We start from the raw sequence: 71,383 nt of genomic DNA on the forward strand, positions 1-71,383 counted from the left end.
CGCACTCAGTACTTAGAAAAATGCAGACCAACACAGAATGGCATGAGTGCGGATGCACCCACCCGCACTGCGGGTCAATCTCATCCGCACTGAGCCTATAAAGTTCTGAAATCTCGAAATTTCGACGCGGTTTCGATTCACACTTAACTTAATTATTTAGGGGAACCTTAATTAAGGTTTAAACTTCTATTTTGTTAACATGATTTATCGATTCCTTCTATTAAATCATTTGAATTTAATTGTAAAAATTTCGTAACGTAACATCTCCATTCCATTATTAAGCACGTTGGGTGTCCGATCCGCCAACGGCTACGATTGAAAAATGAAATTTCGAATTTAATCTCAGCCTTCTAATCAAGTAATATGTCTTCTTTTGATTAAATGCATTTTTTTTATGTGTAGAAGTCTAAATTTAATTAGAAATGTACTCGTCACACAAACGGCCACACATAATGCATACGATATCTGGTTAGAATTAAATTTGAAGCAATTTTGCTATTCGTTTCCTTATTTATTTTCTTCAGATCCCTACAATGAAATTATTCAATCTTTATAAACAATTCTTGCTATATTTTTGACAATAATTATGGATATTATATGATCTTTCTGAATTTGTGGAGAAAATCAAGAATATAATATAAATCGTATAATGTTTTGTGTTAAATTTCTCAATTTTGTATCTGTGCCATCATTGAAAAGATCATCCCACGGCCATTAAGAGAGCCGGGCCATATCTGATCTTTTCGACTTGTGTTGAAAATCAAGAATATAATCTAAATATGTGTCTTAAACTTCCCATATCGTGCCTACTTTCGCTAAATGTAATTGATATACTTAAAAATTGATCTTTTGGACCAGCTTGTATAAATGTACGTAATTGTCACATTCATTTTATGAATAAGAGAGCTTTACTTTTCATATTTTGTTTGTTTATTTTTAAAAATATTGGACAACATCGAAGAGGATAACACTGGCAATGATACTTCAAGAGTTTTTTTCATGTTATATTTGATTTGTTTGCTGTAGATCAAATAATTTTCTCTTAGTATTTTTGGTGTAAATAATAAGGAAAATTGCATTTCTATGGTATCATCAATTGAATAAATAAGATTTTTTTTCCCACCACCATATGTATTGAATAAAGAAATAAAACAATTATTAGTTCATATTCAATTTATTTTTCATTTGTTTTAACAATGAAGAAATAAAATTGTATGCATTGACATACAAGAAAGGTTGTTAAATTATAGGAGTCACTTGTTGCTATTTATTTAGTGTTATTTATTATTTTCTCTTTGTTCAATTTTAATGTTAAATCTTATATTATGTTTCTGTTGCAACGTACGGACACAATACTAGTCATTTAATATATGTATAACATCCTGCAGCTAATTAAGTTTGTCATCACACCATCGATCCTTTTTTTCAATTAATTCACTGTACAATATTATTATACCTCAGTAGTTCTAACTTTTAAATTGATAAAACAAAAGAAACTATATTTTATTTCTAGAATTTTTCTGAAAATTTATTTTATTTTAATCACTATCCGGTATTTCTAAACTCATGCATGTTCTAATAGATACATTGAATGTCAACACTTTTTTATTTTATTTTTACTACATGAGATGACTAGCTAGTGAGTATAGTTGCGTTAATTAGCTAGCTAGGTGTGGTGAAACACAAGAACCGACCTTGTCAGATAACCCATAACATAATACGTGCGTGAATAGTTCTAGATATGGTATGGAAAGCTCTTTCAAACTTTAACTTAATTAATAAAATCACCACCGACGCCGACATAGCCCAGATTCATATAGAATCCATAATTTATTTTGAATTAATCACTAATTTTATATTTCAATTAATTACTAATCTGATTACGTACCCTGACGGAAAAGGTATATGTATATAGCAACGGCTAATGCAACATGAATTTTATGTTTGGTTTTGATTGTGGAGTAAGAGATGGAATAAAATAAGAGTAAGACAGAGTAAGAGGCGAGTTAATATGGAATAAATTATTTTATTTCTCTAGATGGATTAATTTACTCTGTCTGTAGAGCTCACTGTTATAGACATGAGTTTATTTTTCAATATCGATCATACTCTTTCAAGTAATTTAATATATAAACTAAATTATCAAACAAGATATTGTAAAATATGAGGACTAATTAAAATGGAGTAAGTAATTTAATTCTTATTAACTTTACTCTATAATTAAACATGATCATAATGCTTTATGTATATAAACTAAACTATCAACACAGATCGATTGACATGCATTTTACAAATTAAGTGAGTCACATGACCTCAATTTATATACATTTACGTAATTTTTTAAAATGTATATAAACTGAGGTCATGTGACTCACGTAATTTGTAAAATGCCAATCAATCTGTGTTGTAGATTTATATTTTTATTTTCAAAGAGTAAACAATATGTTCAAATTATTTAATATGATATTTATGTGAAAAGTATAGATAGAGATCGAATCTTAATTTTTTTTTAGAACTATTTTACTATTTTTTTAAAAATTGATAGAAATTAGTACTTTCGAATGGTTCATATTTTTTAGATCGAGTGAATTTTTTTACCTGTTTAAAAAACATAGTAATAATATTTTAAATGGATCACAATAAATAATGGATTGTTTGAATTTTGTAAACGAAAATATATATTCATCCCTGCTACGGTCGGTTCCGCACTTTGCAAATTGTCATATTAATTTATATTGTTCAAAACTTCAAATATAGACATGCCTTTTGCAATATATATATAATATAAACATGCTTTAGTATTTAATTTTATTTTAACTAAAAGTGAAAGATATGAATAGGTTATATAGTTATATATGTGGCAGTGTCATAAATATACAAGAATCCAGAAAATGCAAAAGAGAAGTAACATAACTCTCCTGTAACGCAGTGTCTCAGTGCAATAAATTTCTGTACATTTATGTGCTACATAGAATCAATTATACGGGTCAACCAAAGATTGAGAAGAGGTTCTCTGTGCATACAGCTGTGTAACGGGTTATATAGCACTTCAGTTTTTCATATAGCCCATCCAAATAATTAACAAGTTAAAAAATTATCCAATAAAACGATGTTGAAATGTGAGTGCAATATTGTTCATATATTTTTTATATGAATCCCGAAAACTTTTATAACAAATATAAAGTTTGAGTTTCTTAATTTTTCTAAGTATGAAATTAGATGTTTATTGTTCAATGACTAGACTATATACATTGTCATGACCAGTGTTGTAAATAATGGTATGCGGTCGTTGGACGGACATAGTACCGTCAAGCGATTAATCGGGAATAATCATGAATAATTGGTTGTAATTGAAAAAAAATCGCCCATTTAATTGAAAAAAATCATGATGGTTTAGTCACCGCCAATGACTAATCAAATGATTAATCGACCTATTTTAATCTTTTCTTTTAAATGACCGCGTTGACATTAAACCTAATTGAATATGGTCTTTTGAATCCTGACAAATACAAAAGACATGATGGCCCTTGCACTAGCGACTCGCAACACCATAGGTTGCTCCGTGATGCCCACAAATTATCCGGACGCTCCACTCATTAAATTCTCTCTCCATATTCCATAATCATCAGAAGAGAAAGAGCTCCTCCTCGGTGGAACTTGCCAATCTGCATGCGCATGCGTGCAATGCATGCACCAGCATTCATGCGGAATAACGGGAAGCTGAAACTAAGACCAATTCGAGAGAGTGAGAAGCGTAGGAATACGTAGAGTGACGTCGTGGCTATAGGCTCTGTGTACGTAGAGTAGTACGTGCAGGCCTGAAACTGAAACGACCCCGACCCGGGACTAGAGGAGCGGCACGTGGGAGAGCGTGAGGCTGTGCGTTACTGCGTTTAAATGGTTTAGGTAAATTGTGGGAACAGTATTGACTATTGAGCAGTTAATGTCACTGGTTCGGAAATTTTTGGGGGGATCGGTATAAAATGAGTAGAGCTGGAATGGGAATATGGGATGGGATTTGCGTGTGGCAGTGGCATTGTCAGGCTTAACCGGACGAGGACGAGGTAGAGAGAGTAAGACTAATTAAATTAACTACAGTTGACAGAGAGAGCGAGAGAGAGGAGAGAGGCTGGATCACTGATGGCATGATTTGATGCTGGAATTCAGAATAGTACTGCTCATGGGAGCCCTGTTTTGGGGGACTGAATTCTATTCATAAACTTTTCTCCATTAATACAATAATACCACATTTTTTTTTTTTTATTAAAATATCTCAAGAGATTAGATCTCATATTCACATTTCCTAAAACGAATTGTAGTATTTGTCGTTTTCTACAGAGGACAAAAAGTGTTGTCGAGTTTTCCGTTGTAGAGCGAACGGTCCGGATTTGTCCGAAAGCTCGAATTTGCATACGAGCACTCTCCAATCCTCTGAAGTACCTCGAATTTTGAGTTAAAATCCGGATCGTTAGAACTGTTTTGGCACAAATATTAAAGGAGTCCGTACATTCCACCTCAGACCAGATATTCAAAATCTGATCGGACGGTCCGGATCTAAACTGAAAATTTGAGTTACTAAATTCCCAATTGAAGATGGGTCATTCTTTTGTGTCACAACATCCAAAATCGTTCCATATGTAGCCCATATACGTAGCCCAATTGGCAAAATTTGAACGGATTCAATTTTTTTAGAAAGTCAAATTAATCGAAATCCCATCCGAGACAAGCTAAGATTCAAACATAGTGTAAAGTTGGATGATATAAAATCCGAATCGGCCCGATCCAACCCAACCCTGTGACCTGACAATCCTACAAATCTCACTCAACCTGAAGAACCCGCCTGATCCGATCCAATTTGAATCTGACCTGATCTAATTTTTTTGAATAGTTAAACTAGCCCAAACTCGACCCGCACGAAATCTGAACATATCCAGAACTGAACAACTGAAATCCGATCCGATCCAAGACGCGATAAATCTCAGAAATCAAACTGATTATCAATAAACAAATTGGACTGTGTTGCTGCACTTGTGCCATACATAACACATTTGAGTCGTAAGTCCCAACTTCAGAATAATCACAAATTATCCTATTGAGATTGATATCGTTTCCAATTGAACAAATTTTATTGAAAAGTTTTCAATCGATTGGTACTTCAATTCAGATCGACTAATTTGGATCACCTCTGATTATATATTTACCTTAGGGATTACTAATATATTTTTATTAATACAAAGATTATAGATTTGATATAAAATCGGGGATGATGAACAGTCCAAATTTATTTTGAACTCTCTAATAAAATCTCTACAATCGGAGAGAGGCTGCATCCACCTTATCCGCATTATTGGGCCTCTTTGTCGAACTTTAAACTGGGCTTTGCTTGTTAGCCTGTTAGGCAATGGCCCGAATCTTATTAGACTTAGTATGACAAAACGAATTAAATCTTCCTCGGAAAAATAATTTGGAAATATCAAACTCCAAACAGAAAGATTGTTCTATGTGATGCATTCCCCGAGTTCATAATATGACAGTTACAAAATTTATATTTTGACTGCTTCACTGCGTGTTAAATAAATTTATAGAATTTAATTTATTTAGAAATATATAATATTCTTTTCGAAGCAAAGACCGAGAGGCAATCTTAGTTAGCGGAAGCATGTGCCAAAGTCTGAATCTAATCCCTACAAACTCACCATCAGCGGGGCGGATTCAGTATTTTTATCAGGGGGGCAAAAAAAATATTAGATCAGGCATCAAATTTAAACTCATTAGTTAATAAGATACTAGATAAAAAAAATAATGTCCTAATTATAATTTCTAATGCTCTTATTTTTAATCCTAATTACCAATTAAAGTTCAAAAAATATATTTTAATTTTGACACTAAATTTAAATTAAATTACAAATAAAAATTTCAAAAGGAACGAAGTTAGTCCGGACTTATAAAACTCCATAAATTTTTAAAATTCAAGGGGTAATTACCTCCTCCCCAGGCTCAACCTAGGCCTGCCCCTGCTCACCATCTAAACTCTTATCATGAACTTTTCATGCACCTTGAAATACAAAGCGTAACTATTAACAGTTTGTGGCTCGATTTTAATAATTACAGTTGTTTTGATCTTTTTGACTCATTTTCTGAACCTGCTGAAATACACGGTCAACTATTGCTCAATGCACACTTGAGTTTATATAAACACACATAATTGCTACCTTAATGCATACTTGCTTATTCAGTTTTTTTTTGAAAGGTTGATTAAAATCAACTGGAGTTTAGAGGATGAAATCAGTGTTTTGTAAACGGTCCGGTCCGGTTTGGTCAAAACCCTCCATTCACGGGTCTTCTCGGTCCACATGTTTGCACGGTTCTGATTAGATGGTCCAAACTCATGCCAAGGATCATGGTCCAGATCCACACAGGTTAGTCCGATCTGGTCCGGTTGGTCCACGAGTTAGCACAGTTTTGCACATTTTTTTCCATGTGCTTAGTATGGTTTTGACCACAGGTTAGCACGGTTTTGCTCAGGTTAGCACGGTTTTGAACACTGGTTAGCACGGTTTAGGCACGGTCCGGTCCGAGTTTAGTCCGGTTATGATCCGGTCTACGGGTTTAGAATCGCACGGGTTAGTTGAATCTAGTAAAAAAAAACACATCAAAAACCGTGCTAAAACCCTCTTTTATCCTCGGCTTGAACCGATACAGATTTTAACCATGGTCCGGATCGGTTCCACAGTTATTCCGGTCTGATCTTGGACTAGCCGATTGTTTTCAAAACACTAGATGAGATATTGAAATATAACATGTAATAATTCAAATGCGAAACAATAATTAAACATATTTATTAATTAGGCCAGCGAGTTATTTAATTTTGGACGGACAACCAAATATGGATTTCTAAAATTTCACGAACCTTTTCAATTTTTTAACGAATTATGCAAATTTGTGAATTTTACAAACTATTTTAAAATTATTCACTAAATTCGGTTTCTGTCTTAAAGCTATAATTTTAATATATCACATATTACAAATAAATGATTTTTAAATTATATTTATATTATTTTCTAATAAAAAATTCCAGACCTCACCGAACTATCTCTGAATTTCTAATTTATCAATATAATTCAAAATTGAAAACCAGTAACCTTTTGCACGATTTCCTGTTCAAAGTTGCGCACAAATGATCCGAACTTCGCTTTGTCGGCTGACCTCGGTGGTTATTCGTATCACCTGAGGTAACATAAATTTTGAGTTTAGATCTTGACCGTTCGATCTGCGTAAGCACGAATATTAAAGGGTACCATGCATTCCACCTCGGGTCGGCAGTCGGCTGGACCCGGATCCTGATCGGATAGTCCGGATCTAAACTCAATATTCTGTTGCCGCAGAGGATGCGTACTTCCTGGTTGGTTGGTCTCACGGAACGGCGGTTCTCAGAGACGCAAACCTTAAACCCTAGCTGTTAAACCCCGCCCCCGTTCTCCCCCCTTTCCCGCTCTCTCTCTCTCTAGAGAGTAACCAGTTCCTCTTTCAACCATGGCGACCTCCAATGCGGCCATGGTGAAATGCCTGAACACCGGCTCCGGCAGGAAGCGCTTTGTCGTAAGACACCCCCTTCTCTATTTCCAAACTTAATTGCGTCGTTTCCAATCAATCCTCACCTTTGCTTTTGTCTTTATGTTCGTATTTTTTCTATAATTTTGCGCAGTTCAAGAGCTTCTCACAGAGGGTAGAGGATATAAACATTGATGTCTATCGTAACCTCGCGCCAGTCAAATCAGAGCCGTCCACCGGTTCATCTTTCTTCCGGGAAGCCCTCATTCAGTGGCGAGTGAGTTTGAATTTTTATACATTTATCTTTGGTGTTCCTTTACAACAATGTTTAAGCCACACAATTGATGTTGATTAGAGCCCATGGAACCTCAGAAATTGGGTCTTTCAAATTGATTTCTAATGGATTCAGCATTGGATTGATGCATACGGATTCATAGCATCTTTGATATTTGTTTTTTTGGTCAAACTATGGTCTTAATGGGATTTTATCTCGGGAAACAGGAGCTAAATACTGCAGAGGATTTCATTTCATTCTATGAGGAGATGATGCCACTGGTGCAAACTTTGCCACAGATAATACTTCACCGAGAAAATATAATTTCGAAGCTTCTAGTTAGGTTGAACATGAAAGCAAGGCTTTCTATCGAACCAATATTAATGTAAGTGCTTTCTTATTGGTTCCGTCTGCTAATTATGAAAATGTTTTGACATGCGTAGGTTTATCAGCTTATAAGGGTTTAGGCAAATTAGACCAAATTTTACTGTGTTAAACATTATAATTAAATGAACTTTTTTAATTTAGCAAATAAGGCCAATGAATTCTTTTGGTTATTTATAAAGTCAATGACTTGGTTAACCTAAACACATGGCAGTGACAACCAAATATATGATCATTATTTCTAAGCTTCTTGATAGGTTTAACATGAGAGCTATGCTCTATCATGAACCAGTACGAATTCTGTTTGCCAAATATGAAAGTGCTTTGACTTGGGCCATTTTAATAGGTTACTTTTTTAGGCAAACTAGAGCAATGTGTACTGTACTTGTAAATTACAATTAACTTTCTTAAATTAGCAACTTAGACCAATGAATATTTGGGTCTTTTAGAAGTCAATGCCTTAACTTGAGAAATCTCAAAATCTCGTGAAATCTCAGATTGACTCAACCAAATATATGATGACGAGCTCCAAGCAACTTGAGCCAAGTTTTGAATTTGTTTTGCTGGATTTTAGTTCAACCCAAAAATCTGTCAAATTTTCAAGGAATCAACCTAAATTGGCCACTGTAATGTAGTGAGGGACTGAGGGTGCTAGTTACAAATATCTCTTGTTTAATTATTTGCAGACTTCATGTTTTGAGAAATGATTTTGTTGCAAAATTTTGCATAAACAGGTTAATTGCGGCTCTCTCAAGAGACATATTGGAGGAGTTCTTGCCGTAAGTACTATTTGTTGCTCTTATCTCACTCCATATCGAAGCATGTATTGATGGTTTAATGGATTTATAATAATTGAATCTTATGAATACAGTTTTTTGAAGAGGCTTACAGAATCCATTGCTGACCTTCTAGAAGAGGGTGGCGAGCGGGATCCCGAGATCCTTGAACAGGTATGTTGTAACCAGGGGCGGAGCCAGACTTTCGAACTATGGGGGTCAATCATATAGAATTTTCGTGTATAGAATGGGGGTCAATTTTACCGTAACGTGACGTTTTACTCTAAATTACATACAAAATCATATATAAATACAAAAAAAGTTAAAATGAATGGGGGTCAATTGACCCCCATTAGCTCTTCTTACTCCGTCCCTGGTTGTAACCCCTCCTCCACCCGGGTGAATTGTACATGCCTATATAGTATTTTTTTAATGTAATCAATGTATATTTTTGTTAAGAAATTTTTTACATGACATCCATAAAATTACGAAAACTGTTCAATTGCTGGCACCCATAGATACATCCAATAATGCTTATGTGATCATTCTATTGATATCAATACTTGATATTGATCTTGACCTCCATTTAGAAACTTTCTGGCTACGCCCTGGGAGTTTCCTTTCTATGTGGATGCAGATTTCATTTTTTAACTTTTGCATTCTGCTAAGGGTAGCTAATGTCATGATTATTCACTTTCCTGTTTCAGGTGTTTACCTCTTGGTCATATACCATGATGTACCTTCAAAAGTATCTTGTAAAGGACATAATTAATATCCTCAAGTGAGTATGGTTCTCTTTGCTGATCTTTTGTTCACTGTTATTCCATATTGTACTGTCATATTGAGAAATTGTTTTTTCCTTGATGCAAATTCAAGATAGGTTATTGTAGGTTATTTCCGTATTTCGTTCAGTACCAGCCATTATGAAAATAAGCTTCAATTATCCAAATATTATTCCACCATATGCGCTCTAATAGATGGTCATTTTTAGAATTCTACGTTATATAATTTTGTATTCTATCTTTTTTATTGTACTCGAGGTGGAATTTGATAAGATTTGTTTTATAATATTAAACTATGAAGGGTCACTGTCCGGCTGAGATTTTTCCCGAAGGATTACGTGTGTGAGTTTATGGCGGAGGCTATATCTTTTTTGTTAAGGAATGCTCCTGAGAATCAACTGATTACCGGTACTTTTATACTCACTCGCTAAGCTATTTGCTCTCTCATAATTATTAAATATTGTGCATGTTAGTTATAAGATAATATATCAAACGACCCTGCTTTTTGAATATGCAAGAGGCATGCTACTATTTTCCTATTTTCAAAACCAAGCATTTATTTTTTTGGTCAGTTTTGTATTGACACTGGCTGTTTTGGAAATTGGTTTCTATTGTTACTGGTACAGTGTACATAAGAAAATTTGTTTGGTTTACCAGTTTTTATTGGCCTGTGAATTGTTTGATGTCCCCACAAACCTTGAATCATCAAAAGTCAGCTAGGATGAGATTTGAGACTATAATCGCTGATATTAACACTCATAGCTTGATGTTGATTTAATTTTTTATGTCAAAATAGTAAGTACCAGGGTAAATTGATGCTGACTTTCCTATTTGTGTTGTAGGGTTAAAAAAGGTTGTTCGTGAAGTTGCAAAAAGATCGTCTCCAATAAGGAAAGATGGGGCTACCTCTTTATTGTGGCATGCAATGAGAGGCACATCAGGGAAACTTCACTCGAGAGCTAGAAAGGTGTTAAGTTGTTTGCTTGACAAGTCTACTATATGTCTGAGTGAGAAGTATCCAGAGGGTATGTTTTTTTGTTCTCTGGGCATGGGAAGTGAATTTACAGTGTAACAAAATTGGATGTCTAACACACAAGATAAGGAATCAGGGAATTTACTTTACTTTTATCATACTTGATGATCTGAAACACTTGGCTTCGTGGGGTATCCTGTTCTTCTTGTTCTTTGAATCCGGAAATGTGAGACAAAACTCGTGGACTTTTAGAGCAGGAACCATGAGCCAGTCGTTATTTGTGTTGACTAAGTTAGGTGTTAATTTGCTGTGTTTTTATTTTGAAGTGCAATTTTTTCCATTGTATTCAGTGGTGCCGGCAGTTAGCCGGTGCTGGCCGAAATATGCCTTCTCTTGATACTATTCAAGTGCCCATACTATAAGAGGACATAATTTATATAAGTCGCATTGACATTCAATCCATCAATTATAGAAACTTGAATCTTTCTCACGTTAGTGGGGATCTTACAAAGAGAGATGGTAGCATTGGGACTAATTAAGAAGGGGATAGGTGGACATGATACACTTAAATTATATGTTTGATGGTCCATATTTTACTCTGGGAAGATAGATTTTTGGGTTTTTAAAAGACTCCTTTCATAAGGAGCATGAATAATTAACTTTGATGATGTAAATATTTCCATTTGAACAATGTATTTCTTTGGCATATTGTACCATTCTGAATATGATACCACAATATGATTTGACGGGTACTGCTACTGCCATTAAATTCCTCATTTAATTTATAGGTTTTGTTGTTGCAAATCTGTTGCCACCGTAGGGCCCAATAAAGTAACAGTGAAACTTCTTTTGATAATTGAGAAATATTCCTCTACTGATATGACGGTTTAAATATGTTTAATCTATTAACTATTTTTGTGTTATCTTTTATAGGCTCAGAAGGCGTGGTTGAGGTTATTACTGGAGTCTTGAATAGACTCTGTACTGAGGTGGACGAGAAGGAATTGGGCTTGATGTATGCATGCCTGTATGATGCAATCAAAAGCTCCATGGAAAGCGGCTGCCTTGAACATTTGAATCACATATTGGTGTTTCTTTCCTTTACTATTCAAACCACAAAAAGAAGCAAATCTTTTGGTAAAAGAAAATTTCCTCTTTTTTTGTCTGCATCATGATTGTTCTCGAGTATTATTATTTTTTTGAAGGTTAGGGGTGAAATGCCCACTAACAAATTGTATTAATAAAAGAAAAGTTTACAACTTAGAATATTAAGCCACTTTGTGAAATTTTTTAGCTCACTTGAATATGAAGCCACTACGTAACTATAATTGATTACCATTGCCACACCTCATACATGCCATTATGGTTCTAAAATGAGTAGACCTTTATTCAGCAGTATAACAATTTGCTGGAAATATACTACTGAGAAATAAACCATCCATTAGAGAAGGTACTGATTGAGTTCTGGTTGCACTTTGGGAAAGAAAGTAAGGACTGCTTAGGGAAATATTGATTTCGCTTTACTTCTTACTTTTTCTGTTCCTTCTTTGATAGATAAGGAAGGAATCCTCAAGATTGTTCTATTATTAGTCAACAAATATGTCGCTCCTGCTGATGGGATGGAGATGGAGAAACAATTATGTGAAGTTGTTGACAGCCTTTTAACTCTGTTACTTCGCCTTTTGGATGTTCCTGTAATAACTATCGATTTGGCACATATTTCTTCTTTGTATGCCCCTGTATTCAATCTGAGAACACCGAGGTGGATATACTTATACATAAATGCTTCTAATTGTTTGAATAGGTGTTTTTATTATGTTTGTACCTAATATGTTCTTTTTGACTCATTCCCCTGCAGCTTTCTTAATTTTATCGAGGAGTTCATTACAAAGGATCCTCAAATTTTGCATGCTTTCCAAAGCCATATAATGAGGTAAATACCTTCTAGTTATCAAGAGAAATTAGGGACAAACAGTTGATCATTGCAAATTGCATGGCCTATTGTAAGCTCTTTATTGTTAAGCTCTTTATTTGTAAGCCATATAATAGGTTTTCTTTGGGTAAACTCTTTATTGTTAAGCTCCGGCACACGAAATTTTTTAAATGGGGGTCAAGTACCATATCATATATTAACAATCAATCTAAAGCATAAATTGTAACTACAGGGCCTACAATGGAATGATTCTCACATTTTATGGGCTTCAAATATGAATTTTCCTAAAAAAGTACTTGTATACCACCAAAAATACCATATTCACTTTTTATAAACTGAAAAAAAAGTATGGGTGGCATTGATCCCCATTCTATAACTTAATCTGCTCATGAGCTCCGATATATATATGAGATTGACTAATATGCTTTCGGTAGCACTTTGGTCGAAACGCCATAGGGTCAAATTTCAAAATTTTATATTCGAAATGTCGACCTAAGAGCATCTCCAATCCAGCAATTGAAATTAATTGCTAAATTAACAATTATGAAAATTTTAAAAATTAAGCAATCCACTCTTACATTGGTGCAATCAACCAAACAATTGAGAATCAAACAATTGACCAATAAGAATTAAACATTTGGCCAACTCATCTTTAGAAAATGATTTCTTATTAAGCAATTCTTTCTAACAATTGCTAAATAAGCAATAGCCATACAACCCAGCAATCACTGCTGGAGATGCTCTAAGTAGCTCAGTAAATTGGTTATATATTGAACTTGTAGAATATTAATTTTTTTATTTTTGAAATTGTTTTTACTATTTTTTATGATTTATGAAAGATGGCAACATATAACCAATTTACCGAGTTACTTAGGTCGATGTTTCGAATATAAAATTTTGAAATTTGGCCCTATGGCATTTCGGCTGAAGTGCTACCAAAAGCATATTAGTCGACCTATATATGTATATGTGTGATATCAAAATGTTTGTTCCTAAGCCGTGAAACAAATGCTTCGGTTTTTACATTTTCAAAGTCCAAACAGTCGATCCAAACCGTTCAACATCCAATCTATATTAAAATGTGCTTGGAGACCAACTTTTACATTTTTTGGATTTTTTTTACTATTTATTAAGTCATTTTAAAATTGCTGTTTTTAATGATCCATAAATTTTGCACTGTTTATTACAATCAGCGATTTTAAAACTGACTTAATAAATAGTAAATTTTTTTCCAAAAGATGTAAAATTTGGTCTCCAAGCACATTTTAATATAGAGATCACATCTAACGGTTTCGATTGAATGTTTGGACTTTGAAAATCGGAAAACCAATTGGTTGAATCACGGCTCCGGAACAAACGTTTTGATATTAGCCAATCTCTCTATATATATAGAGAGAGAGAGAGAGTTGGACTATGGTGCATTGCAATGTATAGTCCCTCTTGTACATTGGACTATACATTGTTGGTTTTGATTTTCAAACAACTGATCTAAACCGTTTAATTTGATATCCATATTAAAATGTGCTTGGAGACCAAATTTTACATTTTTTGGAAATTGTTTGCTATTTTTTTAGAATTTTTGAAAATCACTGTTTTTCTATGGTCCAGAAATTTCTAAAAACAGTGATTTTCATTAATTCTAAATTTTTTCCAAAGAATGTAAAATTTGGTCTCCAAGCACATTTTAATATGGTGAACATGTTGAGCCCTTTAGATCGACTGTCTGAACTTCGAATCAAACGGTTTATAGTCCAATGTACAAGAGGGGGCTATACATTGCAATGCACCATAGCTCAAGTCTCTCTCTCTCTCTATATATATATAATATAATATAATATATGTATGTATATGTATGATTAGTGTCGAAGCATGCTTGGTAGAATGTGTTGCAACACTTCTCGATTTTAAATCTCAAAGAACTTGAGGGGTATCTATAAAATGAAAAGCATGAGAAAACCTTGAGGAACTTGTATCATGTGCATTGTTATGATTACTATATTAAAATACACATGACTGTTTGTAATTGCTATTCTGCATTACAATAATTAATAACTGTTGCAAAATTTGATTGTAGTGCGGTGGCCAATTTTGTTGAGGATTCACCGGATCAAGTTACCTTTGTTTTACTGAGATATTTTGAGAGGGAGACTCTTTTACTTGGGAAGGTTAAGAATGAAGCTGAAGACGGTGTCAAGAAGCTCTCTGATTTCTTTAATGGGAAGCTTTGTCAATGGATCAAGTTATGTAATAACTTATCTGGTGTTCAAATTAGTGTAGATGAGGCTGCTTTATTATGGGGAGTAATTAAATGTTATCCTCGATTGTGTGATTCACAAGATGGCCTTGTTACTACGAGAAATCTAATCTCTGTCCTCGATCAACTGCTCATAACTGAAGATGGTACATCTTATCACACTCTATATTGTTAATTTCTACATGTATGGTTTTCATTAGTTTTTTGTGGAGTTCTTCTGTAGAGTTTTCTGGAAGGAAGGGAAGGGGATGGGAGAGATGACTAAGGTTCTTTCACCTCTTCCACAGCCTGTTTCGGAGGTGACAAAATGTGCTATAGAGGAGGTGAAATCTTCCGTATCCTCCCTTTGTGAAGGTTATGGAGCATGGCAACAATTATTTATCCCCTTCCACCCTTTCCGCTCAACCCTTCTGGAGCACAGTTGAATAAAGTTGTATCTAAAGGGTCTTTGGAGTCTTTTTACTTGAAGCTGAAATGCATAAACTGGCCATTAATTTCTAGGTGTTATTGCTGGCCTTCCAAGAGCCACTTGGCAGAGTCTCATTGGTGCAGCCCTGGCATCATACCAGTTGTTGGTGCATGCCCACCAAGGAATTGCAGAAGTTGATCTTTACTTGTCTCTGGCTGGGAGACACAAGTCATCTCCTCAAGTTCTATCAGCTGTTGCAGAGCATTTCGACTCTTTGCTTGGGTATGACACAACCCAGTTCCATCTTATATGTGCATAGTTCTTTTCCTTTTCTGCTGATGTAGATTGAAATAAACTGGTTTACATGGTTCCCCCAACATTATAATTATAAGATATATTTATTCTCTTCGTTTGTTGTAGCCACTACTATTCTATAAATGACCAACTTAATTTCTCTTATGTTACTTCTGACTTCTTATTTGTCAGGAAAAAGATGATAACTAGCACTAACTGGAAATGTCTTCTTTAATTATGAAACTATATCCTTTACTTGTTTTTATTCTTTTGCTCTTTGTTCTTTGCAGAGACAATTGTAAAAAAGATGAGATTAATGTTGAGGACAAGGTAGATGTATTTGGCACATTGATTGATAACTTGAGCAATTCGAACAAGACAATTCGGGTTTCAACTTTGAGGATATTGTCACATTTTTTTGCAAGAGACGAGCATTTGTTTGCTAATGATAAGCACCCAAATAAGAGGCTAAAGACCGAAGAATCTGAATTGGCAAAAGAAAGTGCTAAGCACACTAATGTACGTTCAGTTTTCTTGTATCTTTCCTATCCTTCATACATTGTGAACTGGACATATTTTCGATCTGCTATATGAGGGCCCTGATAGTTATAGTAGATTAAGCCATAATTTTCTCCTTTCAATCCGACAATAGTGATATCAATAGTGAATTAATTTATTAATTATAGTGATTGTTCCTCCTTTTAATTAGGTTGTTGAGCTGCTGCTTTTAATTGAATCCACCCCACTCTCGATCTCAACTAGCCGCAAGATCACTGTCCTTATTTCACAGATACAAATGAACCTCTCTGCTGGAAAGATCCATGAAGAGCACTTGCAGCTCGTCTTACATGGGATCCTAGGCGTGCTTCACAATAGATTCAGCCAGGTGTGGGATCCTGCAATGGAGTGCCTCTCTTTTCTGATAAGGAACTACAGAGATGCTGTATGGGATAAGTATGTTGAATACCTTGCGGTTGTGCAAAATAAGGCTTTGTCTCACATGGATCAGTTGGGGAAGCAGGATGATGCTGGTAGTGAATCACTGGGTATGTTTTATCTCTCTCCCAGCAGCTCCCCCTCTCTCTCGCTCGTTCTCTATTATCTTGCATCAATCTCTCTCCTCTCTCTTTCGGTAGTACACACAAAAACTCTCTCCTTCTATCCTAATTAAACTACTCTCTCTCATCTTGCATAAAGATTGGTGTAATTATTTGAATTCTTGGTGTTCTGTCATGTTTACCTGTTCTTTCTTATTTTTCCTTGCGAAGTTTGTTTCTATTCACCACTTGTTCCTGGATGTTTTTTATGTCAACCCAAACTTATAACACAGAATAAGAATTTGCTTAAGTATAGCAAAAAACAGAGAAGCCCAAAATATTGGAAACTTGTATCTGTTTCAATAAAAAAATTTTAGGGAAACACATATTTCCCCCCTTTGTAAGAAGCTTTATATTCTAACTACCCTTTTTTTCTTGCAGATATTGCAAACTTATTCAACCAATTTCTTTATCCAGAAAGTGATCCAACACCATCTACAAATGTCACAGTTTCATTACTACAAACTCTTCAGAAGATTCCAGATATGGCGGAGTCTCGGTCTCGTCAGCTTATTCCTCTGTTCTTCAATTTCCTTGGCTACACTAATGATAACCTTGCAAGGTATCTAATATAAATATATGAAATGTTATTTTTTTGGTCTTGATGGCTGTTCAATTGGTGGAACAGGGCACCTGTTGAACATAATAAAAATATATCACAAGCATGTAGAAATTGGATAACGGCAATTTTAGGAACAGGCTGGTAAATTGGTGTATTTGATCAAAACTTGAGTTAAAGCATAAAATAGATAACTGTCTGAGCTCATTCTGCTGGCCATTGTGATTTCATTTTTGTTAATGGTTTCTCTGTTTTTGTACAGTGTCGAATCGTACATGTCTGACAGGTGCAAGGGGAAAGAGTGGAGAGTCATCCTAAAAGAATGGCTGGATGTAATAAAGTCAATGCACAATGCTCGGTCCTTGTTCAGGAGCAATACTCTTCATGAGATTTTAGTAAAAAGGTACATCTTTCAATTGACCTCTTTGCAACTATAACTCCTCTAGTAAGCAAAAACAAGAAGAGGATGAATAACATGATAGGTGAGTATGCAAAAACTAAGAAAGGTACATTTGATTTTAAAGGATATATTACATAATGTATGTTTGATTCAAATTTTCTTTTTAGACTTCTTGATGACATGGACCCTGAGGTCCAATCAAAAGTTCTGGACTGTTTGCTAAACTGGAAAGAAGAGTTCATGACACCATATGCTCAGAATCTTCGTAATTTAGCAGTCTCCAAAAATTTGCGTGAAGAGCTCACTATATGGTCGGTTTCAAAAGAGTCGAATTCGATTGAAGAGGAGCACAGAAGCCACCTGGTCCCTCTAATAATCCGTCTACTGACCCCAAAAATCAGAAATTTGAAGTCACTCGGGTCACGTAAGGTTGTATTTTTTTACTGTTTCTATAATATATTTTTAATAGAAATTTGCAAGAGGGGGTCTTCTAGCAAGTTTTGAAAAGTCTCTTTTTCGGTGCAATGTTTCAAAAGGTTTCTACTTTTCAGGCAGATGAAGCCTTATAGTTTAATGCAAAATGTAACATCATTTTTTCCCATCCTTTGTCCTTCAGCATGCAGGGGTTAGTCACCGGAAGGCCTTAATCCGTTTCTTCATGCAATTTGAGCCAACTGAGCTTGAGCTATTTTTCTCTCTGTTATTAAAGCCCTTACTTCCTCAACCTCTTTTAATTGAAATTTGCAACTCGGGAAAATCTCTTTGCTCCGTTCTTCCTGAAGTTTCAAGTTCTATAGCCATAGATAATCTATTATTGAAAAGAAGAAATGGTTTTGTACATGTAGTGGAAGAAGTGTTTGTTACCTTTGATATGGCTCGTATGGAGCCTATTCTTGACCTTTTGTTGAAGATTGTTGTGCTAATATTGGAGAGTTGCATGAGAAATATTAACGGGGAGAGAGGGGAAGGCAGAGATGGAGACACCATGGATGTTGATAATCCCTCTGATGATTTGGAGGTATACTTAATTATTTGTTTTGTTACAATTATAATGTTTCTTTTCTGTACCTGGGAATATTGCATTGGGGGGTACGCAACAGTATTGATCATGATTGGTCTACTATTGGCTAGTTTTGTCCACTATCTAGTTTCTAGGTTGCTCTTTTGGCAGGCAATTGTCCATTTTTTTTTTCTTTCCTCTTTATTTGTGTTTTTGTTTTCTTTTTGTTCGTTTATTTTTCTTCTGGCTCTGTTATTTAAGATCCTTTTTTGTATTTTTTGTGCTTCAGTTGCTTGGTTGTCACTTTCAAGCTAATTTCACATGTGGAGTTGACAACAAACTTATATTTTTGAACTGTATGGTATTCATGTACCTATTTTGTGGCAAATGCAACATACATTAATCTTTACTCTTTCTCACATATATCAAACAATTATTTCTTTATAGGGCAATGCATCCATAAAGCAGTACAAGGAATTGAGAACCTTGTGCTTGCGCGTAATTTCTTTGGCACTTAACAAGTTCGAGGACTACAATTTTGGCTCTGACTTTTGGGACATCTTTTTCACATCGGTCAGACCTCTGCTGGACAGGTTTAAACTGGAGGGTTCCAGTAGTGAAAAACCGAGCTCTCTTTTCGCATGCTTTATAGTCATGAGCAAGAGCCCTAAGCTGGTTTCTCTTTTGGCAAGACAGCCTAACCTTGTGCCAACAATCTTTTCTATTTTGTCGGTTAGCACGGCTTCAGATGCTATTGTTTCTGCTGTGCTGGAATTTATCGAGAATTTGTTGAAGTTGGATAGTGATTTGGATTTGGATGAAACAGAGGATAACCTGGTGAAGAAAATTTTATTACCTCATGTTGACATACTTGTTCAGAGCTTGCATGATCTTTGTAAGATACGCAGTGAATTCCAAAGGTAGTTCCTTAAATTTTCACGTTTATTTTTCTTGCCATATGCTTACCATTATGTTATTGTTTCATCCTTTACTCTCCTCTCAATCCTTTAGCAATACCACAAGGATAGGGCAGCATGCAGCACACTTGTGGCCATAAAATCGATCTTTCTAATGTACCTGTTAGCTTAAAATTAATTTATATGTACGCTGGTGTCTTTGTAGAAAATCTGTGGTTCTAACTGGACGAAGGGAAGTGAGGGTGTTTAAAATGCTGGCAAGGTATATCAAAGATTCATCGATAGCTGGGAATTTTTTAGATATTCTGCTTCCCCTTTTCAGAAAGAAGGACATCAGTTCTGGTACAACTTCCTTTCAAGATCTAGATGTTCTTTAAGGGTGGTATTAACCCAATTTGACCAGTCTGGTATATTATAGCTGGGGTCTTTATGATCTCTTCATATTACAGGTTATGTACTATCAAAAATATTTTGCATTATCATGCTTATTCCTGTTTACACTATTGAAAATGTTTTGCATTATCATGCTACCTCTTATTGGATTATAGAACCCATTGTACCTGTTCATTGCACATAATATTGGTCTTTTTTTCTTGTTTCTTTTCCAATTTTTTAAATCTGAGTATTCATCTGCTATTTCTTTTTTTGTTGGAAATTGTCTTTTCACAATATTCCATGTCTGTTTAGGGGTACCATTTAGTAAATTTCAATTTGTGCACTGTTACTTGTTATTCTGCCAGAAGAAACTATGTTGTCAGTATGCAGTAGGCTCTGCCATTATTAATTTTTTTTACTTGCCACTACAGATGAGTGCTTGGAGGGGCTTCAGGTGGTGAGGGAAATGATCCCTATTTTAGGCAGCAAGTTGTATGATAAAGTTTTGTGTGCAGTAAATCCATTGCTTGTTAGTGCTGGTCTTGGACCTAGACTATGCATTTGCGAAATCCTTGATGGCCTTGCACAATGTGATTCTTCATTTACTGTTCTGGTGAGATATTTGGTGAATTATTGCTTTTCTTCTAAGTTTGATTAATGGAATTGTCTTTTATTTAACTTTCTACAATGCATTACCACAACATTCAGTTCAGATGCCCAGTATGGTGCAGAGTCAGTTCAGTGCCCTTAGAGCTGTTAGTGTTAGTTTCTGTTCTTGGCTGAAACTTAATTTCTAAAGAATTGGTGTTGGAACCCTGTTTTGCCAACTTCACGGGACTGCAACTCGTGATTTTTCCTGTAAAGAGCAAATATGTAGAAACTTTGGTGGTGCCCATTTGAAGGTCTTCTTAAATTATGAGTCTATATCTTTTAAGTTTGTTCAATGGTTATTCAAGTAATTTTATTGCTCCAGACAGGGTATGCAGTGAAAACCAATAATAAAATACTCATTTTTTTTCGATTCCAACTTCCTTGGCTTGTTTCAGGCAAGATTATTGCGTGATCTGAATGCTGTTTCTACATCAGAACTAGGTGAGTTTGACTATGATGCACGGATCAAGGCATATGATTCTGTTGGACCCCAGCTGTTTCCCTGCTTGAGAGAGGAGCAAACAATGACAGTGTTGTCCCACTGTGTCTTTGACATGTCCTCAGAAGATCTGATCTTCAGACAGAGTGCATCGAGGGCATTACAGTCGTTCCTCCAATTTGCTGCTCCAGTTTTGAATGGAGATGACAATTCTAGTGGAAGTGATGGCACCCTTGTAGTTTGGAAAAAGGCCTCTGTTATGCAGACAGTAGAGAAAATATATTTGCACCATATGGGAGATGCCATGTGCAAGGATATGTCAATTCAGAAGGTTTTCTCTCTCTCTCTCTCTCACCTGACCATGTCATATTTGTAGATAAATCATGTATACTCTATTTGTGTATGAGATGTTAGTTATCATGTCCTCTAGATGATTTTTGGTATCGCTTGATCATATGCTAAACCAACCAAAATACTTTATATCTCACATTTCAAAAGAATACGCTTGTTATAAACTTTTGTCAATAAAATGCTAACAAACTTCTTTTATGTACTATTGTAGGAATGGTTCACTTTGCTGAGAGAAATGGTGTACAATTTTCAAAATCACCCTTCACTGAGCTCATTCAGGTGTCTCTGTAGCGAGGATCCAGATCATGACTTCTTTGCCAACATAGTTCATCTACAAGTAAATTTTTTTCATTAATTTAACTAATCTACAAGCATCTGTGTTTACTCCTTTCTTATCCTTGTGTTTCTTCTTTCATAGCAATTTCTAATACTTGCTTTGTGGTGTTACAGATTTACAGAAGAGTTAAAGCGCTGTCACTCTTCAGGAAAAAAGTTGGCATGGCCAATTTCTCAGAGGTAAGTCCTGGCCCTAATTCTGAATTCATTTAGACCTTGCTCCCATCCTGAAGCAGTAAAACATGTAGGCCAAGAGGAACCTGGATCTAGTTGGTAGTGATCCTACCTGTTTGTATGGTATCAAACAAACTAGTGTGATGTACACAAGCTTGACATTTGGTTATGTTTGAATGCAGGCTGTGACTATGAAAATATTTGTACCTCTTCTATTCACCATGTTATTCGACAATAAAGAGATAAAAGGTGAACACCTCAAGAATGCCTGTGTTGAAACCCTCGGATCAATCGTGGCCCATGTGCAATGGGAGTCATATCGTGCCATTCTGACACGATGCTTTCGTGAATTGACCACGAAATCTGACAAACAAAAGATACTACTCCGTCTTATCTGTGCGATTTTCGATTCATTTCATTTCTTGGATGATTCTGTAGTGACTCAAAAAATTGCGCAAGAGAATAAGCGTCACTATTTGGAAAAGATTGCGCTTCCTCAAGTGCAGAAGCTTTTCTCTCTAGACTCGGAAAAAGTGAATGTGAATATAAGTCTGGTGGCACTTAAAATACTTAAATTGTTGCCAGTAGAGAAAATGGAGTCACAGCTCTCAAATATTATACACAGAATTTGCACCTTTTTGAAACATAGACTGCAAAGCATCCGAGACGAGGCTAGGTTGGCATTAGGCGCTTGCTTAAAAGAATTGGGCGTTGAGTATTTACTCTTTATGGTTAAAATTATGCGCGCAATTCTGAAACGGGGTTATGAGTTGCACGTGTTGGGCTACACGTTGCACTTCCTTCTATCAAAGAGCGTTATACTGGCAGGTGGAAGCCGTACTGGTCAGATTGATTACTGTCTCGATGAGTTGTTAGAGGTTGTTGAGGCTGAAATATTTGGTGAAGTGTCAGAGGAGAAAGAGGTTGAGAAAATAGCCTCCAAAATGAAAGAAACCAAAAAAAGAATGTCATATGAGACTCTTAGGTTGGTTTCTAACAACATAACATTCAGAACAAAGGCCCCAAAACTTCTCTCCCCTATTTGTTCACGCCTTATGAGGCATCTGACACCAAAAATGAAGCCAAGAATTGAGATGGCCTTGCATAACATTGCTCTAGGTATTGAGTCAAACCCATCGGCTGAGACCACTGAGCTGTTCATTTTTGTTTACGGACTTGTTCATGACACCATAACACAAGAAGAAGCAAAGACGGATTTCGGGACCGATTTGAACTTGAAGTCAATTTTAAATTCCCACATAATATCTGACTTTGGCCTGGGGTTGTTTCACAGCCGCCTGAAAAAGACAAAGCTTAGCAAGCACGATGAGAAATTACTATCCATGCTGGACCCATTTGTTCCTCTTTTGGAACAATGCCTTAGTTCAAAGTACGAGAGTGTCATCTCTTCCGCCTTCAAGTGCCTTACTCAGTTAATTGCACTTCCTCTCCCCTCTAATGAGACCAATGCTGAAAATATAAAAACCTCTCTGTTGGAGATCTGTCGTAGATCCAATAACTCAACCAGCCCTCTAATGCAGTCATGTCTGAGGCTGTTTTCTGTGCTCCTTAATAGCTCAAGAGTTAGGGTTACACTCGCTGACGAGGAGTTGCGCATGGTTGTAAATTTTCCTGTTTTCATAGATTTACAAACAAACCCTTCGCCAGTGGCTCTGTCCTTATTGAAGGCAATTGTCGGGAGGAAATTGGTGGTGCCTGAGATATATGACATGGTGACAAGAGTTGGTGAGTTAATGGTCACATCTCAGGATAAGCCGGTGCGTACTCAGTGCAGCCAGATTTTGCTTCAATTTTTACTTGACTATCGCCTCTCTGAGAAACGGCTTCAGCAGCACTTGGATTTTTTACTCGCTAATCTCAGGTATGTGTTGGAAAAGATTTGGTTTAGATATAAGCATTAAAAACAGACAAGAAACGGTTAACTTTATGTAACAAGATGAACTTAAAACTAAGGGAAACTTGAAGTTCTGGAAGGGAGGCTGACATTAATGTGGATTATAACAATGATTATTTTGTTTGAAATATTCTATTAGTAGTGTCATTCCTTTTTTTCTTATTTATATTTGTTTGTGTGATATCTACTCTGATGCAGTTATGAGCATTCTTCTGGAAGGGAAGCAGTGTTGGAAATGCTGCATGCTATACTGATGAAATTTCCTAAGAGTATAGTTGATAGCCAGGCACAGACATTCTTTATTCATTTAGTGGCAGCCCTATCAAATGATACAGATGCACAAATTCACTCGATGGTTGCCACTATTATTAAAGAACTGATTGAACGAACCAGTGAGAGTGTCTTGAATTCAATCATGGAGTTTTGCATTTCTTGGTACACGGGAGATAACCACAGCCTCTGGAGTGCTGCAGCTCAGGTACTGTTGCAAATAGCACTCAATGCTTGTACTATTTCAATAAAGCTTCTAGTTTTTTTTTATTATTCTTTATTTTATTGTGTTTGTGTGGCTCATTGCAAGTGATGCCTGACACCTTTTGGGTTGTTGACAATAACTCTGAACCAACAAGATCTCACTGATGCCCAAAATATATATATTTTTTTTTTCTGAACTTTTTAACCCAGCCAAATATCTTAAAGCATGTCTCTCTGAACCCAGGGCTTGTAATAAGTTTCTTGGTTAATTTTATTTTAATTAAGGCTTCAGTATATTAGCTGTGTAGATTTTTGGGCAAAACTGTCTATATTGAGCGGAAACTTTTTTTAGTGATCAATTGATTATGGGTTTACCTGTAATTCCTGTGTCAAATACTGACCTCATTGATATGATCTATATTGTATGATATATATGACAATGACATATATATATATATAGTATAGATGCAAATTTAACCGTTTGCTGAACAATTTGAAATTTGCTAGGGTCTGTACTAGTGACCAATATGGCTCGTCATAATGTACTTAGTTGCATGAAGTCAAGGGTATCCATGTTACCTAAGGTCTATAAACTTGTCTTTTACGTTTTCAATACATTTAGCTTGATTTGACAAGTATTGTCAAGATTGTCAAATTAAGGCATTGTAGGCATCCAATTCTTTACATATCTAGTCAGTTGTTACTTGAGAATATGAGAAATGTATGTGCTACTAGTAAATGCCAATAAGCTCTTCACAGGGGATGTTCCCTCGTGAGCATCTATCTGTACCTGATAATTTCTCATGTGCTTTTCTTCCTTTTTTCTGGTTAATGTGAACTTAAAATTGCTTTTTCATGAAACCTCATCAGGTGTTAGGTTTGTTGGCTGAAACTCATAAAAAGGGGTTCATAAAGCACACAGAAAGTGTGCTAAGAGTTGCAAAACGCATTATGGAATCATCACTTGTTAGTGTCAGTGAAGCACAGGCCAATTCAACAAATGAAGCTGGGTCTCTTCTCTGGAAAGAGGCTTATCACTCTCTCGCCATGCTGGAGAAAGCTTTCATCATCATTCCTGAGATTTACTTCAAGCGGGACCTAGAGGTATGCTCTTGTTATAACTGCTGATTTGTACCAGTCAAGCTTAATAGAGAGCATTGGAGTACCAGCTAATACCAGCATGAGTCAGCCTCTGATAACCTCAGTTTGGCATCCCAAACAAGTAAAAACTAGATTAATCAGAATATTAATTAGTCAAGTATGCCTTTATGTAGCTAAAAAGCAGAGCATATATTTATATACATTCCTGTTCTGGACGTGAATGGTTGGTGGTCTTACATAACGAGATTTTAATTTAATTGAAGCCTTTGTTGTGTTTTTGCCAGGATATTTGGATATTGGTGACCAAGCTGTTGTTGCATCCTTATTCTCGTTTACGTGAAATTTCAACGCGTCTAGTGGCTTCATACTTCGCATCAATCCCTGAAGTAAAAAACAAAAATAACAGTACGAAAAGCAAAAAACCGAATAATGAACCCTTCATCCTTGCCAGTCCGAGCTGGCTCTTCTTTATATCTGTCTCATTAATTAACCAGCTTAAAACAGAGCTTGAGAAAGGAGCAGAAACAAACAGGGTGATTTTAGAAAACATTTCATTCTCTGTTTGTGGGCTCCACTCCTTCGCAACAGAGAGAAAGTTGGACCAGTTTTGGTTGGCTCTCAACCCGGCTGAGAAGAGAACCTTTCTTGAGGGGTTTGGATTGCTTGGTTCTCAAAAGGCAAAGAATAATTTCCTTCTTTCTTCCACGACATCATCAGAGGCCGAAATAGATAATCAAAGCAAGAATAGTGAAGAAGACCTTCGGTCGTTATTGATTGTACCTATGATTAAGCGGATGGGTAAAATCGCAATGCAAAAGGAAGATGTTCAGGTTAGTTATTTTAGAAGGAAAATTTGATGGAATCAATATTGCACTTCACTTTTGGCTTTTACCCAAGGGGCAGATCCAGTAAGAGGGACCATTCATTTTCAAAATTTATGTGATTATACATGATTTTCTATATAGTTGAGAGTAAAATACTATGGGTACTGTAAAATTGACCCGCATACTCACATGAAAATTTTGTATGATTTGACCCCCAATGTGTGTTTGACCCCCATAGCTTGAAAGTCTGGCTCCGCCCTGCTTTTACCTGTATTGGTACAGAAGTATGGTCAAGTTGGGGTACATAGGCCATATTATTAAATATCATAATTTGTAGGTACTGAAATTTGAGTTGGTACGAGGGTTAGTCTGTTATCATTCTACATTGTTGTCTATTATACCTTACTAGCAAGGCTAGAATGGTTCAATTGTGGCTTTTACCTGTACTGGTTCAGAAGTTTGGTTAAGCTGTGGTACAAAGGACATATTATCTAATATCATAATTTTTAGGTACTGAAAGGGTATGAGGAATAGTCTGCTATCATTCTATAACATTGTCGTCTATTATACCTTACTAGCAAAGGGTAACACTGATTCAACTTCGCAATGCAGATGGAGATTGTATTCAAAAGCTTTGGAACTATGACAATGAGGCTCGGAAAGGAAGAGTCTCTTGCCTATGCACAACACATTCTATTTCCCTTATATAAAGTTTGCGAAGGATTTGCTGGCAAGGTCATTACTGGTAAGTTTATCTCATTTCGACTTAGTATTTCTCTTCTATTTCTTGGGAATATGAAAAAGACTCCCTATATTTCAGGGATTTACAGAAAAACTTTTATTCCTGAGATAAACTCTGTTAAGAAATTTGGATTGGCCTGGCTGTTGCTATTATGAACAAAACTTCCTTTTGACTATTATGAACAAGAAATTTGGATTGGCAGGGCTGTTTTTATTATGAACAAGATTTCCTTTTGACTTGTGATAGAATTAACACCCCTGCCAAAAACTAGTCTTCCCTAAATGTTTTATTCCAGGAAACTGAATGGTAGAATTTTCTTCATATTAAGTTTCCTGATTTTTTGTTTCTTAGCCAATTGCACTAATGTCTAGAACAGAGGGTGATGATACCCACACTAGATTCTGTTCTTAAATTGAGACAATCTTTGCCAACAATGTAAAGTCATGGACTTACATGCAATTTTATGATATTGCATCTTTGAAAGAAAATGTTTAGGTCTAAATTAGTCTTCCAAAAGTGGTGTCTATGTTATTTAACACTTAATCGGCCAAAGAACATGCCTGAAATATACGAAAGACGAAGAAATGTACCTAATCAATGCTAATTTCTGACCTTTTTATGTTATCAAGATAACATAAAACAAATAGCAGGTGAAGTACGGGATAAAATAAGAGATGTTATGGGAGTAGATAATTTTGTACAAGTGTACAACCAGATCCGAAAGAGCCTCAAGAGAAAGAGGGAGAGCAGGAGGCAGGCAGAGAAGGTGCTAGCGGTTGTAAACCCGACCCGCCATGCCAAGAGGAAGATCCGCATAGCTGCTAAGCACCGTGTGAATAAGAAAAGAAAGATCATGAATATGAAGATGGGATGGTCGGGAAGATAGGTATTTATTTATTATTTGTTGATTTATTTTCCTCTTTTGCTTTTAGTTTGTTCTAGTGGCTGCTGCTGTTTTGTTTTATTACTCTCATTTATGTTAAATTCAATTTTGTTCTGTTAATAGACGGGTATGTTGACCATGAGGGGTTTTGTTGTATCTGTAACTACCTACCGAGCATGAAAAATGTATCATATCTATTTATCATCATCCGTGTGCATCCTGCCACTTTAAAATTATCCCAACAAAAGTTTACGATATAGTCCTTTTCTCTCCACTAAGTCATGAATATCATTATAATGTAAATACATGTGCAAGGAGGAAATAGGGAATTAATTAACAACCTCAAAGAAAGCAGCCATTTGGAGTATAAAAGGTCGAATTGTTACACTAGTTTTGGTCTCTTTTTTTTCTCTCGGGTATGCACATCTAGATACACATTTCATTCACACCCCGATTCTAGATTAAAATTTAAATTCGTGAATCTCCAATGCTGAAAGCTGTCGTTATTAAAAGTTGCTTTTAAAAAACTCGCCACTTGATGTTAGGGAATGAGAGACTGCGTTAATGGGAAACATGAATGGTTGAATGTAGTTCGGCCCCAACGCGATGCATCAATATCAATATATCAGCTGGAGATAGGGGCTTGGGTTTTGAATGCTCTCGATTATTTCCTTGTATCAATTAGTAATTTTGTTCTAAGTTTGTATTGGCGTGAGCTGGTGCATCGGTGCAGATTACGTGTCTTGCATTCATTTTCTCCAAATTTACAATTATGCAGAATCTCATCTTTTGACTAAAATAAAAATAAAAATACTGTAAAAAATATATATTGGGGATTGGTTTTTGGCATAATCATTCATTCATCAAATGATAAGTAAAATTAACACTTATCAGAGACGGCTCTTTTCATCCGTCCCTGTAAGATTTGTATTTTTTTTAATTTTACTGGATTGTGTACACACATTAACAATGAGAAAATAAGAAAACAATCAGAAATATTAAAGAAAATCTTACAAGTCATTTTCTCCCTTACAGAGTGGATAGTGGTAAAATTATATCTATATCCTTTTTAATTTTTCGAATATGGATACAGATTGTATATTTAATTTTAAAAATATAAAAAATAGTAAAGTTCATAATATTTATTTATCTAATTATAATGGTGAATAAAATAATTTTTTCGTAATATATATTGAACTATATAGTATATATCTACTATTCGATACGGATAATTGAAACGTAAAACCATATCTGTATTCAAATCTACACAGATATTTGAATATCCACATTTCATTTTTCAAATAAAGATAGGATATTATCCATGCCGTTTTCACCCCTATAAGCATATATAACTAATATTGACATCCATCATTTAGACTGATATTTCTGTTGCTCAGTTAATCTTGATTTGTCGTCAAAAGGATTTAGAACAATTCACCAAAGCACGAAAGCCGAGCATAGAGAAAGAAAGAAATTGGAGGCTATTATTTTAGGATAATATTTGAGGCTATTATTTTCTTATATTTACAACAACCAAAAGCTCAACCGAGGCACTTTCAGTCAAAATACATAACAATTATTCACCTGTGTTGGATTGTCACTACAAAAAACGCACTATATAGAATGGTTATTTTCAATGTAAAAGGCACGCTGCTGAAAATCATGTAACTTTGATTATGAAACATTTAGTGACCTTAAAACACAAAATAATCGTTTGGAGTGTTGTTTGAATATTAATCAAAGAAAAAGTCTAAAATATAACAGCTAGTCAAATCGGAGTTACTGACAGTTGGATCGGCACGTCAGACTGGTTGTCAGAACAGCTCCTTTTTCTGTGGTAGAACAATGAAAAACAAATGTAACTGCCAAGGATTTTGAATTGTTACTGGATTATCCAGTGATCGATATAGAAAATTAAAATTTGACCGTTTCATATACATTTTTTAATGTTATGTATAGAAATTGATCACTTCACCTTTGCAAAATTATCAATTTTTAGCCTCGAACTCACCTTACCAGTTAGAAAGGTTGGTAATATAGGGTCCAATTTGGGTCCATTTGGACATCGGACTCGGTTTGAGTCTAATGAGTTTCACGTCTGATCTACTTTAAAATTAATATGCACCGCTTTAATAAGTTGTGAGGGTGAGCAGTTTTGAAAATTTTAGTTTGTAAATAAATTATTTTATCAATATATTTGTTGCTGTCATTTTGCCGCCAATTATTAAAAAAATATATTGTTGTGTGCACGTATTTTAAAGCAGGTTGGACGGACGTAAAACTCACCTTTGAAAAATTCTCAAGTTTTAGCCTCGAACTCACCTTACCAGCTAGAAAGGTTAGTAGTATAGGGACCAATTTGGGTCCAATGGACATCGGATTCGGTTTGAATCTAATGAGTTCCACATCTGCCCGATCTACTTTAAAATTAATATGCAATGCTTTAATATTGTTATGCGTACAAATCTTAAAACAGGTTGAACGGACGTAAAACCCATTGAACCCAAATGAAAGGAATAATCAAAAATTTTAAATTGTAACTTGTGCAAATTGGTAAATAGAAAGACACGCCGTTAGTAAAATATAGCAAATAGGAGTTTACTAATAAGTCGGTCACTTGACATTGCTATCAAGGCTCTCGTTCACTGTCTATTAGGTGCAATTAGAGACATCAATCCATGCTTCTATCTTTTCATGGATGATATCTCAAAAAACTGTTTTAAGATTAATTGGATAAAATGGAGAATTAGTTGCATAAGTAGGGGTGTCAATGGCACCCTTTTACCCGTTTACCCGACCTGTATCATATCCGAAAACACGGATAAGGGTAAGATTTTTATTCTGTTAGCTAATCGGGTACGGGTAAGGGTAATGATTTTTTTTCATTATCTTACCCGTTTTAGTATAAGATAATTTAAAAAAAATAAAATTACATATATAAATATATATTTGTGCGAAGATGATACATGATACAATAAAGTTTTTGTATTTTATTAAATTTTCATAATACAAATTAGTTGTATTCATTATTATTTTTTTCTTATTTTAAAAATTATATTATTGAAAACACAAATTGAAATGTTGATGACACTTTTTATCCGTTTACCCGACCCGTACCGTATTCGAAAATACGGGTAAGGGTAAAGATTTTTTTTCGTTATCATAACGGGTACGGGTATGAAAATGTCTCCACCCGACCCGTATCGTACCCATTGACACCCCTATGCATAAGTGAGGGTAATTCAAATCAGTATAATTTGTGAAATAATAGAGCCAGAGTTAATATAAAATGATAGGATATGTCAAACTAATAATAGGAACACTAATATACATATATGTCAACTTTAGCTAATATCTTATTGCAAAATTCGAGAACGTTCCACAAAAATCATAAATATAATTACTAGACACAGCTTTATCAAAAAAATTTCCATACAAATAAAATATATATTTGTTAACATTATTTAAAACCTTATTTCTATATATAACAAGTGATAATTGAGGTCCTTCACATAATACGTGAAGTACTTCAAACAAAATATGAGCAACACTTGCATGCTAGATCATGCATCACTCTTTTCTCTTCTTCTAACCACACGTGTCTAACTTTCTTGGATACTAATCTTGAATGATGACTTGTTCAATGTATCTTGATAACAAAATTTGAAGTGCATATATGCTAGATTTTTTTTTTCTAAAAGAAAATGATATGCTTTAAACCATCAACTTGGATACTAATTTTGAATGAAGACTTGTTCAATGTATCTTTATAACAAAATTGAAGTGCATTTATGCTAGATTGTTTTCTGAAAGAAAATGATTTGCTTCTGAAATCAGAATGAGAACCGAAATCCACATATTACCTATGAAATCAAAATCGGATGACTAGTGAGGAATCGATCGAGTCATATTTGAAACTCGAATTTTATTCTCCCAATTTTGTTGTTATGTACTAGAAAAATAAAACAAATATAAAAAGAACAAGGTTCAGATGCCTCATTTCTTTCATAACTCAGTATGTTTCACATTTTTATTTTCATTTTTGAAGTCTAAATAATCGAACTAATCTACACAACAAGATCTTCAATTCTTCATATTAAAATATGCTGGAAATCAAATTTTATATATATTTTTTGGATTTTTTTTTTACTATTTTATACAAATCACTGTTTTTGAATTGTCCACAATCTTCTAAAAACAATGATTATGTACATATTTAAAAATAGTGATTTTTTTTTTAAAAAGAATATAAATTTTGGTCAGCACATTTAATGTAAAAATCATATTGAGCGGTTCAGATTCATTGTTTGAACTTTAAAAACAAAAATAAAAATGTAAGATACGATTAACCCTACTCATTATTCATTAATAAAAAATAGGTTTGTTCAAAATTATGTTGAGATTTAATAGGTTTGTGAAATATCAAACATGCTTATGATAAGTTTATTATTATTTTTCCTTTGATATAGAAAAATGAAGATTTAGTATTCTAATTTTTATTTAATGTCCATAAAAAAATCTCCTATTTGAAATTCAAACCATTTCGCACAGATATTATCTTTTGCAATGAAATCAAATGCTAGTTCTTCTTATGATAAATTTATGTAAGTCTCTTTTATCAGATTCTTCAAAATCTGACATTTTTTTTGTCAATTAATATATGTGATTTTTTTTTTAAAACTTGTAACTTAATAAAGAGAGAAAATGGAAGCCCAAATTATTACGGATCCAGAACCAAATGTTCGAATAGAAATCCAAATAAACATGTAATCCGAAAACCAAAAAACTGGTGAACCAGTCCAAAACCGATTCTTTGTTTTTGTGTGGAGAAAATATAACATCTTTTATTCTTTTGAGGAGAAAATGTAACATCTTTTGAGGAGATATTCTGTGGACACTGGACAATGATGTGCTTTCTTTTGTATTTCTTTTAAATGATTTAATATTTGACCATGATCAAACAATTACAACAGCATTATTTTTAAAAAATGCTGAAATTTTAATATTGACAGTCAAAGGTTCATTTGATAACTAAAAAATTAAGAATATCAAAGAAAAATGAATCTATTTGATGAAAAAAGCGTTCCTATAATTTTTTATTTTAGTAATTTTAAAAAAAATCTACATATTTTAAGCTTCAAAAAATTGTATTTCTTGTATTTTAAATAATCTATAAATCTATTTTTAATTTTTATAATACATTATTTATATAATGTATATGAAAATTTTCACTATATTAAACATGATTATTTTAATAATAGTACTCTTATCTCATAAATTTATAGAAATATTTAAAAACCTAACGGTTGTACCGGTCGATCCATTAGTTCGAAAACTATTGACGTAAAGTTGTACCAGTTGATCCATTAGTTCGATAACCATTGACGTAAAGCTTTATCAGATAAATGTCTGGTCTGATTATGACAAATCTATGTCAGTTCTTTTAATCAGATTCTTCGAAATCTGATTTTTTTTTTTTTTTTTTTTTTGGTAATTTCTTGAAAAAATAATAATATGAAAGCCCAAAAAAGAAAGTGATTGCGCATAAAAGGAAAAAAATAATTAGTAATAACTGGCATTGCCATTTGCCTCCCATAGCACCTATCGGATCACGTTGGACCCACTTTCTTCGTCGCTTTATAAACAAACCAAGCTTCTCCTCCGTTCCCCCACAGTTTCTCTTCCGATCACCAATTCTATATTCACCTCTCCCTTTCAAGAATCGGTATAAGAGAGGAGAAAAAAAAATTATAATCAAAGCTGAAAGTCTCAATCAGTCACAAATCATATAAAAGGAAGAGTCGACGTCGCGCGAACGGTGAGTCTCTTTCGTTCAAAGGGTTTTTGTTTTTTTTTTTCTTTTATTTTTTTGGTGGCGTAAAACGGGGCCAGGTGGTTCGGTAAAGTCGCCCGATAGTTGGTTGGAGGGATTCTGATAGATTGTTAAAACCATGGCAGCAACAATGTAGTATTTGCTTGCTCTGGTATGGGAGAAGGAGAGGCTGGGCCCTGCTGGCCTCCCCTTCGCTCCGTCTCTGGTAGTCAGGGTTTTTATATAGGTTGCATGCAAATTTTACTAATTTTTTTATTCTTATTGAAGCTTTCTACGAGAGCTATTTTGGGGTTGCTTAAGCAAGAGAGATTTGTGGGAGGGGTTTAGGGTTTTACACAACTAAAATATAATCACATTTCGTGATTTTATGGTTTAGTGTCTGTATTTTTCCTGGTCAGCTGGATACCAATCTGGTGGGATAGCTGAGTTCATCTCTTTATTTATTTATATATAAATAAATAAAATTATTATTTTTCACTATATTTTTAATAAGAATTGTATTTTAAGAAACCATATAATTAAATTTTTGAGATGAAACATCTTTCTGGAGTTATTTTATATAGAAATTATTCAATTTGGATGGCAGTACTATACGTAGCTCGGTGTGTTTATGTTATTATGGTTAGTCACGTTCTAATTTCTTAAAAAAAAAATGTTTTTGTTTATACTATAAGATTCTATAAAATACCAGGGGAAAATATTTTTTATCTTTTATACTTGCGTAGATTCAGCATGCATTTAAACTAATATTTAACGACTCTTATCTGTTATGGAAAGGGATTGTTCCTTGATTGGCCTTGCAAATCGCCGCCATGCTTGAGTGTGGATCCACTAAAGTAACGTAAAGTACTTTAGTATGGATTCACTAAAGTGCCGTAGCTCGGTGTGTTTACGTTATATGGTTAGTCACGTTCTGATTTCTTAAAAAAAAATTGTTTTTGTTTATACTATAAGATTCTATAAAATACCAGGGGAATTTTTTTTTTTTTATCTTTTATACTTACGTAGATTCGCCATGCATTTAAACTAATATTTAATGACTCTTATCCATTATGGAAAAGGATTGTTCCTTGATTGGCCTTGCAAAATCACCGCCATGCTCGAGTGTGGATCCACTAAAGTACTGTAGCTCGGTGTGTTTATGTTATATGGTTAGTCACATTCTGATTTCTTAAAAAAAAGTTTGTTTTTGTTTATACTATAAGATTCTATAAAATACCAGTGGAAAAATATTTTATTTATCTTTTATACCTATGTAGATTCGGCATGCATTTAAATTTTAAACTCATATTTAACGACTCTTATCCGTTATGGCCTTATGGGAAAGGATTGTTCCTTGATTGGCCGTGCAAATCACCACCATGCTTGAGTGTGGATCCACTAAAGTAACATAAAAGTTGAGTTTTGAATCTGAGCCGTCCGATCAAAATTCAAGCCAATCCAGACCAATTTGGAAATTCACGTGGCCAATTTATAACGGACGGTCTGGATTCAAACTCAAATTTTGAGTTACTCTAGGAATCTGGATTCCATGCTTCATGTAATGGAAGTTTCTTTGAATCGATTATTACAACATTTTGATGCAATGAGATGAATATACAAGCCATTCATTGTTGACTCTTTTGCCAATTGCAGTGTAATATCACCTTGTAAGAGCAAAGAAGCAGAAAGCCCAATTTCTTGTCTCTTGTTGTTATCAGTTGATACCAAATCAGGAAATTTTTGTCGATATTTGCAACTCTTTAAGTGGTAGATTTTTGTCTATCGATATTACTTTCCATCAGATCTTGGCTCTCGTGTGCTCTCAATTCTCATCCTAATCCTTCAAATCCCTACTAAAACTAGCTCAGAAGCACTGAAAAAAGATGCCGAGCCAATCGATATCCTTCCGCCTTGCAACTGCAGGCCCCTATTCCTCCACTAATCATTCAAGATTCTCTCCCCCTCTCTCTACCACTCTGTCTGTAAAAAGCTTCCGGAAGCATGCCCTCTCCACTCTCACTGCCACCATGATCAGATGCCATGCATACTCTCATCAACTCGATGCAACAGGTACCTTTGTTTCAAACAATCAATTTTTTTTTTTTTACAATTTGTTTGAGTAGGAACGTGATTATGTATTTCTTTTTGGATTTAAGCTGAGAGTGAGGAGAAAAGCAGGTTTGTGGAGGCATCAAAGAAAGGGAATTTGGTGCCGCTGCAGCAAGCCATATTTTCAGACCATTTGACGCCGGTGATTGCGTACAGGTGTCTCGTTAAAGAGGATGACCGTGAGGCTCCTAGCTTCCTTTTCGAGTCTGTTGAGCAGGGTTCAAAAGGCACCAATATGGTATCCATCTCAAATATAAAAAAAAATGCAAGCTGAAATTTTTATAACCTGTTAAGGAACTATATTGTTTATTGAGGAGGGTTCAAATGCCTCATCGTGTCTCACATTCTTTATCTCCATTTTCAAAGTCCAAACAGTCGATCCGAACTGATCAACATGATCTCCATTTTAAAATATGCTTGGAGACAAATTTTATATTTTTTTGGAAAATTTTTACTATTCTTTTAGATAGGTACAAAATCACAGTTTTTGGATGGCCCAGAAACAATGATTTGTACCTCGGAAACCCCATTTTGCTGCGGCATCTGAGGGCACGAAGTTTGATGGAGGATAGAAGGAAATGCATGAGTGATCGGTTTGCATTCCGCACCCCATCTGTGCGAAAAACATAGTAAAAAAAATCTAAAAAAATCTAAAATTCATCACCAAGTGCATTTTCATATGAAGATCATGTTGAGCGGTTTGGATCGACCGTTTGGACATTGAAAACAGAAATATGGAGCCATTGTACTTGTACGGACCGGTGTGCGCTATGCATAGTACCATAGTCTCACTCTTGTTTATTTTATTATTGTGAAGGGAGATCAGTTTTAACAACAAACAAGCAGCATAGTTGATTGATTCCTTATTTACTGGTGATGTGTATTCAGGGGCGGTACAGTGTGGTGGGAGCCCAGCCAGTGGTGGAGATTGTAGCGAAAGAACACTCGGTGTCAATAGTTGACCATGAGGAGGGGCAGAGGACTGAAGAGCAGGTTGACGATCCCATGGCCATCCCTCGCAGGATCATGGACAGCTGGAAGCCTCAGCTAATAGATGACCTCCCCGATGCCTTCTGTGGTAAAAATATCACTTCCATTTTCTTCTTTCTTATTTATTGTATTACACAAGTAATTAGTGGGCGTGCGTGCATATGGGTAGGAGTGGCGATGGGTGTGTGGTTGTGGGTGCGCGGATGCGTGTGCAAGTGAGGTCGGTGGAACAATTAGTAGTTTCAGAATCGCTTTTTTTTTTTTTCCTTTTTCTTGTTGTTTCCTTTTACAGATACAAACCCTAAACCTTTAGCCCTTAACTGAAAAATCAGATTGGTCAGGCTTTGAAGTTATCCATATGCAGTAACTTTCTTATGAACAAAAGTAGCAGTTATTTATTAGGTTTTGCATTTCTTCCACAGGTGGCTGGGTAGGCTATTTTTCATATGACACAGTGCGTTACGTTGAGAAAAAGAAGCTCCCATTTTCTAGTGCTCCTCTTGATGACAGAGGTCTTCCTGATGTTCATTTGGGTCTTTATACTGATGTTATTGTATTTGACCATGTGGAAAAGGTAGTTGAAGATCCAATCAAGATGAAATATTTTGTAACTACTTCATATTTGAGTTTCCATATAATTTTGCATCTACTATATTCACTTCCTAGCCAAATACTCTTTGACATTAATTGCACTGATAATCAAGGTTGAAGTATTTTAGCACTTGGCCATTACTGAGGAAAGAATGGAGGAACTCAGCCTTTATTCAGTTTATTTTTTTGAGCAAAATCAGGCAGAGGCTGCCAGATAGAGCTTTTATTCAATTATTACTATTATTAAAATTGCTTGTAAATGGTTTCCGTTGGTTTTTTTTACTAGTAATTTTTTATTGGTTTTAGAAAGCATATGCTATCCATTGGGTGCGGCTAGACCAGTATTCTTCTGTTGAAAAGGCCTACCAAGATGGGAAACGCCAGCTCAGCACATTGCTTTCAAGAATACACAATCTCAATGTGTGAGTATTCTTTATCCATAGTTGTTGAATTCCTGAGAAGACAAGTTTGTTTTTATTTTATAAGGAAGGAATTCAACAACTTTTTCCCTAAGCTACGCTCTACAAAATTTTTTTTTTTTTGTTTAGCCCGACACTCTCTGCTGGATCTATTATGCTAAGCACTTCCCAATTTGGCCCCAAACTGAAGAACTCCTCGATGACAAGTGAAGAATACCAAAGTGCTGTTTTAGAGGCAAAGGAGCACATCTTAGCTGGAGATATATTCCAGATAGTGCTCAGTCAACGATTTGAGAGGAGCACTTTTGTGGATCCTTTTGAGGTCTATCGGGCGCTGCGGATTGTCAACCCCAGTCCTTACATGAGTTATTTACAGGTGCCTTAGTATTTACTTATTATTGGTTATGTTTTTGTTAGACATAATCACATATATTAAAAATAACTTGGAGTATGCCTTATTGCTAATATATTTATTTGTTCATTTTGAAACAAATGATCAGGCGCGTGGATGCATTTTGGTTGCGTCTAGCCCCGAAATTTTAACGCGGGTAAAGAAGGTTAGTTTATAAGGTGCATTTATTGTTTAGCACCGATGGTATTAGATACCCTATGACTGGTATCAAATCTGACTTGGCTTTTTCTGTGAATAATATCATTAGACTTGCGCCTTAAAGAGTGTGTTGGTTCGCTTGTTGACATGTAAGTCTCTTGCAGGGCAAGATTGTGAATCGACCCCTTGCCGGTACAATTAGAAGGGGTAAAACGGAAGAGCAGGATCTGTTGCAAGAAAAGAAGCTTTTGAGTGATGAAAAACAATGTGCTGAGCACATAATGCTTGTTGATCTGGGCCGGAATGATGTGGGAAAGGTTTGGGCTCTTTTGAGTTTTTCTTTCTGTACTTGTTGTCTCGTGATAATTTGCAAAATGTTCTTCGCTTTATAATGATGCTGTGAAGTATCAAAGTACTGTTGCTTATTGGATAGTTTAGTAATGAAATCACATAACTAGCAGAATTTGTGCAACTATTCAAGTGAACAGTAGAATGATCTGTGAAGAGTTGGCTTTGCTTGGGCCCATTCTGGGCCCTGATATCTCTTGTTTCATCAAATGCTAGGCCTGGGTCCCCGGACCATATGGAAAAATATGGCTGCACATAGATGGGCTCTATAGATAAAACAGTTACTGTTTATGTGGTGGAATATTTACTTTCTGTTACTAAAAATTACGATGAAGCTGGTAAAATAAATGGCCTTTTTTCATATTGGGGGCAATCGATGAACTATTCTTTTGTTTTGTGCTAGGTTTCAAAGCCTGGATCAGTTAAAGTCGACAAGCTAATGGACGTGGAGAGATACTCCCATGTCATGCATATTAGCTCGACGGTATTCTCAATCTTTTTCTTGCTTTTCATCTTTTGAACATAACATTGCACCACCATGATACATATTTATTCTACATTGGTATCCTACTTTAACAGGTGACTGGGGAGTTGCTGGACAATCTCACTTGCTGGGACGCACTGCGGGCAGCTCTGCCAGTCGGAACAGTCAGTGGGGCTCCCAAGGTAAATGACCTTTCCTTTTTCTTATCTAACAATGGTTGCAAAACCGGCTGGCTAAGGTGATATTACACCAGATTATGGTACAGTTTCAGTTACCAGTGCAATTGATTTATCCTGTACTGGTGCCATTTTTCTGGCAATTGACTTCTCTTTAGGTTCTTTTCTTTTTTTCTTATTTTTACTTGTAGAATGAGACTAGACTACATGCAAGGTATTATTTTTAGAGTTACTGCTAATTGGGTAAATTGAGGCATACTGGCGTACTTGCAGTTATTTTTACAAAAAATCGAGTTATATTTGGACGTTTAGTGTTTAATTGGTAATTTGGGAGACGTATTGTTGGTATCTCCCTATTTTGCCTCTTTAACGTACTGTTATATTGCCAGCCAGGGACTCTGGTATAGTGGCTCACCAGCTATAAACAAATCCTTATTTTGTAACTATTATACACTTTTTTTGGGCCCCAATTGGTGGCAGGTGCGGGCAATGGAGCTCATAGACAAGTTAGAAGTCACTAGGAGGGGCCCATATAGTGGAGGCTTTGGTGGGGTCTCATTTATGGGTGATATGGACATTGCGCTTGCTCTTAGGACCATAGTCTTCCCAACTGGGTCCCAATATACTCCCATGTATTCTTACAGGGACTGCAAGCAGCGTCGTGAGTGGGTGGCCCACTTGCAGGTATCCGTCCTGAGCCCAGTTTTTATTTACCTTGCCTTCTATTTGGAGTGAGGCTACGATACTATGCATAGCACACTTTGGTCCGTACTATGGATCCATATCTTCATTTTCAAAGTATAAATAGTCAATTCGAACCGATCATCATGATCTTCATATGAAAATGTACTTGTAACTTAAATTTTAGAATTTTTTACTATTTTTTTAGATAGGTAGAAAATCACTACTTTTGAATGGTCCTAGAATCTATAGATCAAATGATTTTGCACTTATTTAAATAAAAATAGTAAAAAGTTCTAAAAAATTAAAAATTTGTCATCCAAGCACATTTTTTTATATGGAGATCATGTTGAGCGAAACGGATCGACTGTTTGCACTTTGAATTTAGAGATATGCATCCATAGTATGGACCAAAGTGTGCTATACATATTACCATAGCCTCACTCTTCTTTTTTTCTATTCTTTCCGTGCCTGGTCTTAGTTTAATTTTTGGCACTTCTAAATTGGCAGGCTGGAGCAGGAATAGTTGCAGATAGTGTACCGGCTGATGAGGACCAAGAGTGTGAGAACAAAGCAGCAGCTTTAGTTCGCGCTATTGACCTAGCTGAGTCAGTATTTCTAGAACAGTAGGGCATCTGATTGAGTTGCTAGGTTAGAGTAGAGAGGGTCCAGGTAATTAATTTAGAATTGCTATAGAGCAGGCTTCTGATAAAGTATTTACTTTGACAATCTGTTTAATAGTTCTGTGGATATCGTGTGAAAGAATAATTACCGATTGTTTAATCCATTGACAATTGGTTGAGAATAAAATGCAATTCCAGGTTAGTTTCAATGCGTACGAGTCCGTATCCTCTGCATTGACTCATATCTGGGGTTTGTAATCTTGGCCATCCAACCAAGTCAAACTTGATCAAAACCTGTAATGCACGGGGTTCCTTTTAATATTTGTTCCAAACGATACGAATTCAATGCAGACTAGGGCTGAGCTGAGCGAGTTAGGTATGCTCGTGTTCGGCTCATTAAGTTAATGAGCGACTTAACTCGAGTGGACAACTCAACTCGTGCTTTACTTGTTATTAATTCGATTTGATTCGTAACTCGTTAAGACTTGAGACCAATTGTTGTTTGAATTTTAAGCAATTTTGAATTTTTTAAAGCCGAAAGTCTTAAATAATACATAATAGAAAGCAAATTTAACCAAAAACAAAAACACTAAATTTTTGAATTTAACAACCAAACTGTACACGTCAAAAAACCAAATCTTTGGATGTGGAATGACTTTATGTTACTCGAGTTGGGGTCTGTTTATGCTCGGTTCATTAAGTTAACGAGTGAGTTGATAATGAACAAGTTATTAGTAAGTTTTTAGCAAACGAGTTATAAGTGTCACGAGGTAGGAACTATTTCCTCATCCCTAATGCAGACCGGTCAGTGACAAGCGTACAAGTTGGAACTGAGTCCATATCCTCTGAGGCAACAGAAATATTTCTGTTTAGATTTGGACCGTTCTACTAGAATCCGGACCAAGGTGTTGTTTGAACTCCTTCAATATTTGTGTGGATTTTGATCGGACAGTTCAGATTTAAACAGACATATTACGTTACCTTAGGTAGTATGAATTCAGTTGGAACTTGAACTAAAAAAAGGAGCGTCTTTCTTTTAGCTAAAATGACAAGTTATGTGCTTATCCGTTATACTGTAACTATACGAGATTGGTCCTGATTGAACACCCAATGTTAGAGTTACACCAGCAAAGGCATAGATCGGCACTAGATGAAAACAATTGAGAGAAATCGGCGGAAACACGTTGAACCAGAAAGTGCCGATTATTCCTATTATTTCTCGTTTGCGTTTAGAGTCTTTTACGAACCACAACCTACTCTATTAATTAAAACACACAGTGCACCTAAAAGGATCATCAGGGTAAAGCTCAACTAGAGTACCGCTTACCATCCACAATAAGACGGTCAAACGGAGAGAGTCAATCAATGTGTGGAAACTATAATGACAGGACGTGAATAGACACATAATTAGAGGTGCTATCGGGTCGGGTCGGGTCGGGTCCGGATACTATTATATTTGGACCCGTATCCTAAAAGTGTTCGGGTCCAAATTTCGATCCATACACTTATCTGTTTCAATTCGGGTCGGGTCCGGATCCGGGTATCTATCTACCCATAGATATTTCGGGTCCAGTCTTTCTGTTCCGGGTAGATATATACCCATAACTTGTCTGTAGATTATCGGGTCCGGTTCGGATACAGGGCGGTTCCAGATCCGGAGCGGGTATATGTCACAAAAAAATCAAGAGGATGGAGAGAAAATAACTTTTGAAAAAAAAAATATTGAAGAAGAGATATAATTTTTAAAAAGTAAAATATTAGATATGACGATTTCATTTTCTATGGATCAAAAAATTTATGAATGGAATACTAATAATTTGTAGAAATGACATATCAATGAGAGCAATAAATTTTCATTATTATGCAGATGATATCAAGCCAAATATTGAAGGATGTATCCATAGTAATAAATTTTATTTAAAAAATTAATACGGCTATTATAGAAGGAATAAATTTGGCATCTATCTATGTGTATAAACATAGCGAATATGTCACTGCATTCTATTTTCTCATATTCAAAAAAGTACTTGACTCATCACGGCTTATGCAAAATTTAATATGCAAAGTTGTATTTTTTATATATTAATAGTTATTAATATATGTTTTATCGGGTATTTATACGGGTATCGGGTCGGGTTCGGTTATGGGTCGGATAATTAAATGAAACCCATATCCTACCCATTACAGTATCGGTTCCGGGTAGGATCCGGGTCGGATATTAAATTATTAATTTTGTAACCATACCCATAATTTAACCGGTTATATTTTTTAAACCATACCATATCCAAATTAATCGGATCCGGATCGGTTCCGGGTCGGATCCGGTTCGGTTCTGGATCGGATCCGGGTAATCGGGTAAAAGTAGCACCTCGTGACATAATAAACAGTTTTAATCCACCCCCTCTTATAGTGCAGTACAAACATAATAAGGGGTGTTATTAATAAATAAATGGCGGGTACAGAATTTAAAAATTGCGATTAGTTAAAAAAATCAATAAAGAGAACAATTATATATGATAAATTTGATGGCTACAATCCAAAAATTGGTATCTTTATAGAAAATGATATTTACATGTTGGGTTCTTCAATATTTCCTAGGTGTTGTAGGCTTGTAGCACACATAGTTGAATTGGTGTCAGTCCTAACTCCTGACTCCTATGAAGGGGTACAGTGCCTACTGGCCACTGCCCAGTAGGAATTAAGGGTATGTTTGGTTTGGATGCGCCAGAGCCGTTTAGAATTGGTACCGCTTTCCTCGTGAAGGGGACTTGATTAATTTCTACGTTGAAATTCAAATTGTCTGTTTTAATTTGACTCAAATTTTAAAAGAGCACTGTACATATAATGCGAGACAGATTCGTATTATATTTGGTTTGGCTAAATTTTATTGGAATTTGCTATCAAATGATATTCATATCAGATAATTTGCTCACAAGAAGGATTGGTGAGCACACCTCTAAAAAACTATCAGATTGGCTTTTAAGGATGAATCCAAATCGTTGAAATTCATCTACTTCGTGAGTGACAAAGGCGGATGTAGGTTCAATGAATGGGGGCCAATTGACCCCATTTTTTCAAAAAAAAATTGTATTTTTATATGATTTTTCATATAATTTATAACAAAATGTCACAAATAATCTCTATTCTTAGCATGCAAATTCACATTTGATCTCCATAGTTTGAAAATCGTTCCTGATGAGTGATGTATGTACATGCAAATTTTTTAAAGTTTCAAATTCATTTAACACATAGTCAAACAATCATGAAAAAATATCCAATAACTTATAAGGTAGTATATGAATTGATCATGAAAAAATATCTATCTTATTTATTGAATTAGTATTGGATTTTACCCGATTTCGAATCCCAAATCCGTTAAGAATTCAATAAATAATATTATTTCAATATACTAAACATGAGCTGAGATGGTTCAAAGAAATTTAAAAGTATCACATATGTTTAATGATATTAAATTAGTCATAAATTGGTGTCGCTCGTGTTTTCTATTGATTATATTAATTAACAAACTTCAACTATAATATTCAATATAAAAAAAGATTTAGAAATCTTTTACGATAATAAATTTAAATTTGTATTTGGATCCTTCTATTTTTTGTTGAATATAAATGTATATGTAAAAACCTTATAAAATTTTAAAAAATATATATTTAAATTATACTAAAATCGGGTTCAAATTCAAAAGCCATAAATAGTCGTAGTTGGAGTCTATTGTGTGACCTCATACGGGAAACATTATAAAAAAAAAAAAAATTATAACCCGGCTCACCATCAAGCCCGTCCAATTATAATTAAGTAGAAAATTCGTTATTTTTTTCTTTTGATATTGGAAAGACCGCATGCACAAAAGTTTTAGTTCTGCTGAAAAACTTATTTTGTCAATATTTGACATGATTGAATTCCACTTCAAAAAATATAAAAAATGGTACCTTTTTTTAATATTCATTTTTAAGGATATTATTCCATCATAATTACTGTTAAATGATTATTAAATTCGATACATGAGACCTTGATGTCGACCAAGCAAATCTTTGCATCGCCGTAATCAATTCCCTCGCTCATATTAATCAATATGAGAATTTGCATGGCAAATTAATATAGATCCTTAATTACGGCAGTAAATTTTTGTTTTCATAAATCTTCAGATCAATAGATACAAGACATGAACTCCTCTTTAAAACGGTAGCTAGCTAGGAAGGATATCTTCATCCAAAGATACAAGACATTTAAATATCCTATTAATTAAGCATATAAAGCTCTTCCTCCTCCCTCCTCCCTCCTCAGGTTTACCGATCTCTTCCCAGTACTTCTCCTCGCACCGGCGCACACACCGGCGCTTCTCCTGCTCACTCTGCTGGCTCACCCAACACTCATGCTTGCAGTGTGCTCCAGCTTGTGCTCAGGCTCCTCCTGCATGCATATATCACTCCAGGCTGTGTTCGTCTTTCAACCTCTTTCTTGATCCTGCCATACTCATCGCAACTGTGAACACACCGCTGCTTTTGAGCCTTGTGAAACTGCTGCTGGGACCAGCATTGCTTCTTGCAGAGTTTCACCTCTGGATCCTCTTCTTTGTTTAAGGAAAGGTGTAATGCGATAGTGGAGATGAGGAAAGAAGATGACAAGAGAACAAGAAAAAGATAAAGAGCGCTTGCTCTGCTTACCATGTTTACAATTTCTTTGTAAATTCCAAGTAGAATTAAGATATGGTGCATCTCCGAACTAGCATGCAGCACGACGAGTAATTGATAATGAGTTCGGTTAATATAACATCAGTCTCACATGACATTAATTTTAAAATTGATTGAATAGACTTCTAACAAAAAATTCAAACTGTTCAAACGGATTTACTTTATGAGTGATGCATTTACATGCAAATATTTTATATTTTCGAATTATTTTAGTATCAAATCAATCGGTAAAAAATATTAAAAAAATGAATGTATTAAAATTAACTTAAAAACTCACACATTTGACCACTTGGCTTGATACCAAAAAAATTCAAAAAATTATAAATTTTGTATAAAACACACAACTAATGAAATAGATCAGTTTGAACGGTTTAGATTCACCGTTTGAAGTCAATTCGATAAATTTTGAAGTTAGTGTTATTTAGAGTGATGTTATACTAGCCTTACCCATTGATAACTATGTGTCTGTAATTGAAGAGTGCGGATAATTAACTTCACCAATTTCTATCCACGCACCTTCTAAGTTCTATCTCGGACAAAGTATTTATATTAACTTTTAAAAGTACTTATACCAAATCGACTAATTTTGTATACTTTATATTATAAAATAAAAAGTATCTGAAATTATTATTTACGTTTGATGAGTTTAAACATACTTAATGAAAACATGTTTATAACTTAAATTTCTTCATACTTGAACTTTACTAATAATCCAGGCAAAAAGTTAAAAACACATACATTCACTTTCGAAAGTACATATGAAATATATTTATACTTTTTAAACACTATAAAGAGTTAAAATACAACAATAATATGAAAAAGCGTTTATACTCGCTTTTAAAAGCTTTTGCATTCGATTAAAGACATCCTTTTCTTTTGTACCGAGTTTTCTTTCATACTTCACAAGCCTACCGGCAGCTTACTCGGCATGAAACCTGCCACGTATGAAGTCAAACAGTGAGAACATCACTGGAATTTCAAATTTCAAATTATTCAATAGTGAAGAAATTTCAAGGCTAGCAACTGCAAATTAAAAAAAAAAAAGGAGTTTATGCAGTGCAGTTCTCCCAACATATATAACAGGACGTATTTTACAGTTAAAACTCTGAAATTTGTAGAACTCACCTCACCTATACACAATGCAATTTGTACAAATACTTGAAACAAATACCGACATAACCCAAGATAGAATCAGAGGGTTGCATTTTAATTTGTTAAAAGTTTCATCATGAAGTTGAAACGGGTCCCAGGTATGGCTCGGGGCTCAGGCCATTGCGCATTTTCTGGGACCTGGATGCATCTAAACCCTTGGCTTTTGTAGAGTCTAATTGCTGCAATATTTTCAGAGTCACAATGTAATGCTATGGAGCGGCAACCCCACTTACGAGCAAGCGACTCTGCTCCTGCAACCAGTGTTTTGGCTATCCCCTTTCTCCTGTCCTCTTCCCGCACCGCAACATTTGATATATACGCTATTCCCTTCCTGTAATTCAAATTAAATTCCACTTACTAGATGCAAACTTAAATTAAAGGATAAGACCACCTGCTTTTGAGCATGCGCATGTTCTGAGATGAAATGAATTACTATGACAATAAGGGGCTGAACATTTTTTTATGCTTAAATAACATCATCAAGAAGCACAAAGCAAGTTTAGTACACCAACTAGTAACCTGATTAAAGTAAAATCAAGGCTGGTCTGAATCCAACCAGACCAAAAACTTAATATGATAAATATGATAACTCCCGGTTCGACTAAATAATGATAAATCAAACTGAAGCATAAATCCATAGCGTACACGTATTGACTCATTACCTGTACGTCTGTACTTGACCAGAAGCATAAACCCATTGCACCAAACATAACCTAATCTAAATAATAATAAATCAAACTGCATTAATCAAAATATGAAATTAAGCCCAACCCAAAACAAGTCATTCCTGGATGAACACAGGCAACAATTTTGACCACAGCCATACTTGACTCATTGCCACAACTAATTACAAGATTTTTTATAGTGATTTTCACAAATAAATATGAGTTCATAAAAAAATCATAATTGGTAATTGGGCTGTACATGTGTAATCTACGGAGCTTCCTGTCACAATAATGCACAAGAGATGGGAAAATAGGTGTTACTATATGCATTCTAATATTGATAGCAGGGAATTAAAACAAATACTGAGTTTAACCAAATAACACAAAGTACTCTGCTAGCAATGAATTAAGATATACAATACTGAGAATCTAGCTCTCCTCTAAAATGTAATCAAATGTTCACGAAAAAATCATTAACAAATTAGTGGCAGTTCAGACTAAAACATCACACTTCTTGTTTCACTACTTAAGATACACTTGAATATTAATTCATGCAACTTTACAAAAATCAATTTTCCTTTTGACAATCAAGTTAATCTTAAAATACTTTTTCTTTTGTATAATAAAACATCAGGTTTATATATCACTCCAACTAGTCCATCAGCTTCTATTTTCTCTCCATAACATTCTAAAGTTACACACTACTCTCTAATTTGTATATAGAGCATCAGTATTCTGAACAGCTTTATTTCCCAGAAAGAAATTATTCCAATATTAAAGCATTTCATCTCAACCAGTTGGAAGAACAAAAATTGGAGATCACAACTATTCTTAAAGATAATCTAAGTGGTTGCATACTTGTGAAACAGTCTAGTAATAATTTTGAAGGTAAGATAAAGCAATTAACATAATAAACTGAAAAATTTTAATCTTGAATTTACCTTCTATGTTTGTAAGGTCCCCTGCGAGGAAGAAACTCAGCGAGAGTATCAATCGTCAGAGCCCCAGCCACATAACCTCGATTAAAGCCAAAAACCATATGAAGACTCCCAAGTCTGAGCTCGTGGCATCGGACGGCTACGAGACACGACATCGTGCAACCAGGTGGCGCCGAGAAGCCAGACACCATCGCAATAAACCGATTCAGTCTGAGCAGGAGATCAACAGGGAAGGAATAGTTGGGGTAGAAGGAGCTACAGTGCGTATCGGCCACTTCCCACGCATCCTCGAATCGAGCTTCTCGCACCACGATTTCAGGCGAGAGAGACGGGAAAAGATTCGGGCTAGTTTGACTCGCGCAGCAAGAGATCACTGGTGGATTGAACAAGGTGGGGTCACGATGGCAGAGACCGAGGCTGGGGAGAGTACTGCGAGAAGTGAGAAAGGGTTGGAGGCGGGGAAGGGAGAGGGAAGCAGAGGCCGAGACAGCGAATGGAGCACTACGCATCTCCGATTCCCTCTCTCTCTATTCCTGAAAACTTGGCCGGGGCTGCCAAGCGGCCGATTCTCTCTCTCTCTCTCTCTTTCCCCTCCCTCCGAATTAGAATTTTTTTTTTTTTATGAAAGAATTGGAAATTTTTTATTGGTAGTAATTTATAGAAAAAAAAAAGAGAAACAGAAAGTGTGTATTTGATTCTAAATTGATAGTAAGATCGGTACTACTTGTACTGATTCTAAAACAGGCAAACTTTTAAGGATCCTGATAACAATTCCTGCAGGTCTATCTCCGTAAAAAATCCCGCACAAACTGCCAAAAATATCATGGGGGGGACCGCTCAATAATTAATACTCCGCAGAAACTGTTAGTATTTAACTTGAAGCATCAAAGTATTTATTGTGAATTTGCAAAGTGTTAATCCCTATGTAATGATCTCTATTTAGGAAAGAATAAATCAATCCATTAGTTGTCCCCGCACAAAATTTCTTTTTTTTTTTAATCATCCCCGCACAACTGGGGACCATTAAATAAACAATCCCCTCATAAATACTTGTCATTTATCCCCGCACAAATTTTCCTTTTTTTTTCTAGATTGTCCCCGCACAACTGGGGACCATTAAATAAACTATCCCCTCACCCAATGATAAATACTTCTCAGACATAAGGATAAATACATTATGATACACTGATAAATATTTTATGTTACATGGATAAAAACTTATCAGACATAATTGCAACTTTCAATACAATATCAATGATAAATACTTCTCAGACATATGGATAAATATTTTATGATAGATTGATAAATACTATATGTTACATAGATAAATACTTATCAGACATAATTGCAACATTCAGTAAAATATCAATTATAAATATTTCTCAGACATAATGATAAATACTTTATGTTACATGAATAAATATTTTATGTTATATGGATAAATACTTCTCAGTCATAATTGCAACTTACAGTAAAACATCTCTGACAATGATAAATATTTCCCATATATAATCGTAAATACTTGTCAGAACAATGATAAATACTTTCTTGAACTTTGTTCTTGAACTTGTCAATAAGTAATGTTTAATCAAATCAAAGTATTATCATGTCAGGGACAATGCTAAATACTTCTTAGACATAAGGATAAATACTTGTTAGAACAATGATAAATACTTTCTTGAACATCAATAAACAGATAAATATTTATTAGTGGGAATTGTTATTAAATGATAGTATAATTAATGCGAGGATTGTTATTAGAGGACAGTATAATTAATGTGGGGATTGTTAATTAATGCGGGGATTGTTATTAAAGGGCAATAATTAATGCGGGGATAAATGGAAATTCTTAGAGGAATTAATGCGGGGATAAAAGACAGTTAAGGGAGTTAATTTGGAGAGAGAGAGTGCGGGGTTAAATGGGGGGACAGGGGTGAGGGGATCAATATAATTATTCAACTTTTAAATGGTGCCTATAGCACCGATCCTTTTTTTTTTTAATTATTTTGCGGATTACGAAGATACATCACAGAGGATCCGGAATTGAAGTTCAGACATTGGATCGGTATAGTTAACACCGATCCCAACTTTGGTATTTGGTCCTGTGACTCCCCTCCCTTCCCTGTCTCTCTCTCTACTCTTCATCTTTTATAACTTAGAAACTTAGAAGGGAGAAAAATGGTGAAACCCTAGAAAAAAAAAATTCATGATTTGTTGATTAAATTCAAATCCGTTTGTTGAAATAAATTTAGATTTGAGAGGAGAAATCCACATAATATTAAATCTTGTTTTTCGGCCAAGGTATGAAACTTTTTTTTTAATTTATTTAATTCGAAATTAACTATAGAATTAATTGATATTGTTGATTTTACAAGTAGAAACCTAACTTCAATGAATTTATTATCTCCAGTGACAATGTAGTGTTGATTGAGGCGGTAGTTTCGATTGAAAACCTAGCAGTAACCTTCGTAAACCCTTTTGAAAGCAACTCACGGTTTTGAGGTATTTGTTTTACAATGAGTTAGTGCTATGATATTGCAACAGATAGTTAGTGTAATTTTAGTGTTATGTAGTTATAATGTATTTTTTTGTATTTTAGGTATTGTAAGTTTTTTTCTGAAAGCTATTCCATTAATAACTTTGCTAAAAAAAATATAAAAGGTAGTAGTATAACTAATCAGATTATGAATTAAGATTAATTTAAATATGTTAGATTAATTTATTCTTGTGTACTATTAATTTAGGTATAATGGATGATTATCCACAATTATTGCATGTTCACCCTTCGGACCTTAGAATATCGCTGAAGGTAATATTCCATGTACACCAATTTCATTCTCTATCTCCTCCTGTGTTAATTCTACCCCGACATCTGGGCTTTCATTGTCAGAAGAAGATGTGTCATCTTCAAATCCAACATTCATCAGATCCGTAGGATCTGCACAATAGTTTGTACATTGTGGACTTGATAATATTGGTGTGCTACTACCTCCTGCTATACTATCCGGGTATGGGTTATAGTTGGTTTCCGATGTAATTTGTTTTGAATCAATAACTAATTCAAGTACACTAAATTTAACCATTGGAGTTGCATTTTCAATGACCATTTTCCAAATTTCAGGACATTCTACCGGAAAAAGGGAATAGAAATACGTGTTCCAGGTGGTGCTGTATTCATTCGTGCTTTAATAGTTAACTTATACTCACTCGGAAGCAATCCAAGATGTGCATGAATTTGCCTCTGTAATTCATCAAGACTAGTGTTTCTAGTCACATAAAATGTATACGCAACACCTAAATTATAACCTTCTCCTATTTCTGTACGTATCACTTCACCTCCGTGATAAATGTTGACAAAAACCCTAGTCATTTTTTTGGTACAAAAAAAAAAATTGTTATAATTTCATTTTCAATTTTATAGTACTTAGTATTCATGAAATAAGAAAAAAAAACTTACGATATCTATCAGCTTAACTCACTCAACACAATGTTGCTGCTGATCTGTTCGCAACTCAATTTTGTGAGATGGACACTGAGGAAGAAGAACTTTGATCTGTTTAAAAAAAAAACACACTCGCTGACTAAGGAAGGAGGCCGCTAGAGAAGAGAAAAAGGGACGCTCAGGGTTGGAAACTTTTATTCAATTGTTTTGATCGGTATAAGTCAGACCGATACAAAAGTTTATATCCGGATATTCTGAAGTAACAGAATTCACCTAAGGTAACATAAATTTTGAGTTTATATTCGGATAGTCTGATCTGCTTTGGCACGAATATTATAAAGTTTCGTGCATTCCACGTCGGACCGGATTGGTCTGGATTATAATCGGACAGTCCAAATCTATACTTAAATATTCTGTTACCTCAGATCCTTCTCGGTACCGTAATAAAGTATCTTTTAGAATTATTTGATATGAACCGTTCTTTTTAACTTGGCACGAATCACAAGCCAAAAATACTGTCCCTGATCTAGCCCGAATCTCAAAGTGGATGAGGGCTAATCTCAAACTATAAAGTGATGGGAATCTTTTACAATATTTGACAGGATACTTGTCGGGCTACAACCCCTCTCGGTTCGGTTTCGCTTTGGTTCGGTTCAGAGTAAGAAGAGCTTCTGCGGTTAGGTCATGTTTGGTTGTGGAGTAAAGTTAAACCGGATTAAATTTCTTACTCCAAGCTAAATCAGAGTAAGTTAATCATGTTTGGTGGAGTAAGCTAAACCACCTCTCTAGGTGGTGTAAGTTACTCCGGTTTAGCTCAAATCTTACTCCATCTTAAACCGCCTATGTTACTCGTTTGGCTCCTTAAGCGTGGAGTAATGGGTTTCCACCACCTCTTACTCCACAACCAAACGTGGCCTTAGAGAATAATCTAATAGGCCAACTCAGTGTTATTAAAACCGGACCGGACCGGATGGTTCAACTGGAAAAAACCGGACCCGGTTACCAATCCGGTTTGGTTCACTGAAAGGACCGTTTATGCAATTAAACCAGTAAAATCCGGTTCAATTGACCGGTTTTTATAAAAAAAAACGCTGCTAAACTGTCCGGTTTTGTGCGCTTTGTACTTTTTCTGGTTTCTCTTCTTCGTATGCAGTGTTTTTTTCTTTTTGAAAATGATCTTCTTCCGCCGAAATTTTTAAATATACCATTTTATAAAAAATGTTAAACCAAAACACCAGTTCTGGCTGTTTTTTACAAAAATCGCATGGCCGCTTCTGAGGGAAGCGGCCACCAGGAGCTGGGCCGCTTCTGAGCGAAGCGGCCAATATATTGGGCCGGATTGAGGCCCAGCGGGGTGGCCGCTTTGGGGGGTAGCGGCCAGGGCCGCTTCCTGGGGTAGAGGGCACCCTGAATACATAAAAAAGACAGACAGATTCATTTGACATTTGACGGAGAGAGATTCATTTGACGCACAGAGATCATATGCCACTAGTGCCGCTTCAGCTGTAAGTATTTTATTTTCTTTCTTTTTAAAAAAAAATTTAGTATTTATAATTAATTTAATTAATTTTTAAATTTAGGTTTTCTTATACTCATACCAAATGGCTGTTATGGTATCTATTTACACTGGTGGTGAGATTTTAACAGGCCCTAATGGGGTTTATTACAATATCGGGCCTGTTTCTGTGATACCTGTAATCTCGGGTACTGATTTGTTGGTTCTGAAATCGATTATTTCTCAGAACCTCGGATTGAATCAGGATCGATATGACCTTGATATTCAGGCCAAAATTAGCATGCCCACTGGTTCAGGCCAAACTTGGTTCCAACTTTTTCCTGTTTAGAATGATGGAGTCTGGCAGGTACTGTACAACCAGACAATTAGTTTTTCTGGGGGTGGATACAAGATAATTGAACTCTTTGTGGAGATTAACCGAGTCCAGCGTCCTAACCCCCTTGCAAGGTTAATCCGGGGTGCTATTCGGGCTAATGCCTCAACCTCCTCAAGTCCAGTGTCCCAACCCCCTTTCCAGATTGACATGCCTGAAAGTAGTAATGCCCCAGTTCAGGAGGGCCGACGGTCTACTAGTCGGCCCTCCCGTCGGTCCCGAATCCCTTTGCCGATTGACATGCCTGAGAGTAGTCAAGCCCCAGTTCAGAGGGACCGACCGTCTAATAGTCAGCACTCCCATCGATCCCGAGCCCAGCCTTGTGATCCGGAGGAAATTGAGGAGACGGTGGATCCGGAAATACAAGAGGCAGAGGAAAATTGGGGGGATGTTGATCCTGATTGCATGAGCGATCACAGTGACACAGCAGATACGAGGCCTGTGCTCGGGCAGACAAAAAAATTCAAGGTTGATAAAGGGTTTCGGATAATGGGTCGGGGGGTTGAGCACCCGATTGCAGCTTTCAATGACCTGTCAGGTTTTCAGGAAGCAAATGTGGGGTTATTTGGTAGACATGCAGAGTTTGAAAATGAATTGTCAGAAGGACAAACCTATGATTCAAAGGAGGAAATAAAAGCTGCAATTTACAAGTTTCACATTCTTTGTAATAAAGAGATTAAGAATACGCACAGTGACAAACAACGGATTAGGTTCAAGTGCAAGGACCCCAGATATGGTTGGTACATTAATGCAAGGGTCACTGGTTTTGGTACACAATGGAAAGTATCCAAGTGCCCAACAAAACATGTTTGTCATGCGGATGCCACAAGAATAGATCATGCACAGTTGACCGCTGCTATGGTTGCCGATTGCATCTCGGCGCACATGAGAAATGACGTAGATTTAAGTATCACTTCTGTTAGAATAGCTTGTGCACAAACGTACAACGGTCAGGTACCAGCGTACAATAAATTGTGGCGTGGAAGGGAGTTGGCAATTGCCCGCCAATTTGGTAGTTGGGAGGGGTCATATGCACTTATAGTCCCCTTATTGGAGGAAATTAAGCGAAAAAATCCAGGTACATTGTTTGATGTTACCTCATATCCAACTGGTGAGCCTGGACCTTACAGGTACTTTAATAGGGCGGCTTGGGCATTTGGACCATGCATAGAGGCTTTCCAACACCTGAGACCTGTCATCACTGTTGATGCTTGTTTCTTAGCAGGCCGGTACAAAGGTAAAATGTTGATTGCAACCGGGTACGATGCAGAAAATCAGCTCCTCCCGTTGGCTTTTTCATTGGTAGATACAGAGAATTTTGAAGATTGTGCATGGTTCATGCAATGGTTGAGGCGCAATGTAATTCGCTCCAGGTTTGTGTGTGTCATCACTGATAGGGGTAAGGGCATAAAAAAGGTGTTTCGACAGGATGATCTGGGATGGAATGAGGAAGATGAGGATGAGTGCGTTCACCGTCTTTGTGCTACTCACATAGCAGAAAATATGAAAAAGAATCATTGCAATGAAGAAGCAATCAAGTACTTCAGGATATGTGTGGCGAAGAGAAAGATGAGGAGATATGAGCAAGGAATGCAAGCAATGGGAGATGTATGTGATCGGGCTCTGAATTGGTTGGATGGTGTGGGTAAGTATCTAGATCAAGATGATAACGAATGTCCTAAACCATGGAAGATATTCCAGGCGTTGGATGGGGGTTTCCGTTGGGGAATTATGACGACGAACGGGTCCGAGTCGCTCAATAATGTTTTTAGATCTTCTCGTAGGTTGCCGGTAGCAGCAATAATTGAGGACACGTTTTACAAATGTCAGCAATGGTTTGCTCAAAGGAGGGCAAAAGCGCAATTTGAAGCAAGCCAGGGTCAACAGTTCTCATGCCGTGTGCACGAGGTATGTTATTTTCATTAAATTATTTTATTTTTGTAATTTTTATTAATTTCAAGCAATGTATTTTTCCTAGTTGATTAACAAACGGTGCGGGAGGTCACAATCTATGACGACGCTCGGTGGATTTGGCAACTGGAACGAGTTTGAGATAACATCCACACAAGAGAAAGTTAATGCATACATGAAAGACGCTTCTGGCCGGTTTACCAAAGCGAATTATAAATACACGGTGGTAATCATGGATGAGAACACGGTTACATGCACATGCCAGAAGCCGCAATTAAACAGAATACCGTGTTCTCATGTTCTGGCAGTGTGTCGTCTCCGAGGCATTGACCCTGAAAGGTTTGTACATTACTACTACCACATACAAACACTTATCAACACATGGCTGGGTGAATGGCATGTGTATGACAATCAGTCTGATTGGCCGGAAAGTGAAGGCCCGATCCTTGTTCCAAATGACAAAAATATTACCTTGGGTCGAAGGAGAGTTAATAGGATTCCGATGTGGCTTGATTTACTTCATAATAGAAGGAGAGGACATCAGACTCGCCGGGATACACAAGAACAACAAAACAGAGCTGCTCGAGATGCACGAGGTAGTTAACTCATACATTTTTGTTATTCAATTTTCAAGTTGAGAAATAGGAGTAACAATACATTTTTGTTATTAAATTTTCAGGTTGAGAAAGAGGCAAGCAATGTATTTTTATCCGACGGTCAAGTTTAGATTTGTATTAACATGCAGACACCTATTTAGGCAAGCATTACTCGTTTATTGTATTAACATGCAGACACCTATTTAGGCGCACTATTATTGTTTGTTTTGATTTATTTGTGATTTATTTGTTGTTTTATTGTTTGTTTTACAAATCGTTACGTTCGGATTTACTATGACGAAAAATAATGAAAGATAAAAGCAAAATAGTACAATAAATAACAACATAAAAGAAAGATAAGCATCCTGATATAACAAATCATAGTATATGACAACACTAGAGTAAAAAAAATACAAAAGCAAACGGTGCGCCGGCTGGAATGATACTATGAACGGTGCGTTTTTTATGTATTCAGGGTGCCCTCTACCCCAGGAAGCGGCCCTGGCCGCTACCCCCCAAAGCGGCCACCCCGCTGGGCCTCAATCCGGCCCAATATATTGGCCGCTTCGCTCAGAAGCGGCCCAGCTCCTGGTGGCCGCTTCCCTCAGAAGCGGCCATGCGAAATTTGGAAAATCCAGCCGAAAATGGTATTTTGGTTTAACATTTTTTATAAAATGGTATATTTAAAAATATCGGCTTCTTCCGATGCAAGCTTGTAACTTTTAGTCTTAACGGTGGATCTGGACTTTTAGTTATAAATTTATTTATTATATTAGATGAAATGGAACGTCCAGATCCAACTTCCAAGTGAACTTTTGAATCTTATTAATTAAAAAATTATTAAATGTTGCCATAAAAGTTACGAACTCGACTTACAAGTGAATTTTTGATGAGCTTGAACGTGGTATGGTCATGTTAAATGTCTCAAGTATATTATAATAAATGATATTTTGGATTTTCATATTATAAATTAATAAATTATAATTATTTAAAAAAATCAGCGGTTCAACCAGTTGACCCACTGGTCCAACCAGTAAACCGTTGACCCGAAAGTTTACCGGTTCGACGTCCGGTCCGGTTCTGATAACATTGGACCAACTGGATTGCAAAATCTTCAATGATATTTTTCTATTTTTCATCGATTTTGGGCCTTTTGGACTGGGTTCCATTAATCGTATGCTTCCTGTTTATATGACCAATTAATCAATCAATTTTATTATTATCTTTCTGCATTTATCCGTTATATACTGTATTTTGTCTTCTTGTTTTATCTGAACTTTTTAAATAACAAATTTTATGAAACTTTATTATTTAACAAGGAAATTAAGTTACAATAATTTTTTTTGATAAGTTGATGAGTTAAATTAATTATTTTTAATAAATTATGAGCATATGCACATAATTTGAATAAAAATATAAAAGTTGTCCACGCAATTCTGATTAATCGGCAACATATCAATTATTAACTTGATGGTATTTCGTCCGTCTGACCAACGCATACTGTTATTTAAAAGAAAAATAATATCACTTGTTCATTTTTTTTTATTAATAGGGAAAACCCAAAAAAAAATTATAATGGGATACAATTTTGTGAAATTTCAAAATATATGAAAAACGTTATGGTTTATAACATCCAGGACACTATAGCTGAATATTATAAACCATAACGCCCAATTAATCTTAACGATTGTTAAAAAAAGACTATAATTGGATGTTATGGTTTATAATGTCTACCTACAGTGTTTTTATTTTGTGAAAAATAATCTCACAATAACAACAATTAGAACTAAAGCAGCAAAAAAAAAAAAAAGTAGCTGGTAAACCATAATGTCCAGTTACAGTGTTTTTTTTTTAAATCATTGACAATCAGATTAATTAGATATTATGATTCACAACGTCCAATTAAATGTTATAAACTATAATGTTTTTTTTCGTAATTTCACGAAAACTTACTCTATAATTGATATTTTTTTATTTTTCATATATAATAAAAAATCTGCTCGTTGTGTCTCCGTCCACACCAAGCTTGAAAGAGATCCATTAATTCACTTGTATCAAATTCTTCCCCTTTGACCTTGAAAATATCTCCAGAAATTGAATGGTGCATGAACTTCATCATGACTCATGAGAAGTATATACAGTCACAGCACTTTGCAGAGTTTGACACAAACATGTGAATAAACCACACAAGCAAATGCTGCATGCAGAGTCCTACATACTAGAGAATTTTGGGACCATTTTTTATTCAATCTTATCAAAACACAAGAGCGTAGGAGTGTTGTTCAAATTAAACCCTTTAATTTTTTTTTTCAATCTTGACCTTTTACTAATTATTTTATGTTAGTAAATAAAAACAATAAACATATTATTTTTTTGTGATTGAAGCAATAAAAATCGAGCTGGCATGTTTTATTAGTACTTCAATCTGTCAAATCTTACATTTGTAGGGCTTATAAACGACTATTATAATTGTTAACTTGATTTCATCCTTTAAATTATTTAAGGCAACGATAGAGAGACACAAAAATTTATGTATCTTTTGAGAAGGGAAATGACTGAGACAGAATTAAGAGGGGACCACTTTTTCACATATTTGTCACACCATTTCGAACCAAATGATAATTTCAACAGACCACATATTATATTATCAAAATAAAGAGTAGAATTAGAGTGTTCGTAACTCGTAAGTTTATCAAGCCACTTTATGAACTTAATTTTTAAATTTAGCGGATTAGTTTCAACTAACGAATCTGAATTATTGAAACTCATCTATCTTACGAGTGATGCGTTTACATGTTAAAATTAATTTATAAACTTTCTAATTTTTGACCGCTTGACTTTATATTAAATTAATTCAAAAATTTAAAATTTCCTTGTATAGACTTATCACTCGTAAGGTAGATGGGTTTCAACGGTTGAGATTCGTCATTTAACACTAATCCGATAGATTTTAGAGTTGAATTCACAAAGGCCAGACTTGGTGAACTTAAGAACACCTTAGTTCTACTCAAGAAAAAAAATATATTAAGGACCTGTCTGGCGAGAGCTGTATTCAGAAGACAATAAAAAAAAATGTAATTAAAGAGCCCAGTTATTGGGGGCATAATTGTCCAAAAAAAAATATTTTTTAGTCCTTAAGGAGCTCTTGAGGAGGCCAAGATGTTAAGGAATGTATTGAATTAAGATTTTGCGCTAACAAAGAGATCTTAATCTTGTTGAAGGAACAACTATTTGACAGAATTAACATAAATTAAGAGTTTAAGGAGGACTAAAAAAATCTTAATCTCCTTCTGCCGAACAAATACATAGAAATTTTGGAAAAATTGAAATCTTAAGAATTTTTTCATGAGACTTCTTCGAAGATCAAATATAAACTTCTATTTATAATCCTATATGGCTCTTCTTCTTCTTCTTCCTACCTTTTGCCTTCTATTTCGTGGGAAAAAAAACTATTAACTTAGATTTCCGTTTTTCTTTTTTTCAAGTGATGAAGTTGCCAAAATTTTAATTAAACAAAGTTAATATACACGTTAACTTTTATCATACCCGTCAATGAAGACAACATTTTATAAATACTTCATCGAAAAAAAAGTATCATACGCGTAACATCAAACATAATTAAAAAAAGACAAAATTTTAATTAAACAAAGCATAATTAATTAAAAAAAATATTAAACTAGCATAATACAACTTAAATTTGTTTATATCATTTCACTCAAATATCACTTTGCAGTGTGTAGTCAATTTACTCGTATAAAGTTTTTTAGAATATTATATGTACAAATATATTAATAATTTGAATCAGTGATTATTATCAATGCACTTAATGTAGTTTGTTTTTTTTCATTACATCTTTTATAAAAAGGAAAAAAAAAATAACTTCCCAATAATTTTTTCATGTATTCGCCGAACACCTATATTCCAAACTTTCCTATGAGTTAAAAGATTTTGAGAATTCACAAATTGATACTTCCATTCCCACAAAAATTTCCGTCACCGAATAAACCGTAAGGTAAAGAAAAGTGCATGGCATTTTACTTTTCCAGTAATGCGTTACACTGTTAACATGACTACATTTATAATCATTTTTTTAGATTTTCATATTTATTTAGAACAATATTTGTATTTATTTAAAAATAAGGTATCATAATTATTATAATCCACTATTACATATCTAATTAATTTCATGGTAAATATTATGACTAATTAATACAGGCACTGAGCAATTGGATTGATGCTCACCACTTAATTCATGCAAGATGCAACCGCTGAGCAAAATCCATTTTTCCTAGCTATTTATGTTTCTTCATAAATATTGATAAATGTACATGTGACAGCATATTATATCTTGTCCCAGTGAACATATCAAACGATTTATCATGTAATACTTTAACTTTGTAAAATCATTAATTTTTTAATCTGCATGTCAAAATTTATTATTTATATTTATTCGTATCAGAATTCACATATATTTATATATGGGTTGCGTAGAGACCTACGGTGCTACGGCTCAATATTTGAGTTTTTAAAATCTAAACGGTCGATCCGAACCGTTCATCTTGACGTCTCAGAAAATTTGAATATGTAAAGTATTATCAGTTTCCCGTTTTTGATATTAATATTTTTTTATTATTAATACCTATAACAAAATTTGCATATATTCATTGACTTGGCGTCCCAGAAAACATAATTGAGCATAATCGAAACCGAAATTTTTAAAAATACCATACCCAAAAAATAATAAATCAAACAACTACGTTTTATGAAAAAAATTGAATTTTGGCACGACCGTATCCCTAGATGCAGCCCCCAGAAAGATGGCCGCATCTAGGGGATGCAGCCGTGTCAAAATTTGAATTTTTCAGAAAACGTGATTGTTTGATTTATTATTTTTTGGGATATGGTATATTTAAAATTTTCGGTAATCGAAAACATAAATTTTAGACAACCTATTGTTCCCTCATATTTTTTGTAAAAATAGCAAAAAATAGTACGAGACAAGTTCAGGTGCGGAGAAGATTGTAGTTGAATGTTTACGAAATTAAATGCTGATATTTATCGTTAGCATTCATTTCTGTTATAATAATTATAACCAGTTGCTTTCATTTCATGTACGGTTCGGTTCCTGTAACGAAGCTGAAATACCTTTTTCTGGTTTTTCCGTGTTACATGATAAACAAACAAAGAGGACTTCTCAGTTCTCACAAAAGAATAATTCCTTTCTGAAATTATAAATAGCATGTCTGGTTCGGTCATTTTGTGCAAATTAATTGTTCAACATCCGATGCATATATATGTGGTCTTACATTTTATTACTTTATGTTTTCATTTTTAATTAACAAATTAGTAGATTAATCAATTAATTAAGATGGTCTAAACGTGTGAGAAATGAGAACTATCACTGGAAAATGTTTGCTTGGATCTTGCCCGAAAATATTGATGTGCACAAAGTTAATGCAATGGAAAAGTTAAACCCTTTTAGGGAGCGTGCATGGATTGGATTGGATTGGATTGGATTGGTTGAATTTTGTCCATGCTTTCAATTCAATTCGTAATAGTTGGGATAATAGTTTCAATCTTTAACAATTCATTATAACTTCTTTTTTTATTTAAAGAAAGATACAAATTTAGTCTATCAATTTTCATTTTAATATTTATAAAATAAAATTTATCTGATTTTAAATCCACGACCTCCACACATAGACCTCCACACATAGGGTATTACTTTTTGCTACTAAATTAAAAACTGATTCTTCAACCAATCACTATAACTTAAAAATCAGGTGGTTAAATTTTATGCATCTTACGAATTTCGTTCACAAAAAATATCTGATTTGATATATGTAAAAAGCGTGACTAATTAATGTTAATAATAAAAACACAAACTAAACCGATTTTTTTTAAAATACCTCAAAATAAAAATAAATTATTAAAAATAACCAGGTTGGTGGAAAATTTTTAAAAATGTCCAAACCGCCAATATTTTTGGCGGTCCGGAATTTTTATTCCGAACCGCCAAATTTCCTAGCGGTCCGAGATTTTTTTTCCAAACCGCCAATATTTCTGGCGGTCTGAGATTTATTTATTTTTTTTTTGCAATTTTTTTTTTGCAAATTCTTTTAGGTACCTCAACTTTGCACCTCTGATTAACATAGAAAATCACTTTCAAAAATCATGAAAATTGACCAACATGCAGTCTTGACATGCTAGAACAGGACTGTGAAGTTTCATACAAAATCTTCGAACAGGTCGTGAGATATCGGCTCTCAAAAATTGCCCGAATTGCTGAATATTTCATTCTGAGTCCAACTTTGCACATCTGGTTAACATAGCAAAACACCTCCAAAAATCGTGAAAATTTACCGACATGCAGTCTTGATTATGGTAGAATAGGACTGTGAAGTTTTATACAAAATCTCCGAACAGGTCGAGAGATATCGGCTCTCAAAAATTGCCCGAATTGCTGAATATTTCATTCTGAGTTCAACTTTGCACATCTGGTTAACATAGCAAAACACCTCAAAAAATCGTGAAAATTGGCCGACATGGAGTCTTGATATTGTAGAACATGACTGAATTTTCATACAAAATCTTCGAACAGGTCGTGAGATATCGGCTCTCAAATATTGCCCGAACTGTTGAATATTTCATTCTGAGCCCAACTTTGCACATCTGGTTAACATAGCTAAACAAAATATTTAAGCTAATTTAAAAATTCATAGACATAGTCAATTTTAATTATGTCGATGCAAAACATAATTTATAATTCTTCTAAAGATTATGCACCTAAATCATGTCGATTTAAAACATAATTCAATTATTAGGCACAGTTTGTACATGATTTAGGCGTGGGTGTACACGACCAACCTTACCCATGGCAAGTTTTCATGTTATGAATGGTCAAACCCGTACAAAAAAAATATGAGGATCAATTATATATAATTTTTTATAAAAAAAAATATGAGAGGTCAACTTAATTGATTCCATTTGTCTCACTTATATCCACCTCTAATCTTACCTGAAAAACAAATTTGAATTTTATTTGGTTTGGTGCTTTTTAGATTTTAATTAACTCGCCACATATATATTAATTATGATTTAAAAATATATATCGGTTAAAATCCAATCCGAACGTATTATCAAGCTCATATTTTATTTAACCGCGGTTGGTTTACAAAAGTTCTGTTTCATTGAAGAGTTACTTCTCCAAATCATGTACACAATGTTAATTATGTCAATTCAAAGCATAATTACTTGCTTGTACATACACACCTAAATGGCTAAATCACGGGCAAAATTTCATTGTTCCTTAAAATTGAACTTGTACGTAGTTTAACTTTTTGATACACCAAAGTTTGCAACAAAACCGTCTACTTATCTTTTTATTCTGAAAATCATACACCATACGATACGCCATACAATTGAAGTCACACAACTTAAATATTTCAAACTAGACAGATCAAAAGTAGATCAATCAATTACATCCTGTCCGTCAATATCTATACGATTCCTCCCAATTTCTGTACGACTCAAAGGTCTTGGCAGACACAAGTCACAGAACAGTATTTTATTACTCGTTACACTTGCCCCATGCGATCCTTTTCCACTTTACAGTGCGACTCCCACGCGGCTTCCCGCCATTCGTTGCCTCCATAATCATTCCGTAAACATTCCTTCACGAATTAAATAGCTCATTGCACTGATAATACTACCTGTATTATAGTCTGACAGGTGGTCCACTCCTCGATAGGACCCAGATCACAGTGATACAAGTACATGTATGACCTGGTAATTTATGTCCAGATAGAAAATTTCAGCCCACCTTCTTTCTCTACCTTTTTATCTCGTCACTTTTCTCCTCTCCTCTCTCTTTCCCCCCTCTGTTTCTCTCTCTCTCTCTCTTACTTTCCCCTTCCTTCACAGCTAGGGTTAGGGTTTCGCCTCCTAACTATCGAGCCATCGCCTCTCCATCATTTTTGCCATGGCCTCGCCTGTGACGGGCTCCATGGTACAGGCGAGCTTTGAAGCACTAGAGAAACAACGCGAACTGATCAACACATGTACTCTCCTATGGAAGGAGCTCTCCGACCACTTCACTTCTCTGGAGAAAGGCCTTGATCAAAAGTCCGAGTCTCTCAAGTCTAAGCGCCGAATCCTTGAGGTTCGCACCAAGCGGGCGCTTGACACTCTGCGGCGTCGTGAAGTCTCAATTGATTCATCCGTTGATCTCGCCATCTCGACCGTGGAGAAGCGCCGTAGGGCTTCTATTGAGCTGGTTGAGTCCGATCAGGGGTCTGACGTGGCTGATCTCGCTGAAAAGCTGAATTCTCTGTGCGCTAAGATGGATTCGTGTGGGTTTCTGGATCTGGTACTGTCTAAGCGCAAGGAGGCAGATTTGCTTCGTGCTGAGGTTCCTTTAGCGCTTCAAAAATGTGTTGATCCGGTGAGATTTGTTGTGGATGCCATGTGTGCCATCTTTCCTGTGGATAAAAGAGAGGTACTGTGGAAAATGTTTTGCTTTTCTTTTTCTTTTTTCTATTTAGCTTGGTAATTGAGCTGCTGATTAGTATTAATTTTGTGAGACGAGTTGCCCAACAACCTCTCTAGCGCGAGAGCCAACTTGAAGTCTGAAATTTGTAGCAAAACACTTCTTAATGCTAAGCTAATGCAAACTGCATTTCATGCCATATTTAGTAATAAATACCACACTAGTTTTTACTTTTTAGTAATGACCAGCAATTAGAAGGGTGGTATAGTTATATGGTTTGCCGCTGTGGTGAATCTATTTTTCCCTTTTTAACTTTTTTCTTCAAGATAATTATCTTTTTTTTTTTTTCTCTTTTTGCATTGGTTTTGTAATATACATATTTAGAAAAAAAAATCATAATGTCTGAATATCTCCCATTCTAACAAGCCTTGTTTTGAAGTCCCTGTGAAAAACACCGTAGCCCTGTAATGGTTGCCCAAATGTTTATTATCATCCTACACGAGCAATTATGGGTCTTAAACCATTTATAAAAAAACCTTAAATTTGCAATACAGATGAAGACCCCAAATGACGTGGCATGGGCATCTGTACTGGTTCTCGAGTCCCTCGAGCCAGTTGTGGCTGATCCTGAATTTGGGTCCACCAGGCCACTAGTGCCGCGAAACATGAGGGACAAAGCAACAGAGATGGCCAATGCGTGGAAGGAAGGGCTGGTGGCACGCGGAGGGGTCGAGAGTTCAAAGCCGGCTGATGCACACGCCTTCTTACAGCTGGTTGTGACCTTTGGCATTGTGTTGAAGGAAGAGATAGAGTTATATAGGAAGATTGTCGTGAGTTTCTCATGGAGGCGGCAGATGCCCAAGCTAGCACTTGCAGTTGGCCTCGAGGATGACATGGATGGTATGGATCTTATTTTCTTGGGTTTTTTCTTCATGAGATTTTATTGCTATTTATTTTGATCATGGGGATACAATCACATTTTTGAAAGCTCTTGTTAAAGAGTGGCTGTTTGTTAATGAAGACCATAAGCTGAGACTAGTTGTGGTAACTTGCTATATTTAGAAGCCTTCTTCTGGGTATAGTCAAAGAACTTGAAGTAGCATTATCTTTTCTTGCAAGTTTTAAACAGGGTTCGAACTGATATGCTTATTTAAGATGAATTAATCTGAGAACCATAATTGATTTCTAGATATAATTGAGGAGCTCATTGCTAAGGGTCAGCAGCTTGATGCGGTAAATTTTGCATATGAAGCTGGACTCCAAGATAAGTATCCACCAGTACCTCTTCTGAAGTCATACCTCGACGAATCAATGAAAAGCTCTTCTTTTGTTGCAGATAACCAAGGCCAGACAGGGGTATGTAAAAGTACCAAACCATCTGAATTTTATTTAAATATGTTTCCACATCTTACATCTTTCTTCTGCTGTAGGCCATATGTAGTATCTACTTCTGTTTTACTATACATAGACATGTTATCAGGAGCTTCTCTGACAGTTGCAAACTTGGAAAGTTTTGCTTCATAATAATTTGTATTTCCGTTATACTATAGTTAGATGGAAAATGGCATACCTTGTTGCAACCCAAGTAATTTGACAGATTAATCTTTCATGTTGAAGTCACTATATAGCTCCAATTATTTTGTCTTTTCACCCTCACATCAAATCATAAGAGGTTGTACAAAGCAACTAACAAAGGTTGAATATCTTACTATTCTTAGAACAATGCTGGTCGCAAGGAACAGTCCGCACTCCGTGCAGCGATAAAATGCATCGAGGACCACAAACTCGAGGCTGAGTTTCCCCTGGGTGACCTCCATAAACGCCTCGAAACCCTTGAGAAGGCTAAGCTCGACAAAAAGAAACCATTGGCAAGCCCCACCACCAGCTCCGGCAGCTGTTCCAACACTAGTAGCAATGTCACCAACAGCACTGCCACCTCAGCACCTCCTAGCAAGCGCACGCGTGCCAATCACGGCGGTCCCATGCCTCCTGCCAAGGCTGGCCGTCTTGCCAACAATGCATATATGGGACCCACTTTTGTCCGATCCCCTTCTCATATACCATACCAGGTTCCAGCCGCAGCTGCAGCCCCACACTACCATGCAGTGTATGGCAGCCGGAGCCCACAAGCTATCAGAGATCCATATGCATACCCAACTGATGAGGTGGCAGGTATTGCCATGTCGTACCCGTCTCCTATTAGTTACCCTCCCTACGGAGGGTATAATAATGGGATGGCTGGTTATGGGTTTCACCAGGCATATTACCGGTAGGGGCTGTTAAAGAAATGACACGAGAACTAATGATCTAAAAAGACCCATTTTGTAGTGACTGACTACAAGGGTAGGATGCGTATGTGTTGTGTTTAATTATTAATCAGTAGGTGCATGGTTAGTAGCTGTTATTTAGATCAGCTGTATCTTTGCTTTCCTAAAAAAAGAGCATTGTAAATTAATTATGATGGATTTTATCCTCTTTAATTTCCTGTACTCTGTATTACTAAACTTGGACGTATTAATGCATGTTAACTATCTTATGTCTTGGTTTGTTTTCTTTCTTTCCTTTTTTTTTTTTTGTTTTTTGGGAAGGTGTCCCCAAAATTCTATTTCTCCTGAAAATGAGTTAGCGTTTCTTTTGTTTCTTGTTTCCTTGCTGGGGTGCTTGTAAGTTGTAATAATTAACTGAGACTATTCTAGCTGGGAAATCAATGCTTAGTGTAGATGTGCATGTATAACTCAATCATAGTTAGTACTGTTAATAGTAATTTATAAATATGTCATTGCCCAACTGACTGACTATGGCCTATGGGTAAGAACTAAGAACTAAGAATCAAACTGCTGGAACAGTTAGTTTGGATAAATAAGTGTTGGTATCCTCAAGGATGTTTGCTTTAGAGGAGCATAGCACATGGGGTTTCACATCTTTTGCTTTTTGGATGAAGGCCCCAGCTGATGACAGAGTGATAGCATAATTAGCTGCACCTGCTTCCTTATCATGTACGCTTTACCAGAGATAAATATATTATGGTGAAAGATGCCTCTATAAACATTTATAGGTAGCAGATACCTTGTAATATCGCAACTTTCAAGGCCTCTTTGACCGGTCAAAGCATATTTGACCGTGTCAGATTACGACCAAGACCAAGATACCTCTCGCGCCAGCATCGGTAACAACTAACAACTACCTACGGGCTACGGGTTTGCAATAATAAAAAAACAACAGCAACTAACAACTCGTCTATTTTTAATGTAAAGAATTCGCCACCCTTTTCATTATGCATCGGACAGCTAAATATCCCAAGTACTTGTCGTTATACATCTGGCACATTACATACTTCATATTTGTATAAAATACGTACGTAATGAAATGTGTACAGAATATATTATTCATACAAAATATTGTCAGTCCCTCAATCCGTCAGTATTGGATAGAATCAGATCCGGGTGGTATTAAATAGACCATTTTGCAAAATAAATATTAGCCTCTGTTGCACAATGTCAAACATATTGTGCTTCCTGTCCAATGAACCGATTAAGCTTGCTAGCTACCTCAATATATGATTTGAATATTGCAAAGCTGTTATTCTGAATCTTCCTTTTACAACTAATATCCAGCACACATCCCATATTATAATTCCAAAATTCAAATGCACTTTCAAACCTGAGTTATGTATAATATTTATATTGATGTTAAATTAATTTCAGGATATTCGAATTGAGTCGCGACGATCTCCTAATATTATTATAGAATATAATATATTTGATCTTTCGTGTGATCTGTGTTAAAATTTACATTAATGGTTTAGATTTACAGAGCCATTCAGAGTTAATAAGTTTTAAATATGTTGGCACAAATCTTAAAGCAAATCAAACGGTAAGGATTGGCTTCGGATAAGATTATGTCCAAGGCCCTTTGGACAAAATTCAAATCCTAACAAGAGATGTAATGCTTGCAATGTTAATCAATACATGCCAGTGAAACCAGAGATTTACTAGGCCAAATTTGATAAAAAGTAATATCCAACAAGATATATTTATCATGTCAATTAAAAACCCTGCCAGGAGGACAGGATCCATTCGTCCATCCATTCATGTTCCATCATCCATGTGTACACCTTTCTTACATTATTTATTTTGCTAAAAGACTCCATCTTCATTAATCTCAGCCGCCTCCATGACCGTCGATGCCACTCCGAATCCCGTATCCTTTCCATCCCGAGCCCACCTGCTCTGCTCCTCTGCTGATCTGATGCTCACTGCATCTTCCCTAGTCACTACTTTGTTAGCCGGCAAAACAGCTGATGAATGCTCCAACACATCCGATATGCTCGTCTTTTCTTGCTTGCTCTTTTTTTCATTTTGCGAATTGCTCTCAGCTGCTGCAAGAGCAGCTGCACCAACACCACCTGGCACCACACCAACCAATCCCGTTGCTCTCATCTCTGCGGCAACCACAGCAGCCGCATCAGCATGATCAACAGGTTTATCTCCTGTTAAGTGGTCCGTACCAACTGTAAATAATATTTTCATAGTAATTGTTGTTTGTAATGAAATTATAGTTAGTGAAATGACCTAACACGAGCGCAGTAGCCTCAAGTGCTTCACCAATTGTCACTGCATCTTCATCTATTCTATGGTAAGAAACCGTTGACTCTGGAAATGCAGCTTGCACCGAGGCCTGCATTAAATTGACAGTGATTTTAATGTTTTGTGGAAGTATATTAAAGACTTAAATTAACCATCACCATTGACATATATATATATTTTTAAATAACATAAAAAAGGAGCTATTGTAACATGTAATTAAGAAGTGAACAATTGCTTAGGATAATAGAGTCAAGATTTTTGAATAGCACAATTAAGCCGAAAACTATGGAATAGGCATTAGGACAAACACAAAAATCCTCTATATAATGCAAAATATCATCAAATTAGCTCAATATGTTTATTTTGAGTATTATTTAAAATGGTATTGATGTCCACAATTACCCCATATAAGTTCCACAATGGCTGTTGGTAAGATGTGATAACAAAATATGCAATGTAAAACCGGATGACTGTAGTCTGTAGACAATACTTTGATAATTCTTGGGAAAATGTAAATATTTAATTGTTCTCAGTAAATATCTCTTTACTTGTTATAATATTAAGCCATGATTCATGGCACCAGTGCCCAAAACTTCTCACTTTGATTTCTTTATTTTTTCCAAGTTCACATTTACAGTGATTCAACTTCAATAGTTAATTATCTCAAAGTCTCTTAAACCCTCTATACAGCCCTGCTTAAGCTATAAGACACTCAATAACACAAACACAGTAATGACTTAATTAATTTCATCTTTTAAAAATTACCACTATGTAATTTTCCTTAATTAACGAGTAGAAAATTGTCATTAATGGATTGCTGTGGTTGATTGTGAGAGAACAAAGCTTTCTTTTGGTAATTGTAAAAGTGTTTCTTATCTAACTGTTATTTATGGCATTTTAATTACATGTGCTGATCACAAATATAGCAAATGGGGCACCAGTGGTTGTTCACCTCAAGATTAATTTCATAAACAAAATTTAACTATAAAATAGACAGCACCTGACCAAGAAGATTCATGTAATTCACAAACTAGATACCTAGGCTAAAAAGAGGAAAAAAAAACTCCTACTAACAATCATAAAAAAAAAAAAAAAATCATTCTGAACTCGTCCACTAATATTGTGCCGCCACATTACTCTCTAGTACCAATGGAGTTTGGGGGCACTCCCATGGGCATCAGACCAAATCCGGTAAGATGCCCAGTCAGAGCTGTCCGATCTGCTGCACGAATCTATAAGTTCCGCGTCTGCAAATCTAGATGTGCGAATGGGACAGCTCTGACTTGGAATCATACCGAATTTGGTCCAATGGCCATCGGACCGCCCCGATTCTACCAATACCAACCACTAGCGTTGCTAGCAGTGCATTCATACTTCACAATCTTTAGCATCGTTAACAATTACCATTGCTTATTTTATTTTTTTACACGATTGGCATTTTACCCCAAAACATAATTCACACTTGTATGTACAAGTAATTAACGCTAACATTGCTACTGACAAGCCTAAACCAAATTTTCCAACGAACAATAAAATTCCTAAAATAATTTCTCAAAAAAAAGTAAAAAAAAAATTTAGAAACCTGACTACTAGCAGCGGCAGAGAAAACATCGCCACCAGGCTTCACTGATTTGTCTTGCAATTGCTTGCTCATGATATGGTAATGGTACTTATAATAATAGATTTCGGGTTCCTCTGAGAAATGATTTTGTGTAATTGCCGTCTGTAGAGATTGAGAGGGAAAGAATAATTCATTAATTAATTATTGGGGATCTTGCATGGAAGTACACGTGGCATCACATGGTGTTGATTGTTGAAACCTGGAGACCAAGGGATAGTTTAAAAAAAGGCCCAAAAAAGACCAAGGAAGATTGTAATTCAAAGCCCAATTCACTGAGACGATATAAGATCAATCGTAGGCCCAATAACTCCCTATATTTCCAAATACGCCCAAAACAGAAACCCATCCAATCATCCGATTGAAAAAGTAGAATTGAAATGAAGAACATAATTTATATTTAGAAATTATTAAAAATAATACGGAAAATAGATAGATAGTCTGAACCAAATCAATTATTCAGTTTCTTTATAAACAAATTGGAGGTTGAGAGAATTTTGTGGCAAGACATGTGAAGCGGGTCTAGAGCGGAGCCAGACTTTCTAACTATAGAGTCAAACACACATTGAAAGTCAATTATATAAGATATTCTTACGAAAAATGAGTTATTTCTACTACCTGGAGAGCTATTTATATCTTCTACCATTTCCTTAATTATTAAGGAGTACTTTTTGTTTCTAATTGTCTGATAAATGCACCATATATTGTTTTTTTTTATCCATTCATGTCTCACAT

At 35.4% G+C, this 71,383-nt stretch overlaps 6 protein-coding genes and 1 long non-coding RNA gene across 8 annotated transcripts; 5 read left to right on the forward strand and 2 right to left on the reverse strand.

Moving 5' to 3' along the window:
- The first annotated feature begins 7,422 nt into the window (after positions 1-7,422).
- LOC144573849 (ARM repeat superfamily protein) lies at positions 7,423-28,075 on the forward strand. Its single transcript, XM_078323615.1, has 31 exons — positions 7,423-7,599; positions 7,706-7,828; positions 8,053-8,210; positions 8,944-8,988; positions 9,081-9,159; positions 9,693-9,766; positions 10,069-10,175; positions 10,610-10,792; positions 11,674-11,877; positions 12,295-12,502; positions 12,599-12,673; positions 14,748-15,073; positions 15,429-15,618; positions 15,921-16,149; positions 16,340-16,676; positions 17,109-17,289; positions 17,549-17,689; positions 17,854-18,115; positions 18,303-18,704; positions 19,134-19,606; positions 19,809-19,945; positions 20,410-20,591; positions 21,025-21,399; positions 21,631-21,756; positions 21,870-21,935; positions 22,112-23,811; positions 24,043-24,322; positions 25,189-25,422; positions 25,704-26,249; positions 26,856-26,988; positions 27,615-28,075. The coding sequence occupies exons 1-31, from the start codon at positions 7,534-7,536 to the stop codon at positions 27,869-27,871; spliced, it is 7,899 nt and encodes a 2,632-aa protein (XP_078179741.1). The 5' UTR covers positions 7,423-7,533; the 3' UTR covers positions 27,872-28,075.
- A 5,392-nt stretch (positions 28,076-33,467) lies between these two features.
- LOC144574313 (anthranilate synthase alpha subunit 1, chloroplastic-like) lies at positions 33,468-40,849 on the forward strand. Of its 2 annotated transcripts, XM_078324251.1 has the most exons (14): positions 33,468-33,585; positions 33,661-33,686; positions 35,486-35,753; positions 35,840-36,030; positions 36,681-36,870; positions 37,205-37,356; positions 37,680-37,795; positions 37,922-38,168; positions 38,293-38,349; positions 38,507-38,659; positions 39,094-39,174; positions 39,270-39,356; positions 39,831-40,034; positions 40,542-40,849. In XM_078324251.1, the coding sequence occupies exons 3-14, from the start codon at positions 35,567-35,569 to the stop codon at positions 40,659-40,661; spliced, it is 1,785 nt and encodes a 594-aa protein (XP_078180377.1). In that variant the 5' UTR covers positions 33,468-33,585; positions 33,661-33,686; positions 35,486-35,566; the 3' UTR covers positions 40,662-40,849. The 2 variants fall into 2 exon arrangements, with proteins under 2 accessions (XP_078180377.1, XP_078180378.1); XM_078324252.1 differs by lacking the exon at positions 33,468-33,585 and having other exon boundaries at positions 35,547-35,753.
- A 5,515-nt stretch (positions 40,850-46,364) lies between these two features.
- LOC144574190 (Acyl-CoA N-acyltransferases (NAT) superfamily protein) lies at positions 46,365-48,720 on the reverse strand. The gene is made up of 2 exons (XM_078324077.1): positions 48,122-48,720; positions 46,365-46,846 (listed from the first exon to the last, which is right to left on the reverse strand). The coding sequence occupies exons 1-2, from the start codon at positions 48,625-48,627 to the stop codon at positions 46,570-46,572; spliced, it is 783 nt and encodes a 260-aa protein (XP_078180203.1). The 5' UTR covers positions 48,628-48,720; the 3' UTR covers positions 46,365-46,569.
- Positions 48,721-53,689: 4,969 nt separating this feature from the next.
- On the forward strand, positions 53,690-55,690 carry LOC144573725 (uncharacterized). The gene is made up of 4 exons (XM_078323478.1): positions 53,690-53,917; positions 54,125-55,357; positions 55,428-55,555; positions 55,669-55,690. The coding sequence occupies exons 1-4, from the start codon at positions 53,690-53,692 to the stop codon at positions 55,688-55,690; spliced, it is 1,611 nt and encodes a 536-aa protein (XP_078179604.1).
- Positions 55,691-55,790: 100 nt separating this feature from the next.
- LOC144573835 (uncharacterized) lies at positions 55,791-56,191 on the forward strand. The gene is made up of 2 exons (XR_013518093.1): positions 55,791-55,956; positions 56,040-56,191. It is a non-coding gene; the product is annotated as an uncharacterized LOC144573835 (long non-coding RNA).
- Positions 56,192-63,781: 7,590 nt separating this feature from the next.
- Positions 63,782-66,986, forward strand: LOC144574414 (FRIGIDA-like protein). Its single transcript, XM_078324381.1, has 4 exons — positions 63,782-64,453; positions 64,999-65,344; positions 65,634-65,800; positions 66,163-66,986. Exons 1-4 carry the CDS (start codon positions 63,938-63,940, stop codon positions 66,715-66,717), a joined length of 1,584 nt encoding a protein of 527 aa, XP_078180507.1. The 5' UTR covers positions 63,782-63,937; the 3' UTR covers positions 66,718-66,986.
- Positions 66,987-68,575: 1,589 nt separating this feature from the next.
- Positions 68,576-70,777, reverse strand: LOC144574233 (late embryogenesis abundant protein 3-like). The gene is made up of 3 exons (XM_078324138.1): positions 70,613-70,777; positions 69,016-69,121; positions 68,576-68,933 (listed from the first exon to the last, which is right to left on the reverse strand). Exons 1-3 carry the CDS (start codon positions 70,682-70,684, stop codon positions 68,581-68,583), a joined length of 531 nt encoding a protein of 176 aa, XP_078180264.1. The 5' UTR covers positions 70,685-70,777; the 3' UTR covers positions 68,576-68,580.
- Between the last annotated feature and the right edge of the window lie 606 nt (positions 70,778-71,383).

This window comes from Carex rostrata, chromosome 22, assembly GCF_964058835.1.
Source record: "Carex rostrata chromosome 22, lpCarRost1.2, whole genome shotgun sequence".
Classification (NCBI taxonomy): Eukaryota; Viridiplantae; Streptophyta; class Magnoliopsida; order Poales; family Cyperaceae; genus Carex; species Carex rostrata.

Bases quoted from the DNA above. Each gene is read 5' to 3' on its own strand.
- LOC144574190 (XM_078324077.1), bottom strand. From the start codon at position 48,627: ATGCGTAGTGCTCCATTCGCTGTCTCGGCCTCTGCTTCCCTCTCCCTT. The intron at 46,847-48,121 runs GTAAATTCAAGA...TTTGAATTACAG, and splicing joins GGACCTTACAAACATAGAAG to GAAGGGAATAGCGTATATAT.
- LOC144573725 (XM_078323478.1), top strand. From the start codon at position 53,690: ATGCCTGAGAGTAGTCAAGCCCCAGTTCAGAGGGACCGACCGTCTAAT. The intron at 55,358-55,427 runs GTATGTTATTTT...TATTTTTCCTAG, and splicing joins TCTCATGCCGTGTGCACGAG to TTGATTAACAAACGGTGCGG. The intron at 55,556-55,668 runs GTTTACCAAAGC...ATGTTCTGGCAG, and splicing joins ATGAAAGACGCTTCTGGCCG to TGTGTCGTCTCCGAGGCATT.
- LOC144573849 (XM_078323615.1), top strand. From the start codon at position 7,534: ATGGCGACCTCCAATGCGGCCATGGTGAAATGCCTGAACACCGGCTCC. The intron at 10,176-10,609 runs GTACTTTTATAC...TTTGTGTTGTAG, and splicing joins TGAGAATCAACTGATTACCG to GGTTAAAAAAGGTTGTTCGT. The intron at 17,690-17,853 runs GTACATCTTTCA...TTTTCTTTTTAG, and splicing joins CATGAGATTTTAGTAAAAAG to ACTTCTTGATGACATGGACC.
- LOC144574414 (XM_078324381.1), top strand. From the start codon at position 63,938: ATGGCCTCGCCTGTGACGGGCTCCATGGTACAGGCGAGCTTTGAAGCA. The intron at 65,345-65,633 runs GTATGGATCTTA...ATTGATTTCTAG, and splicing joins CCTCGAGGATGACATGGATG to ATATAATTGAGGAGCTCATT. The intron at 65,801-66,162 runs GTATGTAAAAGT...TACTATTCTTAG, and splicing joins ATAACCAAGGCCAGACAGGG to AACAATGCTGGTCGCAAGGA.
- LOC144574313 (XM_078324251.1), top strand. From the start codon at position 35,567: ATGCCGAGCCAATCGATATCCTTCCGCCTTGCAACTGCAGGCCCCTAT. The intron at 36,871-37,204 runs GTAAAAATATCA...TTTCTTCCACAG, and splicing joins CCTCCCCGATGCCTTCTGTG to GTGGCTGGGTAGGCTATTTT. The intron at 37,357-37,679 runs GTAGTTGAAGAT...TATTGGTTTTAG, and splicing joins TATTTGACCATGTGGAAAAG to AAAGCATATGCTATCCATTG.
- LOC144574233 (XM_078324138.1), bottom strand. From the start codon at position 70,684: ATGAGCAAGCAATTGCAAGACAAATCAGTGAAGCCTGGTGGCGATGTT. The intron at 69,122-70,612 runs GTTTCTAAATTT...AATTTAATGCAG, and splicing joins CTGCCGCTGCTAGTAGTCAG to GCCTCGGTGCAAGCTGCATT. The intron at 68,934-69,015 runs GTCATTTCACTA...ACCACTTAACAG, and splicing joins GGCTACTGCGCTCGTGTTAG to GAGATAAACCTGTTGATCAT.